The 72089-nt window shown below is 40.8% G+C and overlaps 1 pseudogene; it reads left to right on the top strand.

The window, feature by feature from the left end:
* Positions 1-39098: 39098 nt before the first annotated feature.
* Positions 39099-65257, top strand: LOC132494146 (xaa-Pro aminopeptidase 3-like; annotated as a pseudogene).
* Positions 65258-72089: the final 6832 nt, after the last annotated feature.

The following is a 72089-nucleotide window of genomic DNA, read 5'->3' as shown; positions in this document are numbered from 1 at the left end:
GTATTTAATTTTTGATAGTTTGATTATTATGTGTCTTGGTGTTTTCTCCTTGGATTTATCCTCTATGGGACTCTCTGTTCTTCCTGGCCTTGATTGACTATTTCCTTTCCCATGTTAGGGAAGTTTTCAACTATAATCTCTTCAAATATTTTCTCAGACCCTTTATTTTTTTGTTCTTCTGGAACGCCTATTATTCAAATCTTGGTGCAGTTAATGTTGTCCCAGAGATCTCTGAGACTGTCCTCAATTATTTTCATTCTTTTTTCTTTATTCTGCTCTGCGGTAGTTATTTCCACTATTTTATCTTCCAGGTCACTTATCCTTTCTTCTGCCTTAGTTATTCTGCTATTGGTTCCTTCTAGAGAATTTTTAATTTCATTTATTGTGTTGTTCATCATTGTTTGTTTGCTCTTTGTTCTTCTAGGTCCTTGTTAAATGTTTCTTGCATTTTCTCCATTCTATTTCCAAGATTTTGGATCATCTTTACTATCATTACTCTGAATTCTTTTTCAGGTAGACTGCCTATTTTCTCTTCATTTGTTTTGTCTGTTGGGTTTTTACCTTGCTCCTTCATCTGATGTATATTTCCCTGTCTTCTCATTTTGTTTAACTTACTGTGTTTGGGGTCTCCTTTTCTCAGCCTGCATGTTCATAGTTCCCATTGTTTTTGGTGTCTGCCCCAGTGGGTGAGGTTGGTTCAGTGGCTTGTGTAGGCTTCCTGGTGGAGGGGACTGTTGCCTGTGTTCTAATGGATGAGGCTGGATCTTGTCTTTCTGGTGGGCAGGGCCACGTCCAGTGGTGTGTTTTGGGGTGTCTGTGAACTTAGTATATTTTTAGTTAGCCTCTCTCCTAATGGGTGGTGCTGTTTTCCTGTCTTACTAGTTGTTTTGCATGGGGCGTCCAGCACCGGAGCTTGCTCACCATTGGGTGGAGCTGGGTCTTAGTGTTGAGATGGAGATCTCTGGGAGATTTCTCACACATTGATATTACATGGGGCTGGAAGGTCTCTGGTGGTCCAATGTCCTGAACTCGGCTCCCCACCTCAGAGGCTCGGGCCTGACCCCCAGCTGGAGCACCAAGACCCTATCATCCACATGATTCAGAAGAAAAGGAAGAATAAAAAATAAAATAAAATATATTTTTTAAATAATTTTAAAAAATTAAAAAATAATAAAATTAAAAAATAAAAACAAAAGAAAGGAGCAACCAAAGCAATAATCAAATCCACCAATGATAACAAGCACTAAAAACTAAACTAAGATAAACATAAAAATCAGAAATAAATTAGTCTCAGACAACCAACTCCATGTCTACAGTTGCTCCCGAAGTCCACTACCTCAATTTTGGGAACATTTGTTGTCTATTCAGGCATTCCACAGATTCAGCGTTCATCAGGTTGATTGTGGAGATTTAATTCACTGCTCCTGAGGCTGCACAGAGGGATTTCCCTTTCTCTTCTTTGTTCGCACAGCTCCTGGGGTTCAGATTTGGTTTGGGCCCCACCTCTGCGTGTAGGTCACTCCCAGGCATCTGTTCCCCCTCCAGACAGGAGGGGGTTAAAGCAGCAGCTGATTAGTGCTCTCTTGCTCTTTCAGGCTGGGGAGAGGGAGGGTTAAGGTAGTCCTAATTGGAATGCGGAGTGAGTCTGCTGTGGCAGAGACCAGCATGACATTGAAACAGCCTGAGGCATGCCCTGTGTTCTCGCAGGGAAGTTGTCCCTTTGTCACGGGACACTGGAAGTGTCGGGCTGCACAGGATCCTGGGGTGGGGGTGGGGGGTAGTGACCTGTGCTTGCTCACAGGCTTCTTGGTGGCAGTGACAGCAGCATTAGCATTTCATGCCTGTGTCTGGGGTCCAAGCTGATAGCCACGGCTCATGCCCATCTCTGGAGCTTGCTTAGGCGGTGCTCTGCCTTCTGTAGGCACACAGGGAAGGAATCCCCTCTCCTCGTGCACCCCAAAATAATGGTCTTTTGCCTCTTAGGCAGGTCCAGAGTTTTTCCCAGACTCCCTCCCAGCTAGCTGTGGCACACTAGTCCCCTTCAGGCTGTGTTCACACAGCCAACCCCAGTCCTCTCCCTGGGATCTGACCTCCGAAGCCCAAGCCTCAGCTCTTAGCCCCCACCCGCCCCAGCGGGTGAGCAGACAAGCCTCTCGGGCTGGTGAGTGATGGTCGGCACCGATCCTCTGTGCAAGAATCTCTCTGCTTTGCTGTCTGAACCCCTGTTGCTGTGCTCTCCTCCGTGGCTCTGAAGCTTCCCTCCCACCCACCCCCCGTCTCTGCCAGTGAAGGAACTTCCTAGTGTGTGGAAACTTTTCCTCCTTCACAGCGTCATCCCAGAGGTGCAGTCCCATCTCTATTCTTTTGTCTCTGTTTTTTCTTTTTTCTTTTGCCCTATCCAGGTACGTGGGGAATTTCTTGCCTTTTAGGAAATCTGAGGTCTTCTGCCAGCATTCAGTAGGTGTTCTGTAGGAGTTGTTCCACATGTAGATGTATTTTTGATGTATTTGTGGGGAGGAAGGTGATATCCACATCTTACTCCTCCGCCATCTTGAAGGTCCCCTCCAACCCTAATTTTTAAAAGAGAAAAATGATGCTTAGAAAGCCAAAGAAAACACGGTTTTAGCTACAATTGACTGAACATTTATTACGTGCCTGGCACCATCTTAGGTGCTTATATTGGGCTACGTATCAAAATGAGGCTGTGTATCCCCTGATAGGGGATCTGCAAGGTCAAAACAATATTCATAATAACACTAAAATATTTATTTTCCTTTGCCAGTGTATTGACGTTAGCCTTTATGGTGCAAAAGAAAAAGTGGAAAAACCTGCTGGTGCCATAGCACAAATCAAGGCAGTGCACCAAAGAGCACTCGTAGTCCCTACATTCTTCCAGTGGGAAAAAAAAATACCATTTCACTTCATCATGTCTTTGATGAAGCAGAATAATTATTACCTTTGTTAAAGCTCAAGCCTTAAGCACATATCTTTTTAGATTCTGCATGAGGACATGGGATGATGACATTATTCACTTCTACACATGTCCAAGTTCCTTGTTTGTCTCAAGGAAAGACACTGGCACAAACAACTGAGTTGCAATCTGATATAAACTCTTTCTTCATGGATTACCGTTCGTACTTGGAAGAACAATGGAAAAGCTATAAGCATTCAGATGTGGTTAACTGGCAGACATGGTCTCAAAAATTAAGTGAACCTGTTACGTAAAGGCAAACAACTGACAGTGTTTGTTGCCAATGGTAACAGTCAAGCTTTTGAGTGAAAACTAGAACTTTGGAAAACATATGTTATTTTTAACTTGCCAGCTTCCCAATCCTTACAGACTTTTCTGAGGAGATCTGTGGTGACATTAATGAATGTGATATTTTGATGTTATCTAAAAAATTTGTCAGTATCTGACAAATAATTCAGATTCAGTAATTCCCTGATCTGCATAAGTCAGGGAACCAATATTTCTTAAATGTCCAAAGCATCATGTTACAAAATCATGCACAGGTAAAACATTGATTCAAAGTGTAAAATAGCCAATGGATTTTAAGGTAACATAGTATGAAAATTTCACTGATATGGTTTCAGATTTCAGATTACAACTTTTAAGGAACCTGACAGTAAAGTCTTGACAGTATCAAAAAGCCTATTGCATCCATCTCCCTTTTCCAACTACATATCAGTATGAGGCTAAATTTTTTTCTTATATTGCAGGCAAAACCATATATGGCAACACAGTGAATACAGAATTATGGGATTATGAGAATCTGTCTATTAAGTCACATATTAAAAAGATTTGCAAAAATGCCACTGTTCTCAGTAACTTGTTTTGGAAAATGTGGTTATTTATCATAGAAAATGTTAATTATATAACACTGTAATTAGTTCATGTTGTTACATTTAAATAAATTAGTAGATAAATGATTTTTAAATTTCTCAGTTATAATTCCTAGTACAGTAAATATTAGTAGATATAACCCACATTTTAAAATAAAAAATATAAAAGCTCTCTGGGACCCTCAATCATTTTTAAGAGTACAAAAGTGTTCTGAAGCCAAAATGTTTGGGAACCACTATTATATTAGAACCTTCCCCATTGCAATGAGATCCTGGAAGTAAGAGCATTTCAGAGACCTAGAAAAATGTATGAGACCCAGATAGAAAAATAGTCGTTGGCTCCAAATCTACAAAATGAAAACAATAAATGTAAAAATTAATAAACGTTTAATTAAATGTCTACAAAATGTGCCAACATGCCAGCTTCATTCACTGTTAAATTTAGTATCCATAATGATTTCATTCCATCAAATACAACTTACAAGTTCAATTTTCTCACTTCACAAATCCCCCTAAGCATGCCCAGTAATTATCAGGAACTCATTTACTCATAAATGAGTAATGTAGTGCCAAATAATTTCTAAAACACAAGTATAAAAATCTTGACAAAAATTCTTTAAAAAGTATGCTTTATGTGGGGTATGGATGCAGCTGGTGTGTTTGATATATTGTGTGGTGTGGCCTCCAAGAGTCAGAAAATGTAGGGCTCACAAAGGTCCTGCTTTAAACACAGTGTCTTGTTGCCTTTAAACTATACCTCTCCTGGAAACACTCCAGTAAAAGAAGATGTCTTCACAAGGAGAAATATTTTTCCTGACTTTAGTAGGACTGGGAAAGAGAATCACATCATGAAAATACAATAAACCATCAGCAGAGGAACAAAATCAGAGGGGAAGGAGAGACGAGCTCTGTGGTGTGGGTCTGAGCAAAGGCACAGCTGGCCCTGCCTCTGCCTTCTGGGCAGGAGGGGATAGCAGGCTCTCACGTCCAGGTCTTCATCATTAGGTGGGGCCGATGGATTAGAAGAGCCTGGGGCATCTCACCAGGAAAAGTGAACATTTGAAAGGAAAGACGGGGCACTTTCTAAAGAGCAGCCAGCTTCAGACAAAAGTCACCCTGCCGTCCCCCCAACTTCTGGGAGGCCCTTGCCCTCGCTGGTACCTCAGAATTACACTCCCTTGGCAGTGATCAGTGCCCGGTATTGCAGACACCTGTCTCAGCTTCATACCCTTAAACAACATCTTCCTCATCTTTCTCCCATGCTGTCCATGGACCAGAGCAAAGCTGTGTGGGTGCCTCATCCAATGTTGTGGTATCATGATTCTGAGATCATACAGTTGGCTTCCAACAGGGGTCTCCAGTGATGGGATTTCCTGCAGTGTTCCAGTAACTTTATTTTCCTCCTCATCTGATTCTCTGCAGTTTCTGCTATAAGTGCATTTTCTTTACATTATTTTTTTTAATTTTAAAGAATATGGGTAAAGTAACTGGTTCATAATAGGTCTTTAATACAGTGTAATTATTATTATTTGGTAATTAATCAGCCCTAACATTTCCTGCATTGCAATCTGGAGCTCTCCACTGCCAAGAGAGGACAGATTCATGTCCACTATCTGCAGCTGCCTAGTTTAGTACAAAAATTAAGTTAAAATCTAAAAATGGAAAAGCAGTGTACGGTTAGGCCGTTCAAGATGGCTGTTCTCTTGGTCTCTGCACATCCCCTGCTCGACCAGTCCCAGCATCACTCACATGACTATCTAATCCTCTTAATTATAGGGCTTCATTAGTCCCTGGTAACTGATGAGCCCACCTGACATCAATTCCCCCCTATAAATGGTAGCCTCCGTCTCCCCTGAGTAGTGAAGACTCCTGCTCTGTCCTGCTCGTCCATCTGCTGCACACAGTGGGGTGTCACTCCAGGACGTTTTGCTTCAGACTGGTAAGATTCCCTGTCGAGGAAGCCATTGGTGCCTTTGTCGCTGCCTCCAGGGTCTGTCTTTGTTCTCAAGGCTGGGCCACTATAAGGTTTTCAGGCCTGCAGGATGCAGCCCAACAAACAGGATTATAAAACATGTCACCAACTTGAAATGTTTTGTTTAACAGATGTTCATATCCATGCAAAGCCACAATACAATAAAAATGTGCAATTGACAATATAATTTCAATATTTATAAAAAACAAATAATACATTGATCATACATTGTGTAGGCAATGTGGCCTGGTAAGGAAACCAAACTGTAAACCTCTATGATGTACAAAGTCTTTTCCAGTCATGTCAGTGAAGCTCTGTGATTCAATGGTATCATTCGGAGATAAGAACAAGTCTAAAATTGGCTTTTTTCACTGCCAGACTGTCTTCCTTAAGCACCTGTTCCCTTCACCAACACCAATAGATTCTGTTTGCTATTAGCCTTTATTCCTTGCATTAATGTCAGCATTTTTCCATGTAAATGTCTGGGCTTGGGCTTCCCTGGTGGCGCAGTGGTTGAGAGTCCGCCTGCCGATGCAGGGGACACGGGTTCGTGCCCCGGTCTAGGAAGGTCCCACATGCCGCGGAGCGGCTGGGCCCGTGAGCCATGGCCGCTGAGTCTGCGCGTCCTGAGCCTGTGCTCCGCAGCGGGAGAGGCCACAACAGTGAGAGACCCGCGTACTGCAGCAAAAAAAAAAAAAAAAAAAAAAAAAAAAAAAATGTCTGGGCTTCCCCACCAGAGTCATTTACCCTGCTGTGACTTCTTATGCTTATAAAAAACACACAGCATACTAAGTGAATTACTGATACCTGTTGACTATCAAGTTTAAGTCCTAGATGACAAAAACGCACTTCTCAGGCTTCCCTAGTGGTGCAGTGGTTAAGAATCTGTCTGCCAAAGCAGGTGAAACGGGTTAGAGCCCTGGTCCAGGAAGATCCCACATGCCGTGGAGCAACCAAGCCCATGTGCTCTAGAGCCAGTGCTCCACAACAAGAGAAGCCACCACAATGAGAATACTACACACTGCAACAAAGAGTAGCCCCTGCTCACCACAACTAGAGAAAGCCTGCACCCAGCAACGAAGACCCAACACAGCCTAAAATAAATACATTTACTTTTAAAAATGCTCTTCTCTCCACTATAAATTCATATTTTTTCTTTAGCCTCCCAATTCATGCAAATCCTAGAGATCTCCATCTATTCTCCAAGCCTACTGTATGATACTAAAGGAGGAAACTTCAACTCAGTCTTTTTTCTTTGCTTTCTGTCCAAACCCTTTGAGCAAGGACCGCATCCTTTCCTTGGGGCCTCCCCTCCGTGGAAGGCTGGTATGGAGCTCTTGGAAGCTGCTCCTTTCATTCCTCACAAGGCAGACACTCCTTGAATTGTCATTTCAGTTGTTTGAGTTGCGACTAAGGCATTAGATATACTCTCTCTGAACATTCAACCTCTCTCTGGTCACTGAAAAGCAAGAAGTTCGGATGATGGTCTCTGGCAAGAATCCTCTCCCATCTGGTTTTCGTTCAGGGCTGGCCTTTGACGGCCCTCTGTCTCAGACCATGACTCTAAGTGGGCGTGGAAACTGCTTAGCTCTCTGGCAAGTTGAGTGGGTCCAAGGAGAGCTGTTTATTTTTCCAAACAAGAGTAAGGAGGGTTTGTGTGTGTGTGTGTGTGTGTGTGTGGTGTGTGTGTGTGTCAGCATCATGTAGACTTTAGCTTAACACCAGTTTCTCCAGAAGAAGGTGTCTTATTTGACATAAAGGAAGATCTGTTACCAGAAACAAAGGCCTTTTAAATTATGGCTCTGCTCCAAGGGACAATAGTGTTAAAGACAGAAGCAACTGGTGTCTTCCTATATCCTTTGACAATATTCTAAAAAGATCCATCCCATACTCACCATTGCCTCATCCCACTCCCTTTAGTTGAAGCCATTACTTCTTATCTAGAAAACATCAATAGCTTTCTACTTGATCTCCATGCCTTCTTTCTTGCCCCTTGCTATCTTCCTTCTACTTCCTGCCAGAACAACTTTTTTGAGACACAAGTCTGAGCACAACTGCCCCCTTGCTCAAATACCTGCAATAGCTCCCCGTTGCTTGTAGGAGAAAATACACATTCCTTAGCAAGCACACAAGACTTTCTTTAACAGAGGGAAATAAAACAATAAACTGGTGGAATCTTTTTTTTTAATAAGGATTTCTTTTTTTTTAAAGAAGTTTTGCCACACCAGGCATAAGCATAATATGAATTTGGCCCATGGTGACCATTGAAAACTCTCACTCTAGGTTTTCAGTCATGTCACTCCAAGTACCCAGAAGGACCTCAGTGCTACTTGCCACTCCTGTTTCTTTACCTGGCTCATTATTTAAGCTCACAGAGTTCAGTTCCAGTGTTGTCTCCTCCAAGAATCTTTTCCTGGAATGAGTCTGAGTTAGATGTCCTTCCACTGGGCTCTCAAAGTCATCTCTGGCCCTTCCAATAGCAGTGACCACACTGTCCCTTTCCTGACACTGTTGCTGGTTAGACTCCATCAGACCAAGACTTCCTTGCTGAAAATGAAGATCTTATTCCTCTTGTCTACCCAGGACTTCCTCATCCCTTTTCTTGAAAATAACAGTGGCTACCTCTCCCTCCTTTAACTGCTGTCTTGTTGCTCCCTAAACTGAACTGGAGACCCTGACTGTTTCTATTAGGTGACTATCCTCAGGTGTGAATTAATATAGCCACATATTATAATACAGATTGGCTTAAATACAGAACACACATTTTATTTTAAGGAAAGAATATCTCAAGGGCAAAGTCTTAAGGCTGAAGAGATCCTTAGATATGGTCCAGTGTCCCCACTTAAAGTTCTTCCCACCCTGACTCCCACTCATTCCAATAAAACTCATTTCCTTAGGAGCTTATCCAAAGGATGTTAGGGGGAAAAATTTTGCATAATTAAACAACACCAAAGTGTGAATGTTTGCTATCTCATATAGAGGATAATTTATAATGTTAGAGAGAAGATTTCTTAACTCAGAAATATCTTTTGTAAGTAAAATCCCAGGAGATATGGAGACATTTTTAGGCAGCTGTAGGTTTTGTTTTTATTGTTTTTTGTGGTGGTGGTAGTGTAAATAATGAAAAAAATGTATCTGGGCATATATGTGACTAGATTTTTGTGATGTTTAGAATTTTCTCCTATGAAAGGCATGGTTACATTGGCCTTCAGAATGTTCCAGGAACTAATTGTTACAGTAATTTATCATATAGAAATACCGATGAAAATGGAAAATTCCTCTGAGTTTTTGCAGCCTTAAACCCAACATTTGGGGTTTAAACATCACCCTCAGCTAAAACGATTGCTCCTTCAATTCCATGAGTACTTCTCACCATCTGTAAACCACAAAACTGTTACCCAAAGTGCTGAGATTCACATCTCTGTGAGTGAGAAGAGGAGGAGCAGTATGTGCTCTCACCATATCTCAGGCTCGGGACACGTGCCAGGACAGTCAGATAGGATCTCCAGGGCTGAGCGGGATGGTGTGATGTTCCCCTGTGGGAGGCCTCCCTGGGAAACAGAGTGGTGACCTCACTGGGAAGACGAAAACAGTTCAATTAAAAATACTTATCTTGGAAATGATCTGCCTGAATTTGAGACCAGTGAAGGGATTGTATTTCCAACACCCTTTCAAAGAGAAAAGCCATTTTCTGTTAATCCTGTACAGGGAAGAAATCCCACAGCGTTTCTAGACTGAGAGATGATGATTCAGGCAAAAAGGATCTCAACTCCAGCTCTACATAAGGACACTGTAAGGGAATCACCCTTAAAAGAACCAATTATAATGTTTTCTTTCTAAAACCAGAACAGAGATGTGCTCCTGGGAAGTGCAGCTCTGGGAAAGGCACAGCTCTGGGGAAGATGCAGCCACACAAGTAACCTCCACGTTTGCCCTCTGATATTTTTTTTCTTCCCTCTAAGATTTCTCTCATAATTTGGATGCCACCTTTAAAGACTCAGTATGTCCCATCTGTACATCCTAAATGCAGACAAAGGAACAAAGGCTGGGTGTTTCAAAAGGACCTATAGCTAAAATGTAGAAACAATAGGGAGATTAAACAAAAAAACGTCAAAACAAGCTAGAAGCAACACCAGGCAAAGAACAGGCTTCTGATTCTTCCATGGTTGACCTTTTATTCTGTTCTGAGCCCTGTTCCTTGCCTAAAGAGCTTTCTTGGCAATTCTTAGTCTCCCACCCCTTAGACAGGACTCTTTCAGGAGATTGGGAACACCAGCTATAGTAATAGGCAGTTTGGTGGGGATTTAATATTTTATCACCATTAATAAAACCTTATTACGTCTTCAAGTGATATCTATAGAAAGTTAACCTAGCCAGACACATTGTAGTGGGCAACATCAGAGATTTATCTCTGCTCTGTCTGGCTTACAGCAGATTTGGACCCATGGCCTTGGTCTAATTAATAAAGGGCTCTGGCTAGAAGCACCCAAGAGAGAGTGGAGTTTGACAGAAAAGCCTAAGAACCCTTAGGTTCTGAGGTCTTCTTTAGTTCCATAAGTTTCTGCTTCTGAAGCTACAGACATTTCTGCCACAATTTAAACAACAGTTTCTGTTTTTCTGTCCTAATGAAAAATCAGACCCAAAGTCTGTATTTCAGAACCATTTATAAACATAAAAATCTTCGGAGTTCCCTAGCTCCCTCTTTGCTTTGAGAGCCAGAAACCTTGTAGTAGAATTTGCCATCCTTCCTTAGGAGTTATATACATTTTTCAGGTATAAATTTCTAAGTACAGCTTTACCCCTGGATTCACTCTATCCTTACTTTTCTCTCAAATTTATCTCATTCCTAATTTTTGTCCCATTTCCATTTCGATGGTTTTGTTAGACACCTCAGATTCATTTTTTCACCAACTCAGTATCTGAAAAACTATCTAAAACTTGAAAAAACAGTTACTGGATGTTCTCCCAGTGCAGTGCTCTTCTTGACAATCTATTGCTTGTCAAGGTATTTTACAGCTCTGTTGGGGTAGAAGTTAGCTTGTATATTTTTGTATGGTTGAGATGAAAATAATTTCCTTTCCATGGAACAGATAATCTCAGAATTTAGGACTTATGGACCTACTGGGTATAGAGATAACCAGTTTTATATATAGTTTAGCACACTTAATCTAATATGGGATACTTAGATTCTTTGGAGTAGTTTAAACATCTTACATTTTCCTTTAGTAATTAATGAGTTAGATGCAATCTCTGATACATCTTCTTTTTTTAAGTGAAGTATAGTTGATTTACAATGTTGTATTAGTTTCAGCAAAATGATTCAGTTATACATATATATGTCTCTATTCTTTTTCAGATTCTTTTCTTTTTCCATTATAGGCTATTAAAAGATATTGAATATAGTTCCCTGTGCCATATAGTATGTCCTTGTTTATCTATTTTATATGTAGTGGTGTGTGTCTCTTAATCCCAAACTGCTAACTTTTCTCTCCTTCCCCCTTTCACCTTTGGTAATCATAAGTTTGTCTTCTATGTTTGTGAGTCTCCTTCTGTTTTGTAAATAATTTTATTTGTATCATTTTTTAAGCTTCCACATATAAGTGATATCATATCATATTCGTCTTTCTGACTTACTTCACTTAGTATGATAATCTCTAGGTTCACCCATGTTGCTGCAAATGGCAGTATTTCATTCTGTTTTATGGCTGAGTGATATTCCGTTGTATATATGTACCACATCTTCTTTATCCATTCATCTGTTGATGGATATTTAGGTTGTTTCCATATCTTGGCTATTGTAAATAGTGCTGCAGTGAACATTGGGGTGCATGTATCTTTTCAAATTAGAGTTTTTGTCTTTTCCAGATATATGCTAAGGAGTAGAATTGCTGAATCATATGGTAACTCAATTTTTAGTTTTTTAGGGAACCTCCATACTATTCTCCATAGTGGCTACACCAATTTACATCCCACCAACAGTGTAGGAGGGCTGGTCTAGGAGAGTGTCCAGAGGTAGCTGTGGGTTCAGGAGGTCTTTAGGCAGCCTGTCTGCTGATGGGCGGGGCTGGGTCTCCACCAAGTTAGTTTTTGGCCTTAGGCATCCCAGCACTGGTGCCTACAGTTTGTTAGGTGGGACCAGGTCTTGGCACTAGTGAGCCAATATGGCAGCCACCAACAGCAGTGTACACATGGCTGAATGTTCCCAATATGTCTACCACCAGTGTCTATGTCTCTAGAGTGTACTGGAGCTGCCCCCCACCTCTCCAGGAGACCCTCCAAGACCAGCAGGTAGGTCTGGCCCAGGCTTCTATCAAATTATTGCCTTTGCCCTGAGACTCAGTGTGTGAGATTTTTGTGTGTTCCCTTTAGTAGTGAAGTCTCTATTTCCCCCAGTCCTGTGGGTCTCCTGTGATTAAGCCTCCCGGCCTTCAAAGCTAAATGCTTTGGGGGCTCATTCTCCCGGTGCTGGACCCCCAGGCCAGGTAGCCTGACATGGGGCTCAGAACTCTCATTCTTGTAGGAAAACCTCTGCAATATAATTATTTTCCAGTTTTGGGGTCACCCATCTTGGGAGTATGGGATTTGATTATATCATGAGTCCTCCTCTCTTACATATCTCATTGTGGTTCCCTCTTTATGTCTTTATTTGTAGAAGATCTTTTCTGGTAGCTTCCAGTCTTTTTCATCAATGGTAGTTCTGAAGATAGTTATGATTTTGGTGTGCTTGTGAGGGGAGGTGAGCTCAGGGTCTCTCTACTCCTCCATCTTGGCCCAGACTCTCTGATACACCCTATATTTGTGTGAAAGTAATTTTTTTAATTCCTTAACATTTTACCATAATGGCAAGTAGAAAAAATGAATGGGAAACACTTTGTATTAAAGTTCATAGAATTTTTCAGCATAAAAAGTAAACTTTTTAATATGTGCAAATTAGAAATAAATTAATTAGAAGGAATTATCAGGGAAATCCCAGGTGGAATGCAGAATGTGACAAAAAAAATCCAACTGAACTGCAAATGCATGAAAGAAAATCAATGAAGGGGATGGGGGAAAGGTGCTGACCTAAATAACTTTGGAAATGAGTGGAGAGTGTAAGACTAAGGGAAAAAGAAACTGCACATTGTACTGTACTCTAGCTGATAAAGTTATTTCCCACTGGGATATAGGTTAACAAATCTCTAACCACTGTACATATATACTGGAATTTACAATCAAATAAATAAATAACAAATGGTAGAATCCAGGTTTCTTACTGTTGGAGAGTTTATAAGCAAAGAGACAAGGCTGGATTAGAATTGGAGACATAAATATGAATTCATATTTGGCTTCATAATAGATATAGTTATATGTGGAAATATTAAGAGTAAAATGGTTACTATACACATAGATTTCCTTGCTCAGGCAGACAAGAGGGCCTCAAAGCAACATCACCCCAGTAACAATGAGCTTACCTAGCACCCAGATCTTGGTTTCTAGTACCATTTTCCAATAAAAGGAACCAGGGCTTCTTGGAGAAATGACTGATTTTAGAACTGGGACAGGAATTATATAAGATGAGCCTGAAGCATCTAGTAATGCTGGAAAGTAAAGAGTACTCCAAAAACTAAATAAAAGAAAATGATGGAACTATATAGGAGCCAAGTGATAGAGCTTCCAATGACCAAAGTTGGAAGAATTCAAGCAAAATAAGTAACATAATACTGGATCATAACCAAAGTATAAAATTAATATCAATGAGTCCATACTGTTTAAATAAACAAAAAACTGAAGAGAGAAGACAAATCCTACATGTAGTAGAATTCCAAATAATGTATGTATTACTCGGCCCTCAAGGAAGTGGAGCATAACTCCCCATTCTTTAAATGTGGACTGTGCACAGTGACTTTCTTTTTTTTTTTTTTTTTTTTTTTGCGGTACGCGGGCCTCTCACTGTTGTGGCCTCTCCCGTTGCGGAGCACGGGCTCCGAACACGCAGGCTCAGCGGCCATGGCTCACAGGCCTAGCTGCTCTGCAGCATGTGGGATCTTCCCGCACTGGGGCACGAACCCGTGTTCCCTGCATCGGCAGGCGGACTCTCAACCACTGCACCACCAGAGAAGCCCTTCAGTGACTTTCTTATAAAAAGTATGGAAAGGTGGGGTGGGAGAGGGAGGAGAGGAGTAACTTTACAGTGAAGAAACCTGACAAATACCACCTCAACCAAGGCATCAAGGTCAACACCAACAGTGATCAATTATGTTGACAATATGTACCTTTTATAGATGAGATAAGAATGACACTTTACCTCTATAGTTTTCCTTTGGGGGTGGAGGTGGGGGACAGTCTAATTATGAAAAAAATGTCAAGCAAATCCCAGCTAAGGGACATTCTACAAAATACCTAACCAGTACTCTTCAAAACTATCAAGATCAGCAAGAACAAGGAAAGTCAAAGAAACTGCCACAGACCAGAGGAACCTAAGGAGACATAACAACTAAATGTAATGTAGTTTCCTGGATGGGATCCTGGAACAGAAAAAGGACAATAGGTAAAAACTAAGGAAATCTGAATAAACTACAGAGTTAATAACACTGTATTAATATTGATTCATTAATTGTGACAAACCATAATAATGTAAGATGTTACCAATAAGAAAAACTGGGTGTGGTATATAAAAACTCTCTGTTTTATCTTTGCAATTTTTGTAAATCTAAAATGAGATACAGTAAAATTTTGAAGTTTACTTAAGTAGGTGCATCAGACAAACCAAAATAGAAATATGGTCTGCAAAAAACTGTTAATGTCATTGAAAAAACAAAGGAAAACCCAAACTGTCATAGTTCAGAGGAGACTAAAGAAACATGATAATTTAAAAGAATGTGAAATTCTGGATTGGATCATGCAGCAAAAGAGCACAATTGTGGAAAAAACAGTAAAAAAAATTTTTTTTTAAGTCTGTAGCTTAGTTAATAGAATGGTACAAATACTGATTTCTTAGTTTTGACAAACGTACCATGATTAAGATGTTAGGGAAAGTTGGATAAAGGTATATGGAAACTCTGCACTATCTTTACAAGTTTTCTGTAAATCTGCCATTACTTGAGAATTAAAAGCTTAACTTCTTTAAAAAAATTAAAAATTGGTGAACCGTGAAGAATAACAGATATGTGCAGACCGGAAGCAAGGCATACTGCTTTCATTTGGCCAATAGAGATATAAAGTTGCCATCACTGGAGCTAAAATGTTTTTAAGAAGGAAATGAACACTAAGAGCTTAAGGAAAACTACCCAAATCATAGTGATTTCCCTCCCACGGATGGGGAATTATAATCATCTGGATAATAAATCTTATTAATGTTTGTCTGAGTACTGTTCAGACCAAAGCTCAGGGTATTCTACTTTTCTTGGAACTCTCAGTGACAAAACACACCTCTCCTAACAATCTCAACAAAAGAGTTCTATTCCAGGCATTGGATGTTAATAGTAGAGACACAATAGTTAATGAAATCTTTCCTACAGGATTCAATCATCTGCCTTTTTCATACACAGGAGGCCTAGGAGCTATTCCCTCATGTACGTAAGAAGAACAGGTCTTATCTCACTGACCCTTTAGAAGACCAGCCCCTACAGGATAGCCAGAAATGGCTGAGATCCTACAGGGATGAGGAAAAGCTTCTGATCCTTGCTTGGCTGAGCTACTTGTCCAAGTTTTTCCCAAGGTAGCTAGAAAGAGGTTTCCTGGAATTGTTTATGAGGTTGCCAGAAGGTCAGCCAGAGTTCTCGGTCCCAACAGTCCTCTGTTCCTCCACCCTTACTAGAGTAACGATACCATATGTTGCCCCAACAGAGCTATGCACACACACAGAACACCTGGGATGTGCCAACTACAGTGCTAGGTGCTGGGGAGGAGAGAGCAGATTCAGAAAAAACGTAACAATGATGATAACAAATATGTGATAGCACAAGCCTTGATCTGTGATGATAGGTGCTACAAGCACTGGCTCATTTAATCCTTACAATAACACACGAGATAAATTATATTATGTCCATTTTATAAGTGAGGAAACTACTCCCTCCAGGAAACTGAAGAGCAGCATAGCTGTTCTAAGGTAAACTAGGAAGCATAAAAGCCCAGTTCTGTTCCTTATTAGCTTTGTGACCTTGGATAATTAATGTCACCTTTTTTGTCAAGTGGGCAACAAGTAGAGGCTAAAATCAGCACAAATTTATTGAGTACCTTGGTCTGTTAATAACATCTGCCACATGTTGGGATGTGACTCACATGTGTGCCCAGAATTTGCCAAACTATGCCAAGTACCTTACAGGCGTGAACTCATTTTATCCTCACAATACAACAGAAGATAAGGACTTATTATTTTACTGCAGAGAAAGTGGATGTTAAGAGGTTCAAATAACTTCTCAAAGGTCACCCAGCAAGTGGTCCATCTGCAACTTGAGTCCTGCTCTATCTGCCCCAGCACCCTGAGTCTTAACCACTCTGCTGTCACCCACTCAACATTCCAGAAACTCTAGACAGCTCAGTTTCTTCTAGATAACATATTTTTCATTTTAACTGTGGGCCTAACCCAAAAGATTCCCCGTAAGTGGTATAAATTTCTGGCTGAGGGAGTCTCAGCTGGATGAGATGGGTCCTTTCCTCACTGACAGCTGGTACCTTGGAAATCAGAGAACCTTCCCTGGGAAGCTAGGGGGTATTTCGAAGGAGAGGAGGTGTGGAGGTAAATGGGGGAGAGAAAAAGGAATGTAGGAGAAGCCCTGAAGGCCTAGGGGAGATTCAGAGGCAAACCTATAATTTATCCAATTAACCTTGCCTTTGGCCAAGCCCCTACCAAGAAGGCAATGCCTTCTGGGCCTCAGAGCAATTTAGGGTTAGGACAACTATTCTGACCTCGCTTACTAATAGTAGCTGCTGCAACAGCTGTGTTAAGAGGTCTCATGAAATTCTGCCCAGGCTTAGCTGGGGAAAAAAAAAATGTCATGGTCCATTAGTAATTTCTGTCACAAGTGTGAGTGTGGGAAGAGCCTCACATGTGCCCAGACTTTGCCATTCCTGCTTTAGGGATGTCACCACCTAGAATTACTCTGTAGGAGGACTTAACTGGGCTCCAGGTCCAGGTAGGGAGCCAAAATGTCCCAATGGCACCCTGCTCCTGCCTACCTCACAAACTAGGGCAAAACAGCACTGACAGCAAGAAAAGACCTAATTTGAATTCCTTTGGTTTTAATTATTTTGAAAAGAGAGGCAGGCTACCAAAGCCAAGTCCCTTTAGGAAGAACTAAAAACCAAGGAGATTCAGGCCAGCTGGATTGGGTGGAGGGGGAGTTCAACCAATTAGCCTTCCTTTTTGACATGGTCACCCTTCACCCAACCCCCAGGAAGCCTTAACAACACTCATGTGTCAACAGGACCCCAGGAGAGGGGAAAAAGCGGTGAGCCAAACCTCAAGAGTGAAAAAAAAAAAAAAAGAAGCAAAATCTGGAATTTCAACTCGAAGCTGGACCTCTGAATGGCTTAACTGCTGTCATTATTTTTTACAGAGCCCTCACTGGGCTCTCCTGAGCACCGGGAACTTGTCCTCAGAGTTTGAGGGGCTACATCTTCCCTCTGGCCTTGTTACTGCCTTGCCAACCAGGCTGGACCCACCATCTCAAAGTCTACAGGCTTCCGCATCCAAACTCCCCAGCTGGATCAAACTTTCCATGGCTAGACTCTTAAAGGGGAAGCTGTCCTACCGTTTCCTTCAATAAGCAGTTTTCATAGGGCGATAAATGCCCTTTAAGGAGCCCAGAAACCCAAAGCAGTCCCCTGGGTTCCAGAAACCTCAGCCCAGCCCAGAAGTAGCAGGAGTCAGAGATCCAGACCCAGTCAAATTAGTCTCCAGGGGATCTGCTTGATTCAGGCTGTCAGGAGAGGGGTGGGATGCCAGGGTTACTGCTAGCCTTGATCCAAGCCTCTGCCAGGTGCTGGCAGGAATGAGCCCAGTCTCCCCAGGGTGGTGGCTCTAGAGAGGGTAGGACAGGAAATTTTACCTTCTGTCTTCGAGGCAAGGTAGAATTTGTTATATGGAAAGCACTTTTGCTCTATTGAGTACCTTGATGATTTGGATTCACAAAGGTGAACATGAAGGTGAATTTGAAGGTGGAGAAAACAGAATGGCTCTACCTAACAGAATAAGAAAAATGTGGAATTTGGGGAGCAATCCAGGACAGAAGGTGAAAGGGGCCAGGAGAGAAGGTGGTCTGAAGCTAGGGTGAAGCACCCAGTGCAAGGTCCCGGGGCCTGGGGGAGGGGTGTCCGGGAACAGGGATACCTGATGTTCAGTTTGAAGTTCTTTGCTTTTTGACAACATAAACTGTTCTTCTATGCCTTAACCATGTCTCAGAATTTCAGTAAAATCTAATAAATACATACATGGCTTTGTGTGAGTGAGGCTTCCATGCAAATCCAGGAAAGGCTTGAGTTTCACTGCTGGGTAGGTGAGGAAAAGAGATAGCTTTTGTGCTAGCAAACTCAGATTGCAGGAGTTAGGAACCAGGGTGACAATGAATTCAGTTCCTAAGAATTAACTAAATCTTCTAGTGCTTTCTCCACTTCTAAGGGCAAAGTGAATTGGATTGACAGTCTCCTTTTACCTTTTTCAATTTTCTTCTCTATATTTAAGACATAGCATGACACCACATGCTATGGTAAAGCATACATAAGAAGTGGTAAGGAATATAAAACTTAGGACTTAAATAGATATGGGTCTGAATTCCAGCTCCACTTTACTATGTGACTCTAAGCCTCGGTTTCCTAACCTATTAAATGGGAGTAAATAATACATTCCTTCTAATGATCATTCCTTCATTCCTTGTAAAGGATCAATGAGATAAACTATGTGCAATGGTTGCCGTGGTAACTGATATACAGTAACACTCAGTGAACGGTAGTTGCTCTTGTTCCCCTGTTGGTGGCGGTGGTGTTGGTGATGATAGAGACAACAACCGCACTGGCAATGACTCTTCCTGGTTACACAGCTCCTATAGTTTAGGGGAGGGGAGAAAGGACTGGTTAAACAGTTTTTAAGACAAAAAGAAATAGATCTTGCAAATCTGTTCTACTGATCTCCCTTGGACCACTAAGCGAACATGAAATAAACTTTACCGTACTTGTCACTGAGATGTGAAGACTGTTTCTTATCAAAATGCCCCTGGCATGTGCTAATGTAGGCACCACCCCATACCAGCCAAGTTTAGTGGGGATATTGAAAGGAAGGAGTTGGTGAATTAGGTATGAATTTATACAAAGAGACAAGTGAATAATGACCTCTGTCCAAAGCCTTGTCAAGTCAAATGTACTATGCTTGGCTTTTCTCTCATGCTATCTAATCTTTCCCCTGTTAGGATTCAAGTGGATAATTTTTCTCCATGGGAGATTTTATATATATATATGTGTGTGTGTGTGTGTGTGTGTATACACCTTTTCCCAATTCACATTTAATTAATTTCTAATTTTCTACCCTCAATACCCTTTTAGGACAGAATCATTTTTTTTAACCTTTATTGAGATATAATTGATGTTTAACATTGTGTAAGTTTGTGGTGTACAACATCATTTTGACATGCACATATTGCAAAATTATTACCACAGTAGGATTAACTAACACCTCCAACACCTCACATAATTACTATTTCTTATTTGAGGTGAGAACGTTTAAGATCTACTTTCTTAGGAACTTTCAAATATGTAATATAGCACTGTTCACTACAGACACCATGATGTACTTTAGATCCCCAGAACTTATTCATCTTCTAAATCCAAGTTTGTTAGAACTTTTTTTTTTTTTTTTTTTTTGCAGTATGTGGGCCTCTCACTGTTGTGGCCTCTCCCTCTGCGGAGCACAGGCTCCGGACGCACAGGCCCAGCGGCCATGGCTCACGGGCCCAGCCGCTCCGCGGCATGTGGGATCTTCCCAGACCGGGGCACGAACCCGTTTCCCCTGCATCGGCAGGCGGACTCTCAACCACTGCGCCACCAGGGAAGCCCCAAGTTTGTTAGAACTTTGACCAATGTCTCCGCATTTTCCCAACCCTTCAGCCCCTGGCAACCACCTTTCCACTGTTTCTATGAGTTTGGCTTTTTTAGATTTCATATATAAGTGATATCATACAGTATGTCTTTCTCTGTCAGATTTATTTCAGCACAAAATGCCCTCAAGGCATTAGCATTGGCATAATGCCCTCAAGGTCCATCCATATTGTTCAAATGGTAAGATTTCCTTCTTTCTCATATGTGTACATACACATACATACAATGGAATATTATTATATAACCTCATCTTTATCTATTCATCCATTAATGGACACTTAGATTGTTCCCATATCTTAGCTACTGTAAATAATGCTGCAATGAGCATGGGAGTATAGATATATGTTCAAGATCCTGGTTTCATTTTCTTGAATATAAACCCAGAAGTGGGATTGCTAGACCATATGGTACTTCTATTTTAATTTTTTGAGAAACCTCCATCTTGTTTCCATAGTGGTTGTACCAATTTACATTCCCACCAACAGTGCACAAGGGTTTCCTTGTCTCTTCATCCTCTCTAGCACTTATTATCTCTATTTAAATTAGAGCCATTCTAGCAGATGTGAGGTGATATCTCATTGTGGTTTTGATTTGCATTTCCCTGATTATTAGTGATGTTGAGCATCTCTTTATGTACTGTTGGCAATTTGGATGTCTTCTTTGGAAAAGATATCTAGTTAGTTCCTCTTTCCATTTCTTAATTAGATTGTTTTGGTTTTTTGCTATTGAGTTGTATGAGTTTCTTATGTATTTTGAATATTAACCTCTTATCAGATCGATGGTTTGCAAATATTTTCTCCCATTCAACTGATTGCATTTTCATTTTGTTTATCATTTCTCTTGCTGTGTAGAAGTTTTTTATTTTGATATAGTCTCACTTATTTTTGCTTTTGTTGCTTGTGCTTTTGGTGTCATATCTAACACCTTGTTGCCAAGACCAACGTCAAGGAGCTTTCTCTCTATGTTTCCTTCTAGGAGTTTTATAGTTTCAGGTCTTACATTTAGGTCTTTAGTCCATTTCAAGTTAATTTTTTTGAGTGGTGTAAAATAGAGATCCAATTTCATTCCTCTACTTTTCCAACACCATTTATTAAAGAGACTATCCCTTCCCCATTGAGTACTCTTTGCTCCCTTGTCAAATATTAGTTCACTGTATCTTCAGGGGTTTATTACTAGGCTCTCAATTCTGTTCCATTGATCTATGTGTCTGTTTTTATGTCAGTTCTACACTGTTTTGATTACTATAGCTTTGCAATATAGTTTGATATCAGTAAGTGTGATGTCTCTAGCTTTGTTCTTCTTTCTCAAGATTGCTTTGGCCATTCGAGGTCTGTTGTGGTCCCATATGAATTTTAAGATTGTTTTTTCTGATTCTATGATGAATACCATAGACAGGGGTTGCACTGAATCTATAGTTGATTTGGGGTAGTGTGGACATTTTAAAAATATTAATTCTTCTGTGTTGGATGAGAAAGAAGTGGGCCTCTTTGGCAGGGTCTTGCACAATTGGGGAGTTGGGTGCTCACTCAAATTCTTTCCCCCCCACCTACCCCAGAAGAAATCACAAATGAGAAGGGCTCTCTTGGCACCGAGCTGTGCTGCCTTGGGGGAGCATTGACAAGTAAAGTCAAACTGGCCCTCTTACCCTCTCCAAAGCATCCATACTCGTTTGTTTGCTTGCTTGCTCGCTCGTTTTTGCTCCAGTGGTGTGCTGGAATTTTTCTGCTGGACTCCTGAGCATCCACAAAGACTCTCTCATCCATGAGGGATTGTCTAAGACAGCCCTGATCCTCCAGGGCTCCCAGACAATGGCCAGGAGGGTCTGGAGCTGGTTCACAGGCCACTATAGGGTCTACAATTGAGACTGAGGTCTGTATGACTATTACCTAATGCACACGTGGGTGATACTTTTCCTGAGTCCCTTGGCATATGGTGCTGGATCCCACAGCCCCCATAAAGGCACTTTTGTTTGTGGATGGATGCCACATTGTTGTTGTTGAGGGGGGAATATGAATGAAGGACATCTTGTTTGGCTATCTTGCTGATGTCTAGAACCATCATTCTTGATAGCTCTGGCCAATCTCCTTTCTGACACAGCCACTCTGCACTTCCTCTTTCTGGTCCAGTGGCTGCAGAGGATACTGTTGACTAGAACTTGGCGCACACATTTTACCAGGTTATCTTTGTCTGGGGCCCATCATTTTGTTTTCGGTCTGCAAGATAATACCTCCCCCAAGCTGTAGAAGCCAAAAGGAATTTATTTCCTTCAAAAGAAGTTTCAGGAGATGCTATATCACTGGCTTAGACAAATCCAGTTTGATTACATTCATTGTCTCCTTGTCTCCCCTCACACAACAGTCAGGTTTTTTTCAATGAAGGTTTAATGTGAAACTGAGCCCTTCCAGTTTCACTTTTCCACTGGTACAAAAGCCCTACCTTGGAAAATGAGAGTGAGAAGTGTTCATTAGTCACAGGACTTCAGATCTTTTCAGTGAGCAATAAGGAAAATGAAAATCGTCCTTTACCAGAATCAAGGCTCAAAGACATAAAAGCATACTTAAAAGGAAAGGTCCATAAACCAAAGGAGAAAAAAAACAATTGGCTTAAAGAAATAAAACTATAAGTGACAAGCTCTTTTGGGGGTAGGGTGGGAAAGCCATATTTTAAGACATGATTGACATGACATTGATAAATGTTCTTTCTACTATCCAAAGTCACTTCTAGGAGATTGGTTTCTTTAAAAATAAATCTGCTGAATAGTCCATCATCACCAGGGTATTTCAGTAAGTTTTTTCCAAGCTATTAATCTTACCATTTATCCTCTCTTCTTTAACTAGGCAGGAAACCTCATTTTATGCAATAAGGTGAAAAATAGCTTCTGAATCTGACCTGGTTTTTGAGACACAGCTATGTTCTCTAAACCTCACTAGGTCTTAGTTTCTCTACATGTAAAATAAGGAAAATAATACTTACATTATAAAGTTATTTTAAGGATTAAATGAGAAACGTTATTTACTTATTGTTACCGTAATAAAGAATATAATCACTATATTATTACATGCAAAGTACTTTGTTAAGGACTTAGACAAATAAACATATACAATCAATCCCATGTGATACACACTAATACCAACCCATTTTGCAAATGTGAAAACAGAGGCACAGAATAGTTAAGTAACTTGCACAGGATCGCTCTCTCTAATCAAAGAGGTACAGATGTTCAAAGGGGAAATAGAATGTTTACAAAAGTTGTGGGCAGAATTAAGGGAACAAGTATAAGTGATGTATCCAGGGACTACCCAACAAAAGGTCATCATCTAGGCATGAAGGGATACAAGAAGAGAAAAGTAGCTGAAACCAGGTGAGAGCTATACACAGAGGAGAGATGGCCAAAGAGACAGAAACCCAGCCACTGTCAAAACCACAGCATGGCAGGAAAGGAGAGAGGGGATGAACATCCTGAACTTTTCTCCCATTTTCTAATCCTCTGTCAGCACCTACCATCTCATTGATCAAACCCAACTGCAAGTTAGAGGTCAGGGGAGCCCAGGTGACGTAGAACATAGAGATCAGCCTCCCGGGGCATGGAGTTGGCTGAGAATAGACCAAGAAGGGCAAGTGGAGAAAAATTAAAACATGGTTTTAGAGCTAGGATTCAAATCCCTGTTTATACCTGCTCACTCTATTGATTCTTGAGCGTAAACAAGTTGTTGGCTTTTCTCCTCCATTTCTGTGAAGCCCGAGTGTGTCATCTCCAAGTCCACCTTGAAACCAAACATTCACTGAAAATTGTGACTCATAATTTTAATAAAGATATATCATCAGGAGGGCTCACAGCACAAGGAGCACAAATGGTTCACTTGAAAGTGTTCCCATTAGACAGGTTTTATCCGCAAGTCACTCCCCCTGGTTCTAGCCACGGGGTGCCTCATTGCCCCTCAACCTGTACATTCGGCAGTTCTTGGATCCTTTATCATCTCCTTTTTATCCTACTTGCTAACACAAGATCCCTCCTTATTTTTAAACCTGGAAATATCCTGACACTCTCCTCCCCCAGTTCCTAGAGGTTTCCTTCCACAGCTATGTGGGTTGAAGAAACTTTTCTGCAAAAGATGTCCCTCTCCACAAAGAATTCTCACATCATCTATTAAGAAAACATGTGTTGGGCTTCCCTGGTGGCGCACTGGTTGAGAGTCCGCCTGCCGATGCAGGGGACACGGGTTCGTGCCCCGGTCCGGGAAGATCCCACATGCCGTGGAGCGGCTGGGCCCGTGAGCCATGGCCGCTGAGCCTGCGCGTCCGGAGCCTGGGCTCCGCAACGGGAGAGGCCACAGGAGTGAGAGGCCCGTGTACCTCAAAAAAAAAAAAAAAAAGAAAAGAAAACATGTGTTTTTTATCAATGCATATGTGTGCATAGAGCTTGACATAGTGCTTGCACAGAAGAGGGCTCATTAAATGAGAATGAGTAGTAGCAGCAGCCGTGGTAGTAATAGTACTGTCACTTTGCCCAAGTAAGGTGACACAGAAAGCTTACAGTGACAGTAGACAATGATGAAAATGCAGAAGAGCCAAGTTCTAGGCAAGGGAGACAATGTTTCCCTGAGAGTATCCTGAAACCCTTCCCAGAGGGCACACAGCAACCTCTGATGCCATAATGTGTTTCAACTCAACCCCTTCAATATGGGGACTGCTCTTCTCCAGAATCACTCTCCTAGGCACCTTCATCCAAAAGGGGATTTTTTTAAACAAGTTACAGATGTTTTTCTTTTCCTGAGAAATGCCCTAATGCATATTATTTTTCCAAATGTTGAGTTTCATGCCATGAAATTTGTATTTCTGGCCTTGGGTTAGTATGATATAAGAAATTTGAACAACCGTGACCAATGGAGGGATAATCTTTTGTTTTTTAACTTTTAACAGACATTTTTGAAATCGCCTGTAAGTCTTCTACCCTTTCATACATTTTGTCTAAACCAAAGTGCACTTTCCTGTCCAAATTTATGGCGAGTTTGAGTGTATTCCCATGACACTGCCTTCATTCGCCTCTACAATCTATCAAATATTTTAAACACAGAAGACATATAAGGTGAAAGAGACTTGTTTGCAAGTTATTAAATCTTAATCCATTTCCTTGCTTTAAATAGTAAACTTTGACACCTACAGAATGGGTAGCTGTGTGAGTGGGAATGAGAGCAGGCCTAGAACATGGAGATAACATCACAGATGCAAGGTGGTCTGTTTCACTGCGAAAATACAGATACTTCTATTCCAGTGCAAGTTTCCACTAAGTAATTTGCATAAAACCCATGGCTCTGTCCATACCTCACGACCTCATCACTGCCATCCTGAGGCCCCATCACCTCTCGCTGCACTAGCTTCTGTATCAAATGCCTCTTGAATACAGCCTGCCCTCACTGTACCAACTGTTCCACAGACTCTTGCTCTGTTCATGCTGCTTGGAATGTGGGATGCTCGTGGGAACCACACAGTCATCTTGCCTTATGCCCAAACCTGCCACTGCAAGGGAGTTAACACCCCCAAGAATGACCCTGGACCAATGGAGGCAGGAGCTGAATAGTTCAGAAGTGTATCCCCACCTGGCCTTAGAGGTTCCCAGTGGGATATAGGCCCAGGTGTCTACAGAGTTTATCAGCATCTTCCACACCACTAGATTGACTTTGCCTTCTTTCTTGTCTAATACTCCCTAGTCCTCCACTTCTGTTCCTTGGATCGCTTCCCAAAACAGACTACCTGCACACAAGCCTTTGCTTCAGGCTCAGCTTTGTGGAAGAACCCAGGCTGTAACAGCCTCCTAACTCTCCCCAGCTTTCTCTTTGAACCTTCTCTCATCTGTTCTCAAGCAGCCAGAGATGTCTTCTAAAATATCAATCATACCAGGTCATTCCCTTGTTCAAATACTTTTAATGGCTTCCATCACACTCAGAAGAAAATCCAAAGTCCATTCCATGATTCCCAAGATTCAGCCTGATCCCGTCTCTGGTCCCTCTCTGCTTTATTTTATTTTTCTCCCTACCACTTACACCATATGACATTATATTGTGTATTTTCTGTTTATGGACCATCTCCTCTATTGGAATGCAAGCTCCATGACAACAGGGACTTGTCTAGCTTGCTTACCACTATATCCCCAGTGCCTGACTACGTAGGCATCAAAAAATATTTGTCAAATAAATAATGGGACACATGATTTCCATTATGCACATGGTTGTAATACTAGAACTAGCATTATAACAGACAAAGAGGAAAAAAAAACCTTGCTGTCAGCTGGGATATGTTTATCCAACAATGGGTGAAAAATGTGATAAAAATGGCTAAGAAGCTTTGTGCCAATGATGGTCTTGATGAGGATTGAAAAACAAAGGCCATTCTTCTTGATCAAAAGCTAGATGTAATGAAGGCTGGATTTACCTAGGGATATTTAGCTTTATAACTATAGACTTAAAGCTATAAAAACACCGGTATTATTGAAATGCCTGTGGGCAAAATTACCCTATTGTTGTGAATCTGAATGCTCCAGCCCCAAATCCCACACTTTCTCTTTGAAAAAATGATTTTTAAGATTATGTTTTGTACTAAAAAGGCTTCTTAGGAATGCAACTGTAACACTATAGCACAGATCATACCCCTGCCCTAATGAATGAGAGAGAGAAGAGCTGAGTTTAATCTCCAAGAAAGCTTTTCTTGACACATAAAAGGAAGTCTTAGAGTAAACTATGACATAGCCCTCAGAAATCACTACCATAATCTGAAAAGAAGAGAGAGGCCTGAGGAGAATGTCTCCTGTTAAGGCCATACTTACTAAAATTAAGCATGAGTGACAACTCCAGAGAGACATCTCCAGAGAGCCATCGTGCATTTGGTTGGCAGGCACTATGGTACCCAGCCCTCAGGTATAGCCCCAGGTCTAACACTAACTAGCTCTGTGAGCTCAAAAAAGTCACTTTCATCTCAAATGTTCTCAAGGTCTAAGACTATCTCATTCACTGTATATTCAGCATCCACCATAGTGCCTGGCACAAGGATGCCCAATAGAGAGGTGCTGAATGAGTGTGTTTGCAGAAGTAGGTAAGGCATAACGGGCACTCTTAAAGGCCTAGTGTAACTTTAACAAGAATCAGTGTGAATTATTAATGTTTCTCTTTCTCCTTGAGACATACATTTGTATTTTTGCCAGCACTTTATTCCCTGTGTTAAATTAGCTATTTGTTTCCATGGACAACATGATTCTCATGAGGTAATTAGATTATTCTTTTTCAAATTAGAAAAGAATCATGTCCAGCCAACAGAGATTGTTGTGTGAGTAGATAAAAACTGTTATATACAAATTGGACATTATGACATGATTTTGGCTTGAAATTCCCATTGAAACCAAAGACATTCTGAAGGCTCTTCATGGAAGGAACATTGGCTGCTAGATCAGGAGACCTAGAGAAGTGATTTTGGACAAGTTACTTCTTCTCTCTGAGCCTCAGCGTTTGCATTTGTAAAATGAAGATATCTGAGGAAATGAATAATCTCTTCCCAGGCTAGACATGGGCTGACTACTGTGAACACCAAGGTATTTTTTGGACATATATGAGGGATGCTTCCATTTGGTCTGCCCATGGGTTCTGGAGGAAGGGGGGAAGAGACTGCATAGCCATTTTCTGTTGTTACAAAGAAAGCTACCCCAAATTTGATGGCTTAAAATAACAATGTATGATTATATTCCACAAGTCTGTGGGTTGACTGGGCTCAGCTGGGAGGTTTATCTGCTCCTTAGAGGGTAGAGTGTAGCAGTCATTCAAGTGCTGCCTTCAGCTGTGAGCTCAGCTGAGGCAGGAATGTCTAATTTGGCTCTCATACTTCAGCATCTTTCCATTGGCCTCTCATCACTCAGTGTGGTCGATCCAGAGCTTGTTTGCAGCCTGGAGCCTGGATGGTAAGAAGAAATGTTTCTAGAGGACATGTTCCCATGTGCAAGTGTTTATCAAGCCTCTGCTTGCATCACATTTGTTAATGTCCCATTGGCCAAAGCAAGTCACTTGGCCAAGCCCAGAATCAAGGTGGGGGGATGGGAACAACAGAAGAGCATGAATATCAGGAGGAGTAGCCCATTGTAAGACCAATAAGTACAAAATGGATACAGGACTTTGTAGATTAAGATGTTTCTAGAGAGCTTGACCATTTTCCCTCAAAGAACCTGTTTCCTTTGTTGTCCAGATTTCACTACACCACTGGAGGTCACTGCTTCCAGCTGGGACAGATCAACCCCTTGAAATCATTAAGCATTTCCTTCCGAGAAATATATCCATGACATAAATGACAATTTCAGCATTATAGGAGTTATCTGTTGTTCATCATACATGAAACAGTTTGCCACCATTAATCACATTCCCTGCGATAATCCGGTGAATAATGAGGGAAGCTGTATGGTTTGAAGGGCTAGACAAAGAATGAAAGGAAGAAATTTTAATTTTGTCTTTGGAAGGGTCCAGCAACAAACATTGATTGAGACCCTTCAGTGTACTCAGACATGTAATGGGCAACTAGATTGTGATAATAGAGGAGAAATACAATAAAAACTTCAATATACCAAAATATAACTAGAAGGCATCTTATCTTATTGGTATTGCATACCAAAAACAATAATAACAATTATTACAAGGATTACTGCTACTATTTTACTTTATAAAAATAACTGTTTTCTGTGATTTTTACATACATTTGTTCATTTAATCCTCACAGAAATTCTATAAGAATGGTACTAACATTCCCATTTTACAGATCAGAAAACTTGGGCTTAGAGAGGTTAAATAGCTTTCCAATGTCACTCAAGAAATTAGAGACAAAGAAAGGGTTCAAATGTGTGTACTAATTTATCCAGCCACCATTTACTGAAAGCTTTCTACATGCCAGACTGAATCTCTAGTCTATATTATCACCCATTCCGTGTTCAACAGTAGCTTCTCAATCATATGCCCAGAGGAGTTCAAAAGAGAATGAATGAATAGATCTTGGGGGAAAAAAACTACAATGAAATGAGTTTCTGCCCTTAGTCAAGAGTTGAGTCCCTGGGACGCAGCACCACAATGCACCACCCGACCTGTGCTGCATGAAAGGTTGCATGTGAATTACACTCTTCCTTGGAAGCTCATTGCATCCACCTCCCTGATCTGGGGCTGCTGTCCTCCTATCCCTCCTGGATAGGAGTAGGTCCTGCATGACTTTGAGATGCTGTTGCTCCACTGACATCATCTTTCATCATCATTTTCATCATCGACTTGGACATTTTAAGTGCTGTTGGTGACTAAAGGTCAAGTCTTGGGGATAAAGAATAAGAGAAATGATGCAAACTTGGATCCTATATTCTTGCTTCAACAGTCAAATTTAGGCAATAAGAACCTTTTCCAGAATGCTGAAACTACAAGTATTTTAAAAATATGGAAAATTTCATGATATTCTTTAGTCTTTATTATGAAGGCATGAAAGAAGAATGTTATCTTGGTACATTCTGGGGGTGGGGGGGTGGGGAATTTCAATTTGTTTTGAGTGTACATTTACAGTAAAATGCACCAGCCCTATGGGCTCAAGAATTTGGATTAAATGAGATTTTCCTGGGTAAGGCACAGATTTGGCCCTTGGAGTCATATCTGGATGAAAAGCAGGTCTTCTTTATAAGAACCAACTCAAAGAAAATGTAAGGCTGGAAAAAGGCAATCAAAAGAGACAATAAAGTATAGTAGGAATCCAGAGAAGACTCAGACTAGCTGGGTGGCCTGTCCCTAATAAACATCGTTGGGAGTTGGAGAGCTGCCTCAGAGTGGGAAGTGAAGACTGAGATGTGTATTTGAATGAATAAATAGGGGAAGAGTATTAAGTTGCATCTTCCCCACATGGGGCCTTGAGGAGAAGGGATGCCCTTCCAAGAAGATGGAGTAAGTGGTTGCCTTTCTAGTTTCATCTGAAGAAGGCAAACAGCCTTTCTTCCTAAGAAAATGCTCTGGCCGCCCTATTACAGTGAGTAGAGTGGCCACCAATATCAGGAATTTAAAGACCGCTATTGATTTGGAATGAGAAAGAGTTACCACAGGGGAAAGAGAGACTAGGTCATTACCATCCATAAACTCCTTAAACCAAATGATTTCTGATGTGTGTTTATGTGTGTGTGTTTGTGTGTGTGTGTGTGTGTGTGTGTGTGTTTTAATAGAGGGACCCTTTCTGGGTGACTGAGCAACGAGTGATGTTTTCCTTCTTTATATTTTTCTGAACTTTATAGATTTTTATAATGATCAATAATCTTTTGGCGTTGAGGAAATATGCATAATGAGACAGAGATAGATGCTATGAGGAAAGGGCACTCAGGACAGGTAAGCTTTGATACAGGTCAGGAGAAGGAAGAGGAGGTCTGGAAATGAAATCAGTGGCTCTGATAGGGACAGTGTGACGTCATTACCGGAGGCCAGAGAAAAGGTTAAAGGAAAAGGGGAATTTTAAAAAAAGCCTTACCTGTTTCACATCTTTTTCCTAAAAATAAGATGCATAGAAAAACAGTGTCTGAACCATTCAAAAGAAAGAAACCACAGACTTAGAAAACGAGACACAAACATATTTTTAAGCCCTCTGAGTGATAAGATAAACAGGGTTTGATTCTCCCAGTTGTATGTACAGAACATCTCCTAATCCCTATTTCTGTGAGAAAGCCAGGTTCTTTAATATAAAGCACTGAATTTTATGACAGGAATGTAAGTAAAGCCTTTGTATAAATGTATGTTTTTCATTATAAATGAGAAAGCCACATATTTCAAGATAGAGAAGAAAATTTGTTCATAACATAATTTTGCATTGTGCTCTTGACATTTACCATATATCACATAGCAGAATCATTATTCTATGTTGAGACATAGTCTGCAAAACCACCATTTAAATGACCACCTACTATTGTGTATCATAATTTATAACTTTCCTTTCAAATATGTTCAGTGTGTGAAGTAGGCAATGCGTCCAATTGGAAATGTTACCTAGACGGCTATAGACAGATTTTGTTTCTTAGTTGAAGCATTTAACTCTTGGCTTTCTGTTTAATGGAAAAGGTCTCTAATTTTTTCCATGGGCTCATTAAGTTATTAATGCCTAAAGAAAGGACTCTCCCTAAGGACAGTCAACATACTTTCTTAGCTAGCATATTTATCAAATGTGTGAATGGCCCAGGAGGTGGGAAGCCTAGCTTCTATGGTAGATGGCAGGTTCTGAATCTAAAAAGAATTTGATAGGCTGAAAGAACAATAAGATGCATCAAAGAAGATAGCACATTATAGGGTAAGAGTTGAAAGAACTAGGGACTTTTTTTTTATGGTAATGTGCATCTGTTAATCACTTATCCTCAATTTATCCCTCCCTGCCTTCCCCTTTGGTAACCATAAGTTTGTTTTCTATGTCTGTGAGTCTATTTCTGTTTTGTAAATAAGTTCATTTGTACTATTTTTTAGATTCCACATATAAGTGATATCATATAATTGTCTTTGTCTGACTTACTTCACTTAGTATGATAATCTCTAGGTCCATCCATGTTGCTGCAAATGGCATTATTTCATTTTTTTATGGCTGAGTAATATTGCATTGTATATATGTACCACATCTTCTTTATCCATTCATCTTCTGATGAACACTTAGGTTACTTCCATGTCTTGGCTATTGTGAATAGTGGTGCTGTGAACATTGGGGTGCCTGTATCTTTTTGAATTAGACCTTTTGTCTTTTTCCAGATATATGCACAAGAGTGGGATTGCTGGGTCGTATGATAACTTCAGATCTTGGGATTTTCTGAAGAGAGAAAAGAAACCTTAGAATGGGCTAGATAATGGTCTTCAAATATGGGGGCAGGAAGGGGCTTCATATGAAAAGGGAATTCTAAAGAAAACTGTAATCAAAGATAACCATGAATATAGGGTTCTAATAAGAAATTACTTCATTTTTTAAAAAGAAAGAAGTTACTTCATAGCACATGGAGCTGTTAAACAAAAAGTAATCCACTGTCATTTGTTCATTTATTCCACAAATATTTATTGAGCACACCTACTACATGCTAGCACTGTGCTGGGTACGGAGGATACAGCTGTGAACAAGACAGTCATGGTCCCTGCCCTCAGAGACAGGCTGAAGCAAAACAAACAATGAAACTAACAAAAAATTACAAGTTTGTATGTCATAAATAGTAAAAGGACAAAGATGAGTAAGAGGGATGCATTATAAGCAAACAGCCAGGAAAAACCTTTCCATGTAGGTGCCGTTTCGTGGAGGCCTAAGGAATGAGGACCCAGTTTCATAGTCATGGAAAGAGTGCTCCAGGCAACAGCTCTGGGGCAAAGAAACGAGTTTGTGTGTCTGAAAAAACGAAAGAAGGCATTGGGGCTGGAACACAATGTGTGAGGGGGATAACAATGAGAGAGAAGTTTGGAGACATAGGTAGAAAGCAGAGCTTTGTGGGGAGAATAAGAAGAGTAGATTTTAATCAGAAGGCAATGAGAAGCTGTTAAGAGGCTTAAACAGGGACCAACCTGACAGATTTTTGTTTTTAAAAGAGCCCTCTGGCCACTGTGTGGAGAATAGATAGGAGAGAGGCTGCAGCAGAAGGAGGGAGACAAGTGGAGGCCACTGCAGTGGTTCAGGTGAGAGAAGATGGTGGCTCAGGCTGGAAGGGTGGAAATGGAGAGAGAGGGGAGTGAACAAAGCCAGTACAGCATCCTAGGAGGGGACATGCTCCAGGTCCCCAGAAGGGCTCAGTCAGAGCTGGGACAACCACTCCCCAGTGGGCTTAAGAAGGAATTCATATCTCTTAAATCCCCCTTTAATTCTGCCACTCTACAAAAGACAGAGAAGAAATTCAAGAAGAGATGTCAGCATGTGAATAAAGCCCCTTGTGGGTTCAAGACATTGTTCCCATTGATTTACATGCACAGGCCCCATTTTTCTGAAACTTTTAGCCATGAAAGACACTAGGTTGGACCAAATTCCTCCAAAGAGTTAATTACTGGCCTGACCCCAGGAGGGTCAGAATAAAACAGGAGCATGTGGAAGGCATCAAGCTTACAACATGAACATGAGCAGCACTAATGGAAGTACTCCATTGCCAGGCACCGTCCCCATCATTCTACAAATTAGGCGGAGCCTCTGGAATCTCAGCTTTGCAGCTGCTGCACAGATGTGTGCTGAGCACTGGGATGAGAGCAGAGAAGGGAGGTTGGAGCATAAAGATTTACCCAAATCAAACCAGGACTCTTGGTAATTAAGGGAGTGACAACCATTCCTGTCCTGACCATGTAACCTGGAAGATCTTTTCGAAATGCGATCCTGCCCTCATTCTCATCCCCAAACTTAAACCCTGTTTAACACTGCTTTTGGGATGAAGACCAAAATCCCTAGCATGGTCTTTAAGTAAGAGAAGCATATGTCCTGGTTTGCCCAGAATAGTTGGAATTTATGCCTATTCGGGTCATTATCAATAGCCCTTCATCTTACACTCACAAGTGTTTTGGTCTAGACAAGAAATCCTGGGATCCCCATGCCTATAAGGTCCCATGTGGTCTCTCCATTGCTGGTGTCTCCATCCTCATTTCCTGCCATGCTCTGAGCAGCCACCACACTGTACTTTTTTCGGTTCTTCCAATGCTCCATCATCTCTCCTGCTGTAGGAGGTTTACATAAGCTGTCCTCTACCTGGAAAGCTCCTACACTCCCCTCCCCTTCACCAAATCCCTGCCCCTCCTCCTTCAGATCCTTCCTGTCCAGGCATGTTCTCCTTTAGACTATCTTTAGCTCCATGTATGTTCCTCTCCTCCACAGCACTTATCACAGTGGGTCTTATTTTATGTACATTTATTTGGGTGATTCTTTAATTAATGTTCAACTATCTCTCCTATTGCAATCAGGTCAGTGACCATGTCTTTTTGTGCTAGTGAAAGTCGAATGCCAAGCAGATTTTGACTGACTGACTGAATCAATGAATAAGTAATAAATGAGTTAATGAACAAATTACTGATTACTTTCTGGCTACTCTTGCCCAAACAAAACAAAACAAGACAAATAACAAAAAATTGTATGTTAATACACTAGGGAAATCGTAGGAGGTGACATGATTAAGATCTTTGTAATATATTTATTGGTCTGTGAGTGTGTGTGTGTGTGTGTGTATGTGTGTGTTTTCCAAATAAGTATTGACTTCCACACTGGTCATCTCTTAAAGCTGGACCCTTGTCCCAGAGACATAGCTTAAAATTCAGTGAATTTCTAAAACTCCCCTTTGGAACTTGCCTGAAAAGTCTTAGTAATACTCTATTAAATCTCCTCAATAATGGCAAGACTCCAACCTATGGAGGGAAGTTTTGATTTCTGGAAAAGCCAACTGACATCTTGTACCAAGTCTGATGAATGAGCATGGAGACCAAGCCAGACAGGGTTGTTTAGGTCAAAAATGAGGTAAAACTTAATGGGAACCAAATCTCTCATGTGTCTCCAAAACTGGCTCTAAAGGTAATTCCAAACACTCTCTGAGCCCTTGCACTTGCAGCAAATGTTGAGAAAGGAGACAAGCCTCCAATGGAACTGTTTTGAAAGATAAGTTTAGTTTGGTTACTCAAAAACATTTGTGGAAAATCAACCTCCACAAACAAATTCCTCAGAATGACAATCCCACCTCCCAACAAGGTGGTGTTTTTGAGTTTGTAAAGGGCTTCTCTCTAATTGATCAAGAGACATCCCTTTCAACAAGTGCCCACTCTAAGAGATTTTGCTATTTTCATTTTGAAGAGCAAGGCAAATGGGGTTGAGGAGGTGGGGAAATGAAATCCAAGCTCTCCTGGGGTCATGAGTCATGAAGGCTTTAATGAAATCTAACACCTCTCAGCACTAAGCATGACTGGAAAAATAAATACCAACTCCCCGAGACAGCATCACAATGTGTTCCAGCCAAGAGTAGACGTCCCTCAGAGCCCACCTGTTTGTGCTTCCTCATCTCAGATCTGCCAGGGCCTGTCCCAGGATTGAGAAACAAAACTCAGCTCTGAAATTCCATTAGCACCACCAGAATATTCGCCTAGTGGCTTCTGGGTGGGACAGGAAGAGAAAAAGTATTTTCTGAGCCCCACCTTAAATAGGCAGGAGCCAAGTGCAAGGAGGAGCTTCAGAGCCTAGAGCACTGGATCATGTGATCTGCTTTATGGCCCTTCAAATGCATCAGGAAGAGTCGAAAATGAATATGCTGGGGAGTCCTGGGAAGATTGTGTCTTGAGGGCTCTCCATCTTACCACTCATAGCCATCTGGTGTCAAATCTAGTTTCAGTTTCAGAATTTCAGTGCCATAAATTGGTCTAAACATGTTTCGCCTCCTTGCTAGCACTTATAAATTAGCTTTTGACTCCCAATCTAGAGTGTAAAGCATTTCAGCTCTTTGGAGCACTCTCTCATCTATTGTAAGTGTGAATCAGGAGACACAAAGACCAAAGAAGCCATCTAAGATTCACAGAAATGGGTTCTTTGCTGTGGTGGCAACAGAAGTTCAAGGGAGTCAAAAACATGGTCTGGTCCTAGGTGGAGGCAACCTAGCCAGAAAGACAACCAAACCTGGAGAAGTCAGAAGTTAGACCAAGATGATAAAGCAAAATCTTAGAAGTAGCATTAATCTGGGAATTGCTCAAAACACTCCAGCTAACCAAAACACCCTCAAATATCTAGTATCAGTGCCATTGACTGAAGGGAAATCCTTTTTCTGGCCTTGGGCCTTGGCAACCAATAGAATCAGGGGTGTTTCTCTCTCCCATTTGTTAGATTCATTTTTACCCTGTCCCTTAAAGAGGTCTGCTTCCTTCTGGAATCTATTATAACTGGTGTGACCACAATTTATTGGAGACACATTTGAACATAAAAGTGGCCACTATTAATAATTTTTTTCTGGGAAGTGGGTGTCAACCTGGGACTGTCCCAAGAAATCAAGGACTTGCCACCCTCCTTGTAACAGATGCATCCTCAGTGGATGACCTCCAAGTTGTTCCATATTTCCCAGGGAAGGAAAACAAGTAGAATGATACCCCTTTCTGAGCCAAATGAAACCAACTACTATGTGCTCAAGCTGGTGTCTAACATACAACAGGTTGTGAAATCACAAACCACATCACCCACCATGCCTTGACAAACAAGAAAAGACTTGATATTTATCAAGACAGCCAGATGTTTGCCTCCATAAGTAAACATCCTTTGTCCAGAGGCCCAGGGAAAGCCACCACCTCCCCTATGTAGACATCCAAACTCCCATTTCTCCACACCTGCCCCACCCCTAAACCCATCTATCTTCTAAGGGAGGGGAGCACCTCCCATGACCATGATGATGGGAAGCATCTGTGGATCATTGGGTTTAAGGATTTGATGACAGATTTTCTGATGTTCGCTTAGTTTAAGAAGATGGTCAGTGCTATAGCAGTGTTTCTCATACTTGAATGTTCATAAGACTCACAGTGTTTTGTGAAAATGCAGATTCTATTTAAGGAAGTCTGGGGCAGGACCTGAGATACTGCCTTCTAACAGGCTCCCAGGTGATGCTGAGGCAGCTAGCCAATGGCCCACACTGAGCAGAAAGGGTCTGCAGCATTTATTGTAAAGGCTTAACTATATCTTAGATGTCTTTAGTGCTGACGTGAGGGAAAGCATGTCAATGAAATCTGTACCCACAAGGCAACATGGTGGAAGGAAAGGGGAAGAATAGAGGAGAAATAGAGGGGGAAAGAAAGAAGGAAGAGAGGGAAGAGGGAAACAGAAGAGAGAAAAAAGAAGAGAATAAAAATATACAAAATTAAGTTAGGCTAGAGAAGAAGAAATAACTGAGGGTTAAGTGGGTTCCTTTGGCATAAGTGGGAAGAAGCAGCTCGATCCTCATAGCCTATAGCACCAGCAGGCCACAGCTATAAAAATCTCAGAATCTTTTATTTTCACAATTGTTGGCCAATTACTTACACACCTATAGGATAGTGTCCTCTAGTCCAGTGACTTCCAAACTTTCTGATCATGGCTCCCCTGAGAAATACACTTTATGCTGTGACTCACCACACACACACACACACACACACACACACACACACACACACACACTCACACTCATTCTACAAATACCTTACAGAATAATACTTACCATTAATATTAGCAAAAGGATATTTCCTATTCAATTCAATGTCATACTCTAACCTATTCATCTTTCAATTGATCAAATTTCAGTCTGACAGAGGGAGACACTTGCCTAAGGTCATAGGGTTGGTTGTGAGCAAGGTGGAGACTGGGACCCAGGCTCCAACCTCACTTTCCAACATTTTCACAGCCACTGTGCCTTGACTGGGTGCACTTGACCACACAAACTCCAGAAATGGATTTCAAGGCAAGTTAGCAAGCTGAGATTTAGGCTATGTGTTAGGATAAGATTTTTTTATATTAACAGCTTCTCTTTTTATTTTATGCTTCATTATCCCCAGGCCTTACCACCTAAGTAATAGTAATCTCCATAATCATTGTCTTCTAGAAGAGATGAGATAGTGCAGAAAAGTAGAAATCGTCTTTAGTTCTCTTCTTGGCTTTAGTATCTAAAAACTTAAGCCAATAAGAGAAGATTTAGAGTTTAGCCAGAAAGGATAACTGTATTTGAGGAGAGATCTCCCAGCCCCAAGCCACAAGTCATGAAAAAGATATCCCAGGTGAGGGTAAGGTAGAGAGATGAGATACAAGAAAGGGTTAATGATATAGGAAGTGTCCAGTGGAAGGGTCTGTCTCATCTTTCCTGTGTAGGGTCTCAAGGAGGCATCCAAACTCTAGACACTTTGGAAGGAGACAGGAATATCCCACGACAGAATGACAATAAGGCATGTGAAGGCAGGAGGACAACTTCCAGCCTTGCCCTGTGGCCCAGAGAAGCGTGCAAAAGGTGGAAAATAGCACTGACCCAAAAGGGCAAGGCAGATAGGAAAAAGAATGTCTCAATGATAGTCAAGGTGCATGGAAAACCAGCCAAATGGCACCAGATGATGTAGGCCCCAGTGCCTTCGTACTTTGTAAGCTCATTCACAATTTAAGTACAATGTTGAATAAAGTGGCAGCTCCCCACATTGGCTGAGATTGTGTTTCTACTTCCTATGCTAAGTGATGGCCCAGAAAAAGTTCAATTAGTGAGCAGAAACTAGGAAAGTCTTATTTCTTGAATGCATGAGTTGATGAACCAAGTCTTTTCTTTTTTTCTATCTCTATGATGGCATGTGGATACAGTTTTCTCAAGAAAGAAACACAATAAACAACAGTAATTACTTCTGAGAAGAGGCTTTGATTTTCACTGAATAAATTTTTATATCATTTGCATTTTCTAAATATGCATAAATCTTAGCTTTGTAGTTTATAAGTTCTTCTGGAGTTAACATAAGCAATATAAACTATGTATTAAAATTGGAATTTAAAACAAGGATAATATTTATGGAATATATATAGTCTCAAGAATGCATGAAAAATTTCTAGAAGAATGTACGAGAAACTGTTAACACCTGTTGAGCCAACAGGTTAGTGGTAGGAAAGAGACTTACTATTAATGTACGATTTGAATGTGTTTTACATGTTATATATTTATTTTTTTATTTTTTTAACATCTTTATTGGAGTATAATTGCTTTACACTGTTGTGTTAGTGTCTGCTGTATAACAAAAAGTGAATCAGCTATACATATAAATATATCCCTATTATTTATTACTTTTCCAAATTAAAAACAATGTGCTCCAACATTGGCTTCTTCTTTTGCTGATCTCACATCATACCACATCTGCACTACATAGATAGGCACTTGTGGTCCTTCATCACTTCAGAGAGCACAAGCTTCTCCAGTTGGATGGTAATGATGTTGAGGATGAATGTCATCTAAGCCCTCTTGGTAGTTCCCACAGCACTAAACACAAGGATGAGTATATAGTAAGCATTTAATAGCTACTCATTATGGACTTTTTGTCATGGCATTTATATATGTATTTGAGAAACTATTTGCTTAATGATTTGCCCCCCTCACTGAACAAATTAGGTACTTAATGTCCATTTTGCTTACCATTGGATCCCTGGCACTTACCTCGGGATCTGGTATATGGTAGGTGCTCAATAAATATTTCCTGAGTTTTCTGCGTTTCCTTCCTGAAGCACAAGCATGGCGGTAATGCCTTGACTACTCTCAGCAACTAAGCTTGTTTCTGCAGTAGCAAGTGCCCACAGCCTCTCCGGATGCATGTCATGTTCACAGCAAAGGTACTCCCTGCAGCCCATCCAAGAGGGGAGGATTCCAAACCGATACTTAGGCCAACCCAGGCCCTTTACACACCCACACCTCCTCAGACCAGGGGAGGGGACGCCAGGACTATCCCAGGTGGAATATGCACTTCGTAGACACAAACTAATATCTCTGATCTACAAGGAAGCACAAGGGCAGAGTGGTACAGACCACACAGTGGTACTGCTGTCCAACCCTACATACTGTATGAGCAATGATATCCCCTATACTTTACACCAAGACAACAATTTCCTGTACCTATGTGAATTCCAAGAGCCTGATAGCATTCTGGTCCTTCAAAGCCTCCCCGGCAAGCAGTTACCAGCACACAAGGCCATGCTTTTTGTGCCTCAGAGAGATCCCAGTCAAGAACTTTTGGATGGCCCCCGATCTGGTACTGATGGAGCAACAGCTCTAACTGGAAGGGACGAAGCCTATATGCTAGAAGAATTTCAACATGTTGGACCGAAACTGAAAACTGAGACACACTGTGGTATGACTGGATGAGGCCCGCTCACACAGCTCCACTGTGACTACATGCAGCAGTTGGCAGAGGTCAAAGCCAGGAGCAAGACCAAGGTTTGGGCTGTGCAGCAGCTGGTATGGAGTCTCAGGCTGATCAAATCTCCTGCAGAGACATAGAGAATGGACTTGAGGACACGGCGAGGGGAAGAGGTAAGCTGGGACGAAGTGAGAGAGTGGCATGGACATATATACACTACCAAATGTAAAACGGATAGCTAGTGGGAAGCAGCCGCATAGCACAGGGAGATCAGCTTGGTACTTTGTGACCACCTAGGGGGGTGGGATAGGGAGGGTGGGAGGGAGACGTAAGAGGGAGGAGATATGGGGATATATGTTTATGTATAGCTGATTCACTTTGTTATACAGCAGAAACTAACACACCATTGTAAAGCAATTACACTCCAATAAAATGTTAAATATATATATATATATATATATATATATATATATATATATATATATATGAATGCCCCCCCCCAAAAAAAATTCTCCTGCAGAAATTGAACGAATGCAGATTGCTGGGAAGTTGACATCACAGGCTTTCATAGAGACCATGTTTGCCAGTAAAGCCCCTGTAGAGGAAGGCTTCCTTTATGCTAAGTTTGAATTTGAATGCCAGGCCCCTGGTGCAGACGTCTTAGCCTACCCAACTGTGGTTGCTAAAGGTAATGGGTCAAACACTCTGCACTATGTGAAAAACAATCAACGTATCGAGGATGGGGAAATGGTGCTGCTGGATGGAGATTGTGAGTCTTCTTGCTATGTGAGTGACATCACTTGTACCTGGCCTGTCAATGGCAGGTTCACGGCACCTCAGGCAGAACTCTATGAAGCTGTTCCAGAAGTCTAGAGAGATTGACCCCCTGCTCCCCTGGAACAAGCTTGGATAACATCTACAGCATGATGCTAACACTGATAGGACAGAAGCTTAAAGAGTTGGGGATCATGAAGAACATTAAGGAAAATAATGCCTTCAAGGCTGTTCGAAAATACTGTCCACATCATGTTGGCCATTACCTCGGGATGGAGGTCCACAACACCCCAGACATGCACTGCTCCCTCCCTCTGCAGCCTGGCATGGTAATCACGGTGGAGCCAGGTATTTATATTCCGGAGGATGACAAAGATGACCCTGAGAAGTTCCGTGGTCTTGGTGTACAAATTGAGGATGATGTAGTGGTAACTGAGGACTCACCCCTCATCCTTTCTGCAGATTGTCCCAAAGAGATAAATGACATCGAACAGATATGCAGTAGGGCCTCAACCTTCATGGCGACCCACATGCGTATCAGGTTCAGGAGGGTTGGACGTTGGCCTCTGTGCACGTGTGCTTTCTGGGGGTCTCTGTGTGGACATTTATATACGTGTTCCACTGGGGAGTGCAGCAGCTATATGAGTGTATGTAATTGTGTATGTGGTCTTTTTTGTTTTATGTAGCTAGAAATCTGGGAAAATGAAGTTTTGGATTGTATATTACTGCAACTTTAGTAACTAATTCTGTAGCATTAATGACTCAGACAAGTTTAGTTTTAAGATGTAAAGAAAGATCTTGGTTACATATGTCCATGCATTCCAGTTAACACATGGATAAATTCTCTCCTTCTCTCCAGATCCTTCCCCTTCTGCACTTTTCTTGAGATCCACCTAATATCATAAGATTTTGGGGTAATGCTTATATATTTTGAGCCAATCACCAAGGTCTTTGCCTACACTGAAAACCACCCATCAGTGATTGTGGGTGGCCAGTACGTACCTTCCATAACACCTGCCTACCTATCCAGGAGCCCACGTATCTACCGGAGCCACGTGAGCCTTCAGGGCATTGGTGTCCTACAGTCACACCATTCAGCCACAGTCGAGATTCCAGCAACACTAGCTATTGAACAAAACATTTTTGAGCCTTTCTTTACTATTTGGTCACCTGGGACCTGGAAGGTGTTTAGATTCTTGATAAGAAAGGAAATGAAAGAAAGAAAAGTATATCTGTGTCTGCTATAGATCCAGACCGCCATCCATCTGTTCTCAATCTAAAGATGATTCCTTTCCCAGACATCCATGTTTTCTTTATAGATTCTTAATGCATTGACCCTCAGAGCACACCCTTGAAGCTGCTTCCCTGGCCAAGGGCAGATCCTCTACCTACCCTATTAAAGTCAGAGGAATGGCACCCAGTATTCAGACAGGCACCTCAGTTATCATTCTGTGATTTCCTCTAGTGCCGATAAAAATAAAATATGCAAGCCACCCAGTACCTGTAAATGCCTTGTGATCCTTTCCTTCCTTGGACGTTAGCACTGGAAGGACAATGGTAAAGACTCATGTTTCCCTCAACACAGCACTGGATGCAATTATATAAAACTCACTTTGCAAGGTGAACAGGGCTAGACTACTGCAAATAGGTTATTTGGGAGCTTCTGTCATAAGGGGAAGCTTTAAGAACTAGTGTGTTCACCTCCTTTAAACCTGAATATGAGCCCAAGATGTATAAAACATGCCGATTGTTAGAACATAAATTCGAAAATTTTAAAGAAAATATTTGCTTTAGGGAAGAACTGGCTAGGAGATGAACACTCCTTGCAGTGCTAGAGATTTGCCCATCTTGTCAGAGAAACCCAAGGTCCAGAGCCCAAAGCAGACAGGCAGTGACTTCATCAGGAGACAAAGATAATGTTAGCAACCAAAGTGATACAAATTGTGTCCTGACAGTGCTCACCCACAGATGCTTGGCTTTGCTCAGCAGCTGTGGGAATGGATGGCTGCACAGCTGGAGTCATCATCCCTGCGCCTGCTCTCTTCACCCCCCTCCAACTTTTCAGTCCTGTGCTTGTTACTTTCTAAGAGGGGACTGAAAAGAAACCCACAACTCTGGCTTCTCACTCCCTTGGCCTCTAAGGCCTCAACAACCTTTTTCTGGAATTGGGTTTCCTTTGTTCACTTACAATCCTGGAATAAGGAATTTCCTTTTCTTCCTATAAATCATTTTCTGTAGTCTTCAACTTTCTAGTTAAAAGCTTAGGTGGCTCTTATGAATAGCAGCCTACTTGGACATGGAACAGACTACTTCTGGCTGGATTCCTGGAAGTTCCACAGGTGTTGCAAGTCACACGTAGAACGACCGTTGTGGAATTTTTCCGGTGATTTATAGTCCCTGACCCAAGCATATTGTCCTTTGAGTCCCCGATTAACCACAGCAGCTAACATTTGCATCAGACGATCAGGACCTTCAAGAAATGACACAGTGAATGAACGTCTCAGAGCAGTGGTTTAGGGACTGCCTGATCTATTCTGGATTGGTTGAGCAGATAATTGTGCACAGTGCCAGAATCTTGTTCATTCTTAGCCTTAACACAGACATGCTGCACATTTCCCTCCATGTTTCAGTATAATAAATACTTCATATATACACCAATCTTTTCTAATGAAAACCTTAATTTTTAAAAAAATGCTTCAAATGTTACACTGGAATTTTTCTCCTTGAATTGAAGAGATACTGCTGAAATATTAACAATAATATTAACAATAACCTAAAGGAAAGAAGTATATCTAGATGGCCTCTGCCACATATTTTTATGGTTTTACTTCAGGAATTGTTATTTTTCTCTATAATTAACCTGGGACGGGGTTTTTTATTTGAAACACAGCAGTTGAAATAGAATAATAACTCTCCTCTTCCCATGGTCATACCCAAGTTAGGAAGGTACTTTTCATGGTGACTTAAAGTTCTCTTTGTGCGTCTTCTTTCAAAATATTGTTATCTTTTTTATTAATTTTTGTAAGGTCAGAAAAGGAAAACTCCTACTATAGACATTATATCTTAATTGGGTTTAAGATCCATAAAATAAGTTAAATCCCCAGATAAAGACATTGTAACTCATTAAAATAGAAAAATTGGGCTTTGTTATGTTTTTCAAAACATACATAACCAACATCCTCCTTAGCGTTTTTTTTTTTTTTTTTTTTTTTGCGGTATGTGGGCCTCTCACTGTTGTGGCCTCTCCCGTTGCGGAGCACAGGCTCCGGACACGCAGGCTCAGTGGCCATGGCTCACGGGCCCAGCCGCTCCGCGGCATGTGGGATCTTCCTGGACGGGGGCACAAACCCATGTCCCCTGCATCGGTAGGTGGACTCTCAACCACTGCGCCACCAGGGAAGCCCCTCCTTAGCTTTCTTAATAATAGAAAGATTGCAAATATGATGCAGAGTGCTGCCTCTCCCTGTCCTGTGTTCATGTCACATAAGTACAGTATAGTGGCTGTCCCACCAGTTCCAGCTGTGACCTCAGAGTCCTTTGCAACACAGTGTTTCCAGTAACTGCTGTCCATAAAACAAGAGTTGGGATTTGAGTGAGACTCTGTCTACCATCCTTCAACTGGCATATGATCAATGATGAGGTAACTTCTTTGTGTGTGTATGTTAGAAACTAAGTGAGGGCCCAGGATGGTGGTCCAAGAGGTTTCCAAGCAACCTCTTGCTTGGAAGAGGTTTACGGTGTGTTTTTTGTTTAGTTTAGTTTTTTTTTTTTTTTATTTTAGTTTCCTGAAGTGGAATCTGTATCCCAAAACTTAAGCTGATAGGGTTAAGTTTTAAGCCTGGACAAATATACTTCCAGCTGAAGTGTTTACTAATCCTAATATGAGAAGATGAATACATCATTAAACCCTAATTGTAGGGCAGAATTCCACTGTCCCAAAGCATGTGTGTCTTCCTGGCTCCTCTCACCTCTGCCTATGTGTCACTGGGGAACTTGGGGTTAGCATCAGTATTATGTAGATCAGGGTCCCCACTGAAACCAAGGCCTCTTGGGGTGTGCTTCATGAGAAGCTGAGAGAACTGCAGTCTTTGTGAGCATTTCTTAATGCTTTGTATGACTTTCGTGCAATTATGTAAGTTCAATTTGGACAAAATGCTGTTACTTTTTAAGGCCCTATTGACTGAAAGTAGATATGTCATTTCCCAACAAGGGAAGACCATTTGTTACTGTCATTTTAAAAATAAACTATAAAACAATGTAAAAAAATAAATAAAATAAATATTTCCTGAAGAATACAATAATAAATGAAGGAATAAATAGACCATAGCACACCAGAGATTCATACCACTTCCCTGAGTGTCTCCAAGTGCATTTTACTCTTTCCATTTGGACTGTGTAGACAAATAATTACCCAGTGAATTTAGTTTCTTGTAAGCACTGAAAGCATAACCTCATCTGCTCCTTGAGTCACAGGCCAGGAATTCTGTCACAGGGATGAATGTCCAGGATTTCCCTGAAGAGTTAGCCCTGGTGGAAACAGTAAGCTGTTTTTCCAAAACAAATAATTTCCAACAGCAACATTTATTTCATTTATTTTTATTTGAAATTTTACAGGAGGAAGCCAGAGTTACCGTTAAAGGTTCATGTTAGATTTTTTCGGTCCAAGATCTTGAGTTGAATAAATTCTCTCCAAAAAGGTTGTCAGATTGGTATATTTTAGGATAGTTGGGGGAAAATTGCTCCGGCAATTCTGTATGAAACAAAGAACAAACAATGCTAAAGGGAAATACAATAAATAAAGGGAGTGGTTATGTCTATGTGGTAGTGTTCAAATGATTTTTTATTATCTATTAATTATAAAATTAATATATATTATTAGGATAATCATGGAAAGCATTTATTTCTTCCTGCCCCTCCTCCTGGTCTTCCCAGTTTGGTGAGCAGGACAATGGGCCACACACTCTTTTTTTCTTTTTTAACATTTTTATTGGAGTATAATTGCCCTACAATGGTGTGTTAGTTTCTGCTTTATAACAAAGTGAATCAGTTATTCATATACATATGTTCCCATATCTCTTCCTTCTTGTGTCTCCCTCCCACCCTCCCTATCCCACCCCATTAGGTGGTCACAAAGCACCGAGCTGATCTCCCTGTGCTATGTGGCTGCTTCCCACTAGCTATCTATTTTACGTTCGGTAGTGTATATATGTCCATGCCACTCTCGCACTTCATCACAGCTTACCCTTCCCCCTCCCTGTGTCTTCAAGTCCATTCACTAGTAGGTCTGTGTCTTTATTCCCGTCTTGCCCCTAGGTCCTTCATGAACATTTTTTTTTTTTTTAGATTCTATATATATGTGTTAGCATACGGTATTTGTTTTTCTCTTTCTGACTTACTTCACTCTGTATGACAGACTCTGGGTCCATCCACCTCACTACAAATAACTCAATTTCATTTCTTTTCATGGCTGAGTAATATTCTATTGCATATATGTGCCATGTCTTCTTTATCCATTCATCTGTCGATGGACACTTAGATTGCTTCCATGTCCTGGCTATTGTAAATAGAGCTGCAGTGAACATTGTGGTACATGAGTCTTTTAGAACTATGGTTTTCTCAGGGTATATGCCCAGTAGTGGGGTTGCTGACTCCTATGGTAGTTCTATTTTTAGTTTTTTAAGGAACCTCCATGCTGTTCTCCATAGTGGCTGTATCAATTTACATTCCCACCAACTTTGTATGAGGGTTCCCTTTTCTCCACACCCTCTCCAGCATTTATTGTTTGTAGATTTTTTGATGATGGCCATTCTGAGTGGTGTGAGGTGATACTGCATTGTAGTTTTGATTTGCATTTCTCTAATGATTAATGATGTTGAGCATTCTTTCATGTGTTTGTTGGCAATCTGTATATCTTCTTTGGAGAAATGTCTATTTAGGTCTTCCACCCATTTTTAGATTGGATTGTTTGTTTTTTTGATATTGAGCTGCATGAACTGCTTGTAAATTTTGGAGATTAATCCTTTGTCAGTTGCTTCATTTGCAAATATTTTCTCCCATTCTGAGTGTTGTCTTTTTGTCTTGTTTATTGTTTCCTTTGCTGTGCAAAAGCTTTTAAGTTTCATTAGGTCCCATTTGTTTATTTTTGTTTTTATTTCCATTACTCTAGGAGGTGGGTCAAAAAGGATCTTGCTGTGATTTATGTCATAGAGTGTTCTGCCTATGTTTTCCTCTAAGGGTTTGATAGTGCCTGGCCTTACATTTAGGTCTTTAATCCATTTTGAGTTTATTTTTGTGTATGGTGTTAGGGAGTGTTCTAATTTCATTCTTTTACATGTAGCTGTCCAGTTTTCCCAGCACCACTTACTGAAGAGGCTGTCTTTTCTCCATTGTATATTCTTGTCTCCTTTATCAAAGATAATGTGACTGTATATGCGTGGGTTTATCTCTGGGCTTTCTATTCTGTTCCATTGATCTCTATTTCTGTTTTTGTGCCAGTACCGTACTGTCTTGATTACTGTAGCTTTGTAGTATAGTCTGAAGTCCGGGAGCCTGATTCATGCAGCTCCGTTTTTCGTTCTCAAGATTGCTTCGGCTATTCAGGGTCTTTTGTGTTTCCATACAAATTGTGAAATTTTTTGAAAGAATTCTTCAATATAAGCAAATCAATCAATGTGATACACCATATTAACAAACTGAAGGGGAAAAACCATATGATCATCTCAATAGATGCAGAGAAATCTTTTGACAAAATTCAACACCCATCTATGATAAAAACCCTGAAGAAAGTAGGCATAGAGGGAACTTTCCTCAACATAATAAAGGCCATATATGACAAACCCATAGCCAGCATCGTCCTCAATGGTGAAAAACTGAAACCATTTCCACTAAGATCAGGAACAAGACAAGGTTGCCCACATCTCACCACTCTTATTCAACATAGTTTTGGAAGTTTTAGCCACAGCCATCAGAGAAGAAAAGGAAATAAAAGGAATCCAATTTGGAAAAGCAGAAGTAAAGCTGTCACTGTTTGCAGATGACATGATACTATACATAGAGAATCCTAAAGATGCTACCAGAAAACTACTAGAGCTAATCAATGAATCTGGTAAAGTAGCAGGATACAAAATTAATGCACAGAAATCTCTGGCATTCCTATATACTAATGATGAAAAATCAGAAAGTGAAATCAAGGAAACACTCCCATTTACCATTGCAACAAAAAGAATAAAATATCTAGGAATAAACCTACCAAAGGAGACAAAAGACCTGTATGCAGAAGATTATAAGACACTGATGAAAGAAATTAAAGATGATACAAATAGATGGAGAGATGTACCATGCTATTGGATTGGAAGAATCAACATTGTGAAAATGACTCTACTAACCAAAGCAATCTACAGATTCAATGCAATCCCTATCAAACTACCACTGGCATTTTTCACAGAACTAGAACAAAAAATTTCACAATTTGTATGGAAACACAAAAGACCCCGAATAGCCAAAGCAATCTTGAGAACAAAAAATGGAGCAGGAGGGGCCTCCCTGGTGGCGCAAGTGGTTGAGAGTCCGCCTGCCGATGCAGGGGATACGGGTTCGTGCCCCGGTCTGGGAGGATCCCATATGCCGCGGAGCGGCTGGGCCCGTGAGCCATGGCCGCTGAGCCTGCGCGTCCGGAGCCTGCGCGTCCGGAGCCTGTGCTCCGCAACGGGGGAGGCCACAACAGTGAGAGGCCCGCATACCGCAAAAAAAAAAAAAAAAAAAAAAAAAAAATGGAGCAGGAGGAATCAGGCTCCCTGACTTCAGACTATACTACAAAGCTACAGTAATCAAGACAGTATGGTACTGGCACAAAAACAGAAAGATAGATCAATGGAACAGGATAGAAAGCCCAGAGATAAACCCACGCACATATGGTCACCTTATCTTTGATAAAGGAGGCAGGAATGTACAGTGGAGAAAGGACAGTCTCTTCAATAAGTGGTGCTGGGAAAACTGGACAGGGACATGTAAAAGTATGAGATTAGATCATTCCCTAACACCATACACAAAAATAAGCTCAAAATGGATTAAAGACCTAAATGTAAGGCCAGACACTATCAAACTCTTAGAGGAAAACATAGGCAGAACACTCTATGACATAAATCACAGCAAGATCCTTTTTGACCCACCTCCTAGAGACATGGAAATAAAGACAAAAATAAACACATGGGACCTAATGAAACTTAAAAGCTTTTGCACAGCAAAGGAAACCATAAACAAGACCAAAAGACAACCCTCGGAATGGGAGAAAATATTTGCAAATGAAGCAACTGACAAAGGATTAATCTCCAAAATTTATAAGCAGCTCATGCAGCTTAATAACAAAAAAAAAAAAACAACCCAATCCAAAAATGGGCAGAAGACCTAAATAGACATTTCTCCACAGAAGATATACAGACTGCCAACAAACACATGAAAGGATGCTCAACATCTTTACTCATTAGAGAAATGCAAATCAAAACTACAATGAGATATCATCTCACACCAGTCAGAATGGCCATCATTAAAAAATCTAGGAACAATAAATGCTGGAGAGGGTGTGGAAAAAAGGGAACACTCTTGCACTGCTGGTGGGAATGTGAATTGGTACAGCCACTATGGAGAACGGTATGGAGGTTCCTTAAAAAACTACAAATAGAACTACCATAGGAGTCAGCAATCCCACTACTGGGCATATACCCTGAGAAAACCATAATTCAAAAAGAGTCATGTACCAAAATGTTCATAGCAGCCCTATTTACAATAGCCCGGAGATGGAAACAACCTAAATGTCCATCATCAGATGAATGGATAAAGAAGATGTGGCACATATATACAATGGAATATTACTCAGCCATAAAAAGAAATGAAATTGAGCTATTTGTAATGAGGTGGATGGACCTAGAGTCTGTCATACAGAGTGAAGTAAGTCAGAAAGAGAAAGACAAATACTGTATGCTGACACATATATATGGAATTTAAGAAAAAAAATGTCATGAAGAACATAGGGGTAAGACAGGAATAAAGACACAGACCTACTAGAGAATGGACTTGAGGATATGGAGAGGGGGAAGGGTAAGCTGTGACAAAGCGAAAGAGCGGCATGGACATATATACACTACCAAACGTAAGGTAGATAGCTAGTGGGAAGCAGCCGCATAGCACAGGGAGATCAGCTCGGTCCTTTGTGACCGCCTGGAGGGGTGGGATAGGGAGGGTGGGAGGGAGACGCAAGAGGGAGGGGATATGGGAACATATGTATATGTATAACTGATTAAATTTGTTATAAAGCAGAAAAAAATATGTAGGATTAGAAAGAATTATATTGAAACAGTTATAAATATTTACATTAAAAACAAACAAACAAACAAACAAAAATTAAGATGATACAAATAGATGGAGAGATATGCCATGTTCTTGGATTGGAGGGATCAACATTGTGAAAATGACTATATTACCCAAAGCAATCTATGGATTCAATGCAATCCCTGTCAAACTACCACTGGCATTTTTCACAGAACTAGCACACACTCTCTTAAGACCAAAACCTTGGATCATCTTAGTTTCTTCACTTTGTGTCATCTTCCACAGCCAATGGAGCACTGCTTACTGATCTTATTGTTGGTATTTGCCTTCATCAGCTTGGGCTGCTATAACAAAGTACCGTGGGCTAGATGTTAAAGCAGATATTTATTTCTCAAAATTCTGGTGGCTGGGAAGGCCAAGATCAAGGTATCAGCAAATTCAGTTCCTGGTGAGAACCTACTTTCTGGCTTATGCAGCCACCTTCTTGCTATGTCTTCACATGGCAGAGAGAGAGAAGGAGCTCTACTCTCTCTTCCTCTTCTTTTTTTTATTAATTGAAACATAGTTGATTTACAATGTTTTGTTAATTTCTGCTGTACAGCAAAGTGATTCAGATTATTTATATATATATATATATATATATATATACACATATTTTTAAATATTTTTTTCCATTATGGCTTATCACAGGATATTGAATATAGTTCCCTGTGCTATATAGTAGGACCTTGTTGTTTCTCTTCTTCTTATGAGAACACCAGTTCCCTCATGGGGACCACACCTTCATGACCTCATCTCAACCTAATTATAGCTCAAAGGTCCCACCTCCTAATACCATCACATTGGGGGTTAGGGCTTCAACATATGAATTTGGGTAGGGGGGGACATTCAGTCCCTAATACTACTTAGCAAATCATTCTAAAACTTAGTGCCTCAAAGCAGTTATTATGAATTCTCTTGGTTATCTGGGTTAACAGGGATCAGTTGAGTAGTCCACATTGAGGGTCTCTCATGCAGTTGTAGTCATGTGTCAACTGGATGTCCAAGATGTCTGGACGTTCACATGCTGACAGCTAATGACAGCTACCAGCTGGGAGCTCAGCTGGGGCTGTCAACCAAAGTGACTATGAGTAGATTTTCCATGTGACTGGAGCTTCTCAACGCATGGCATCTGGATTCCAAGACAGACTGACACAAGAGTAAGCATTCCAAAAGGCCCAGGTGACAGTTATATGACCTCTGTATTACCTGTACCTTGGTAATTAGATACAGAATCTTGATGAGATTCAGCTCCTGTCTTTTGGTAAGAATATTTCTTGGGTGGCGCTGTGTACTTCCAGTGGAAAGGATATAATTCCTGGTTGTTTGTCTTTTTATAATAACAGTCATTGATGATCAAATGTCTAGATAAAGTAATTCATCAGGAGTTCAAATCTTCACTTTTCAAAGATCATTCTGGCTATAGCATGAGTTATCTTAAAAAAGGAATAAATGTCACAGTTATGTACAGCTTCATGAGAATGGCAATCAAAATCAAGTCATAAATATATGAAGATTTATTAGGTACTTCATGCTGGTTTGATCATTTTAATAGTCTAAAAATAAGTTCAAAGCAGAGTGGGAAAAAGAGGAATAAATTGTTTTGGCATACTTTCACTGATACTGATCAGTTATTTCAAAAAAGATCCTCATTTTTTTTAAATTTCTAATTAAAACATCAGCCCTAAAGGTTAACAAACAATTTATTCACCCCCACAGCCAGGATGGATAACTGTAGCCTGAAACATTGGGTTTCCTCAAATGCTTACTTTTTCTTTCCTTTCTCCTCTTTTTTTCTTCTCTCTTTTCCTTCTCTAATTCCCACCTCCCTCCTCCACCCAACCTTGATTTATCACTTTTTTTCTCAGGCAAGGAAATATCTTGAGCTTTCTTTTTTTTTTTAAAGGCAGCCAATCACAAATGTAACAACATTATAAACACTGTGGTAAAAGCTGCTTTCATCCAGGAGCTTCCCGAACTGAGGAGTATGTACCCCACTGTAGTAGTCATGGCCAGATGTTTTCCTGGAAGGTCCAAAGGCATTTCAGCAAGAAATCAAACACTATCTGCATCCCTTGAGAAGAAGCAGAGCAGAGGAGAGGATAGAACACAGGCTTTGGAGCCCGATAAACCTTGACTGCATGGATTCCCAGCTCCACCACAAAGCACGTCATCGCTGTTACAGTTCCAAGAGGAGATATGCTTCTCAAGCTTTAATGAGCCTTCCAAACACCTGTGAATTTTGTTAGAATGCAAAATCCGAGGCAGTAGTCTTAGAGTCAGGCCTGAGATTCTGCATTTCTGACAAGCTCCCAAGTGATTCCTATGCTCCTAGACTGTGCACCACAGGAGCCAGTGTTTCTGCCCTGAAAGAAAGTCAATCCTGCGTGTTTGCTCTGTGGAACAGGATTCTCCCCACTGGGTCCCGAGCACATCAAATGACATTGTCACGGCCTTCGTGACCCACACTAGTGGGAAATGTCTCCCACATAACTTTGTAATAAGCGGTAACACTTACCCCTTAACCACAGGGTATGGATGGCAACTTACTGCAAGTAACGCTGTGTGTGAAGAAGACTGGGCATTGCCCTTCACAAAGAGAAGACAGCAAGAGGGTTTGGAAGCCCACCAAGAAGCAATACTCTTGTCTCTGTCCAAGAGAAGCCAAGATTTTACCACAGGGCTGAAGTCTGGGTGGCCCTTTGGGTTTCCAGTCTGCACACAAAAAAACGACATTATGATAATTAGTCCCCACAGCATACTTTCAAGGGAGACACTATTAGACCCATGTTATAGGTGGAGAAACTACAGACATGGGGAAGTTATTTTTCCCACCCAAGGCCACCCAAAGTGTCAGGGATGAAAATGAGGTCAAGAACCAAAAACCGTGGGCAAGCTGTCTTCAGCATGAGCCATGAGACATTTTCTGCAAGGAATGTTTAGGCCCTCGTTAAAAAGTCTATATTAAAAGTGAGGGGTAGAAAAGCACAAAAGAGCTGTACATAAAATATTTTGTTATTTGTTATAATCTGTTATGATTTTGAACGTATTCATCACCACAAATGTTTTTCACAATCACCATTTCTCGAATATCTTTTATTATTATGTCTGTGTGACTTTGGACATGTTATTTAATCTCTCTGTGCCTCCATTTCCTCACCTGTGGAAAATTGGGATCTCACCAAGAATGAAATGAGAGCCCACATGTAAGGAAATTTAGCAGAGTCTGGCTTGTGGTAGGTATCATGTAAGTATTAGTTATTCCTACACAGATAGTGTGACACATCTCCTCAACAATAACACAAGTTTGCCTGTGGTGGGAGCCATGGAATTCACTGTTCTCTGTTCTCCATGATTCTGGAGTGGTAGTGAACTTGGAGTAGGCTTTAAAAAGTAATTTTCTGTCTGGATCCCAAAGGACAAGATTTCTCTATGTGACTCAATTCCTTTCCCAAGTTTCATATTGTGCAGACATACCCCTCTAACTTTCCCAGAATAAATATTTGTCATTATATACATGAGATGCCCAGTTTCTAAGAATGTTTTTGTTATCATGATTTCCTCATATTTTATAACCTTCAAAGTGATTTCACAAACGTCATCTCACTGAAAACTTATAACAATTCTATGAAGAAGGCAAAATCTTAATGTGTCCATTTTATGGATGGGGAAACTGAGACACTCTGAAGTAAAGTAATTCCCTCCAGGTCATATTGATTAATAGTAATAATACTAGTTACTAATACTAACATTTCTGAAAACTCAATATTAGGTTAAACACATGAAAATGCTGATACTCTACCTCTTTAAAGCTACAAAATAGTAATTTCATATTGTCCTACATAAATGCTAAGTGTATCTGTCACTAATCCTCATATCAACTCTATAAGGTAAGAACAAATCCCCATTTTATCAACAAGGGGAGTGAAGATTTAGGGATAAAAACATTCGCCCAGGAATTCCCTGGCAGTCCAGTGGTTAAGACTCCGCACTGTCAACTCACAGGGCACAGGTTCAATCCCTGGTCTGGGAACTAAGATCTCACATACACTGTGGTGCAGCCAAAAGATAAATTAAAAAAAAAAAAAAAGACATTTGCCCAAGGTCAAACAGTGGAGCCAGGATTCAAACCCAGGCCAGTATGACTCGAAGCCCAAACTATTAACAACTCCACCATATGGCCTAGGAAATGCCAGAGCTTGATGACTCTATTGATGCAACATTTTTAGTATTAAAAACATAACATGTTTATACTCACTCTCTATAACAACCACATAAGGGAGAAAAGATCACCCCCATATTGAAAATGAGAAAGCTGAGATTCAGAAAGCTTTATGGCTTGGTCAAAGTCACATAGCCCTTAAATGTTGGAGTTGGGACACAAACCAGGGCTGTGCAACTTCAAAATTTGGGGTCTTCACCACCTGAGGCCCTTTTAAAATTGCCAGAGTCCAGATGCTTCTGCAGACCAATTGAATCACAACCTCTTGAGGTGGAACACAGGTATGGATAGTATTTGAAACTCCCCAGGTGATCCTCCGTGCAGATAAGCTTGGGAACCACTGTACTATGCTCCAACCCTTCCCACCCCGCCTACTTCCTCTTCTACTCTATGGCACCTACAGGTGGATAAAATCTGGCCCTGAGGGTTCTGCTGTTAGTTTAACCCCCCTGCGGTGATCTTAACTGTGTTTTATACAGCGTGATTGCTTATTTCCCAGACACACATTCTGCAGAGAGCTCCCAGCAGCAACTAAACCAAGCCGCAGCAATGGACCAATCTGAGTATCTTCCCACTGACAACAGTCAGCTGTCACTGAGGCTAAAATGGACAATGGTTCATCGAGGGAGGCCCTCCACTCTCCTGAGTGTTTAGCTTTGGCCTCAATAGGTACCCTGAATGGAGACAGCTGAGCATCACTGGAGTCTGGCTGGGGAGCAAGTATGAGGCTCTGGCCAGCCCTGCAGAGTGGGGCAGCCCTCCACCTTCTCCATCACTCGCATTCACCATATGCAGGGTCAGGGTCACGCTACTGGATGTAAGTGGCGGAGGCATGTATTGCCTCCCACTGGGTCCAGTCACCACCAGTCCAGAATACTTAATCTGTCCGGACTTCGCTTATTGTCAAAAATATGCTTCTTTGATTCCTGCAAGCCAAACCCATGGAAAAATAACAGAAACCAAATGCCAGGGAAATGGTGCCAAGGCAAACACATGTGAGCCCTGAAATAACAGGAGATACTGTGGTCACGTCTGACCTTCTGAACTGTGCTATGGGTTGAAGCAAAAACAGCTCTTGCTGCTGCTTACGGGGTGCGTGGTAATACTAGTTTATTTGTAGTGCGAAAGAACTTGGATTTAAAGAGATTGCCTTTTGAAACTTGGACTCGGCCAAGGGGCCAGAAATAATATCATTTTGAGGAATGACTTTTTTTTAAAAGAAGACCACTTCACCTCTGTAATCAACATAAGCCCAGAATCTCCTGATTTTTATCTGTCAAATGATTAATATCTAAGACTCCTAGAGCTTCTACAAATGTTTCTCTTCTGATTATAGCAATATTTTGGTGCAGGCTAAGGTAGAAGCAGGAATGCAAGTTCACTTGTTGATTTCAGCAGCCTGCAAGAGATAAATGTGGAAGGGCCCAGATGGAAAAGTAAAATGATGACTCAGGGTCAAATGTGAATACACAGAAGGCTCCTGGATTCCACACTAACCAGTTCAGGCCCCAGTAGTAAGGCCTGCTAGGGGGCTGCCAATACTTACATTCCCAGTAGCTGTATTCTGGGCATACAAAACAAGTTACTGGGAGGAATTTGCTGGACATTAACATTACCAAGAAAAGACCACAAGTTACAGAGTTCACGCAAATGAAGACTGGTTCCCATGGAAGAGATTAAAACAATCGCCAAGCTTGCCTAAGAACGAAATACACATTCTCATATAGTTTTTCGGGTAATAGTCTCATCCTTTAGTTACATCATTTGCTGCATATCCAGAAGATGTGTGTCTTAAAGAGAAAGAAAAATACATGGTAAAACTAGCTTTATTCTAATTATTGTGAGGGGAAATACCCTATAAAAGAAGTAATACTACAAATAATCTGCAGTGCTTACTACGTGTTCAGGTACACGGTAAAAGTTAACTACTTTTCTTATTAATATATTTAGTCCTCACAAACAGTGATTGCCAGAAGTTCTATTTTTATTTTATTGGAGTTATATTTATCAATCTTATCATCTATTCTTTCTCTTGTTTTAGGGATCAAAAAGTCAAAACATTGTTTAAGAATAAAATAATCCCCCAAATCATAAAAATATTTATCCTGTATTTTCTTCTACAAAGTTCCAATGTTCAATTGTCATATTGAGGTTTATAATTTATTGGGATTTTTTAAAATTAATTAACTTATTTATTTTTGGCTGCATTGGGTCTTCGTTGCTGCACGTGGGTTTTCTCTAGTTGTGGTGAGCAGGGGCTACTCTTGGTTGCAGTGTGTGGGCTCCTCATTGTGGTGGCTTCTCTTGTTGCAGAGCACGGCCTCTAGGTGTGCAGGCTTCAGTAGTTGTGGCACACTGACTCAGTAGTTGTGGCACACGGGCTTAGTTGCTCCGTGGCATGTGGGACCTTCCTGGACCAGGGCTCGAACCCATGTCCCCTGCATTGGCAGGCGGATTCTTAACCACCATGCCACCAGGGAAGTCCCCTATCAGGAATTTATTTTGGATGAAGATGTGCAGTAGGAATCAAATATATTTTCTTCCAAATGGATAACCAATTTTCCTATCACTTATTCCCAGTACCACCATCCTTTCCACATCAGTAATGTCACATTCCTCACATGTCAAGTTTACATATCTTGTGTGGGTTGGCTTCTGGGCTTCGTTCTGTCTATTCCTGTCATGACACCACACAATCTTAATTACTACAGCTTTATAGTAAGTTTATATCTGGCAGAAGAATTCCAACACCCTCCCCACCCATCTTGTCTATTCTTTTTTGATACTGAACTTTGCCCTTTTCTTTCAATTTTAGGAACACTTGATTAAGTTTCAGGAAGAACTCTGTTGAGTTTTTTGCTGTAATTTGCAAGTTAACTTGGGAGAATTGGCATCTTCTAGATACTGTCCTTCCATCAATGAACATGGTATGTTTCTCCATTCTGTTGCCTTTTTTTTTTTCTATTGACAGAAAGAGTCTTTGTCTTATCCCTGATTTTAAAGAAAAAGATTTTAACATGTCATCCTTAAAAATGTTTGCTGTACGTTTTTAATAGATGCCCTTATTAATTGAGCAAGTTTCCTTCTATTCCTATTTTCCTAATAGTTGGCTGACCGTTTTTAATCATGAATAGCTATTGAATTTTATCAAATACTGTTGAGACAATCACATGTTTTTCTCCTTTCATCTTTTTAATGTCAACTCATCTTTGCATTCCTATGATAAATCCAACTTTATTTTAATATGTCCATTAATATTCTAGTATTTTGCTTACTTAGGCACATGTATTTATAAATATGGCTGGTTTATAATGTTTCTTTCTTACACTCTCTTTATCTGAGTTGGAAAATGTTCCCTTCCCTTCTATTCTTTGATAAAATTGTCAGCAGCGTGCAGTTACCTGTTCCTTGAGTGATTAGCCAAACTCTTGTGGTCCTATGGAGGGTTAGGGGGTTAACTTTTAACAACTGATTCCATTTCTCTAGTGGTGAAATTCGTACCCTTGTTTCCATTTCTTCTTGAGATAGTGTTGATGTCATATTTTTTTAAGACGGTGATCACTTCTGTCTTTTCAAATTTATGGGCCTAATATCTTCTTTTTATCTTTATGATGTCTGTAGTTATGACTCCTTTTTCATTTCTAATATTGTTTGTGCATGCTGTCTTTTTTTTTTAAGTTTTGATAAATAAGTTTTATTTCAAAGCATCAATTGGAGTGGACACTGTGCTCCACCAAGATTCGCTAGGGTCCTGTCACTTCTCTTCCAGATTCAGAGTGGTTTTACTTCTGATGACTAGCTTAAAACTCTTCTTCAGAGGACTGTCCTTAGGCTACTGGAGTCACTTTGCCCACATATGCAGAATGACAAAAATGTCTGGGAATTCACATCCACTTCAATTAATCCTTAGCCAATAACTGACAGCTGTGGGGATATGGAACCCCCTCCTCCTACAACCAAGAGTAACAGCTCTGAAGTATAATACATACTTCAGAAGCCCACTGTGGGATCAGGCTGAAGCTCTTTTCTGTGGGACCTGGTCTGAGATTGTACCTTGCTTAGCTTCTTTTCCCCAACTGGCCTTCACTACCCCCTCATATGCTTCTCTAGTTGCATTTCTGTAGTAGATCAAGGACACACTCATCCTCATCTCCAAGTTTGCTTTGGAGGCACACAATAAGACAGCAGTTTTATTTTTTTCAATTCTCTATATTGTATTTTGTTTTCTGTGACTTTCATTAATGCATTTCATCTTTACTATTTTCTTTTTTCTGTTATTTTTGGTATAACTTATTTTCTTGAATGGATGGTTAACTCTTTCATTGTTAGTCTCCTTTTTCTAATATTATCATTTAAGGCTATAAATTTTATGCTAAGTACTGCTTTAGCTACCTCCCACAAGTTTTCATACGTTGCATTTTCATTATTTTTTAGGTGTAAATGTTTCCTCATTTTCATACTTATTTCCTCTTTGTGATAATCATTAGTGCTGGTCACTGACACATCCAGTTCTCCTCTTTTGGTCAGGTCCCCATCCCAAAGTCAGCCATGGCAATAGATATGCTTTGGCCAACATAAGATGAGTGGAAGTGATGTGTGTAATTTGGGGGCAGAAAACTTTAAAAGCCACATACTCTTCCCTCCACCACTGCAACTAGTTGCCAAATTGCAGAAACTCCATCAGCTTGGGTCTCAGAGGGAGGAAAGCCAGGAATGGAGCTCCCACTGGCTTACACTAGAAGTGCACAATATATGGGAAATAAACTTCCATTGCTTTAAGATCTTGAGATATTTTAGGTCTGTGCACTATTGCAGCATAATTTACACTAATCTGACTGTTGCATCTACCATAGTCTGTAGAAATGCTTTTCCTTCTCTCTTTCTAAGCTTCAACAGTATAGAGTAGTTCCAGGTATTGTTTTCAGGTTTATATTTTATTGGAGAGTGGTCAGAGAATATATCCTATATATTACTAAGTCTAGTATTTGATGAAATTTCCTTTGTGGGCTAGCAAGCTGTTATTGAGTCATATATGTGTAGACTAGATTAAGCTAACTAATTGGATTATTCAAACCTTCAATCTCTTTACTAATTTTTGACTTTTTCATCTATCAATCACTAAAAGATGTTTTTAAAAACCTACTACATACAGATTTTCAAATGTTTCTTTATAAGTCAATTGATTTGTGCATTAAATATATTTGAGGCCATATTATTAAGTACATACAAGGGGTGAACTGTTTTTGTTTGACTATGAAATGAACTTCTTAATCTCTCATAATGCATTTTGTCTTAAAATCTACTTGTCAGAATGGTTGCTTCTGCCAAGGGCTCTGAAGTTATCCCTGCCTGGGATATCACTGGGTTGAGGGCACTTTTTATAATGATTTCTAAGCTGGGCAGGTGTGGCAGGCTATTCTAGGATCACACACATTGATAAATTCAAGTTCTAACCCCATGTGAGATAGGCCTCTCTTCCTTGTCATCTTGCTGTACTGAGGGTAGATTTTTTTCTAGTCTCCCGTTAGTGATGGTATAACTCTCCAACAGTTCCATCTTTAAGAAGGGGGATAAGTTCTACCTCTTCAGCTCAGGCAGGCCTACCACAGCCCCATCTCCCATCCCTATATGTAGCCACAGCATCAGCCCATAATCTTTCTCCTTTGGTTTTCATAGCCTCCCCGCACCCCTTTTTTTGTTTGTGTGTGTGTGCCCCTGGGGACTTTATTTACTGCAACTAGCACTTTTAAAGGGAGTTTTCCATTAGGAGGATTTTAGGTTATTTAGTACCAGCAGCACTAGATGTTGTCTTAATTATATTTTATAACTATGTGTCACTAACACTTTTGCCTATCTAAGGTCAGTGGGCTGAAAGCAAGATTTGTGATAGGATGGAGAAAAGAGCATAATGTTCTTGTTCTTTGGAGGATTTTTTATTTTACCAACTCTGAACAAGAGGATGATAATCACCCTCACACCCTAATTTTTTTCTCTTTGTTTTATGTTTCCCTGTCCCTGTATTTTTACCTGAAGGCAATATCAGGAATAGGAGATTCAGGGAGCTTAGAAGGGTAATCAGTGAAAGAACACTGCTGATGATAATAACAGAATTAATAATGAATTGACATTTATTAACATTTAAATAAGCCAGACCTCAGCAAATGCTTTACACATGTTCTCTCATTGAAACCTGGAAACCCTATGAGCAACTGGACCTTAAGATGCTAAGCAATTTGCTCAGGTCCCCACACCTAGGAAGTGGTTGAGATCCCAACCTTAGTCATCCGAAGCTAGAGCTTGCAAAGACCTGCACTCTCCCTCCAACATTCCCATATGAATGTTGAAATTGCTATTCTTTACTGAACACCCCTTCATCTTCTTCCCCTTCATCTTCTTCCCCAACATCTACTTAGCCTTTTCATCCCTTCTCATGTTAGAATGGCAAAGGAATATTATTCAAATATAGATTTCTGGAGGATAACTCCTGACTGTGCAGCAGGACCCAGCTCAGGTGATGCCTCCCCCAGGAGGTGTCCGTGGTTGCCTGCAGGGTAGTTCAGTGACCCTCCCAGGGTTCCTGTAAGCACGCTGAACCACAATTATTTCATTCTATGAGTCTCTCCTACTGGTCTATGAGCTTCCTGATTGTCAAGACAGTCTCCTGTTCCTTTCTGTATCTCAAGCACGTAGCACAGGTCCTGGCATGTAGGAGACATTTGGTAAACATTTGATGAGTGAATGAATGAATGAATGAATGGAAATTGTTTTTCATGAAGATCAGGACTTCAGCTAAATATACTTCCAAGGATGTAGACGTTTCTTTATTATTCTTAAAAAATTTATTCTCCTCATGTCCTGAAAACATGCAACAATCTCTCTAGAGATGCATATTTTTCTGATTTATATGTTAAGTCTGTTTCAAAATCGCTAAGGTGTCACAGGACAAGTATGGATGCACCTAGGGTCTATGACCTTACTCAGCGCAGTGTTGTGCTGGGCCTGGGGAGGTCTGCTGCCTCCTGGCTTCAGTCTAACTGCGAGTCTTCTGTCCAGTTCTGAGGAACATTCTGTTTTGCCCTGTGCCCAAGCACTGCTCCCCTGTTGTGACAGCATGACAACCAGATGGTGCTTCCTCTGTGGGTGGCCACTCTCGGAAACCCTGGGAGTTTTTGCAAACTGATGCACTTATCCTGAAAGCAGCATTTTGGCATCTTTTTATTCTCTTTGTTCCAAAATGCAACTTTCACGTGGAAGCCCTTCTTTAACAAATGTGACAAACCCAGGCACAGGTATCAATTCAACTGCCCATGGCTGACCCTGTAGGCAACTTCATTTCCCACTCATTAAAGGTGATGAACCATCTTGCTTTCTCAGAAATAGCATTAGATGTCTCAGTCACCCGACTCTTATTAAACCATGCCAAGCTTCATGTGCCAAAGCTTGACTGGAACTGTTCCTCATCTGAAAAAAGAAAAACCACATATACTCAGGAACACAGTTCTTTTTAATTGGCCCCAGATGGGATGTGTTAGTATCCCTCCTCTCGTTCCATAATAAATCCTTGTAATTAAATATCAAACACTTATTACTCTTGTGCACGCAGGAGCCAGAAGAAGCTTTTCTCAGCATAAGAAAGTAAGGGGTGAGAGCCGAGAAGATAGAGATGAGCAAAGTGGTAGTTTTTTTGCACTTAGGTGAAGTAGAAAGGCTATAGTCGAGGTGAGCACAGCAGGGCTTGTCTGAGGAAACTCACTGATCTTAGGCTTCTTCGTTTTGTTGATCAGAAAAAAGGAAGCTGCATGGTTAAGAGCATGGGCCTCAGTCAGACAGACCTTGGTTTGAACCCTATCTCTGCCATGCAGTAGCTGTGTGATGCTAGGCGAATTGCCTAATCCCTCTGAACTTCAGTTTGCTCATCAATAGAATGAAAATAATTCTTCCTACATCACAAGGTTGTTATGAACATTAAATGAGAAATCTGTTAAGCTGTAGGCACAGTACCTGGAACATAATAAGGAATTATAATTAGGCATCCCATGCAATAAGAACTACTGTTATTATTGTTTATGGAAAACAGAACTAATCCCATATAGTGAGGCGATGGATGATGTGAAGTTGTGCTAGAGAGTCCACAGACCAAAACAGTTTCTCATCCATGATCTTATCATGATGCCTGTCCTTCCCCACTAAAAAGCCACCACCTAAGGGCCTTTTGGAGGCATGTCTTTGACTGCATTGAGAAATTATGATACCAAGGCAGGCAGACAAAGCAAGAGCTATCTTACACATTGTCAAGGATTTGTTAAGGGGACCAAAACCCGTTAAACAGCCAGGGTCGCACTGGAGAAAACCAGCTGCTGAGAGACCCAGACAGAGGACAGGTAAGGTCCCATGAGGGAAAAGGTCCAGAAAAAAGTAATCAATGGCCCAAGGCATAGAACAGTACTGCAAAGGGGAAACCTTGGGGAGCAGGTCACCCATGGAGCATAAAATTAAAAGGGTAGAATGGTGCTGAAAGGGGGGAATGTGAGAGAAGACTGGAGTCCATCTTTGCCAGTTTAAAAACTTTGCTTTAGGTGAGAACTACAGAAAAGATAAATATTTTGGAAATCAGAGCCATTTCTAAGATTCCTATTGAATGATCTGATTGTGTAAAAATTCATGAGTAATCATGAAGCCTCATCCTGAGTTTCATTTCAGGCTTAAGTCAGGCTGCATTTAAGAAAGAAATGCAGGAAATCTTAAGCCCCTGTAATGAAGTGGGCTAAAGTCCTTGTAAGCAGTGACTTCCCTGCTTTACCACAGCCCATCCAATCTCTGGCGGCACAGCTCTGGACCTCACCCCAAGTTTACTCCTCAAGTCAGGAGTTGGAGGCTACTCTTATGTAGGAAGAACTACTGAAGGCACAGAGAACCCCCAAGTCCCAGGCCTTAACAAGTCAGCTGCCCAACAGTATGTATTGTGTTCATATTCTAATCAAGACAAAGAAATTATCCACAATGAGTAAAACTGGGCTAGTGGGCAAAAGCCACTGTGAGATGACTTGACCCAATATCAGGAAAGGCATCCTAATGGTCAGAAATGTTCTAAGGATAGACTATAAAGTAGTAAGATCCCCATCATCAAATGTGTTTCAAGCAGAGGCTGGCTTGTAGAAATTCAGATTTTAAAGAGGAAACTGGACTCAATGAATTTAAAGTTCCCTTCCAATTTCCCAGCCCTATAAAATAGAAGGTATGGCCTCCAATTATAACAAACTTACAGTTTAACCAAGAAGACAGAAACTGCGGAAATTAGAACAGATCCAGAGCAATACGCAATAAGCCAAACTGGAGGTCTAAAAACTCAGGACAGCAATTCCTAAAAGCAGATCTCCTGAGAATATTCAAGACAAACCTGAAATTCCCTCACACCTGAAAGAGTCATCCCTTTGCATAAGCAGTAATTAGACTGGGCTCCTGGTAGTGAGGATAAAGATGAAGTACACGTGTGATTTAGAGCCAGAGAAATTAGTTCACAAACTCTTAGGCAGTGCCCACCAGATTCCTATGTAAATGAAGTACAGAGCATAATGCTTGCCAATAAAAAACAATAACCTCAAATAAACAGTTGCTTTGCCATCTTATGAGAAAAATCAGATCGCTTGGATTCTGTTTTCTGTGTTTGTGCACACTACGGGTCTATTCCCAATATTTTGCTTTGCAAGAAATTAGAATTCAAAGTCATGGCTCTCCAAACAATTGTTAATTCAGAAGATGGAATCTGTGACCTCACGATTTCCCTTGGGCTTTGAAATCATTACTTATTCATTCTTTATTTCTGACAGTGTCTGAGGAGTAGAAAAATCATCCTTCATCAGCGCGAAACAGGAGCTAGAGATAAAAATTAACGAGGGCCTTGTTACTCAGCATGGTCCACAGACCAGCAGCCTTGGTATCATCAGCTCCTCCTCCCCTCGCCCCAGCCTCCAGATCTGCTGAATCAGAATCTGCGTTGTAACACGGTCCAGGTGATTTGTATGGACCTGAAAATTTGAGAAGCCCTCAACTAGGGTACAGCGGTTCTGTTGCCCACCCTCTGACCTTCACCATCTGAAAGCTTGAAGAAGAAAAAGCAGCCTCTGGAAAACAAAAAGGGGAGAAAATTGCTCCGATTGTAATCATTAATGGAATCACTGATCAAGCCATTTGCATTGTTTCAGCAAATTTCCTATCACTAACGGGATACAGTCATGCTTAAAGTGGAATGGCAGAGATACTGGCTTGTTCTGACCCAAATCAGCTAATTAGTCTTGGTTAGTGATTAGACTTCAGTGGAAAGGAGAGAAAAGCCTTCCACAAGGGCCTTGACAAGGAAATGCAGCTGTTTCTCATAAACTACAATGCATGAGCCTATAATAAGGCTTCACCCTTTATAACCTGCAACCTCTTGCCTCTCTGTCTTCAGAAAGGCAACCCCTTGCCGCGAGGGTTACTCCTGAGGTGCCAAGAGTTGCAAGGAGAGCACAAATGTGCCAGCGGAGGGGAGCTTTTTGAGCTTCCAGGTAAGAGAAATATCCAAAACCAAATAAAGTATTTCCTAGATTCCTTCCTCAATTCTAAAAGGCCACTGATTGCAAAAATGCCTTAGGCCTAACAGGAGCTTTTCAGGAGGAATTATCAAGACAGACATGCCTGTATAAGTCACAGACATGTCCCCATTTTTTTTTTCTTTTGTGGTACGTGGCCCTCTCACTGTTGTGGCCTCTCCCCTTGCGGAGCACAGGCTCCGGACGCGCAGTCTCCCCGGCCATGGCTCAGGGGCCCAGCCACTCCACGGCATGTGGGATCTTCCCGGACCGGTGCACGAACCCGTGTCCCCTGCCTCGGCAGGCAGACTCTCAACCACTGCGCCACCAGGGAAGCCCTCCCCATTTTTAAAATGTGAAATTGAGGAAGGCAGGATTATGGGGACACATCTTAGAGTCCAGAGAACTTGGCAGAACGGTGCTTGACAGCTTCATTGCCTGAGTTTGCTGATGGATATTAGCAGTTCAGTCTCTACATGGGTCCCTGAAAATGTATATGAAAATACAGTGTTCACTGTTTTCTACAGGCATCTATTTTGCTGTGGAACTGAAATACAACCCAAAGAACTGCAAGCAAGCGAAATATCAAGACTCCTTTCTCCAAAGAAATTTGGATTGAAAATCAGGTAAGTCTCAGTTTTGTGCTCCTGCAAAACTTTGCCTTTCCTGACCTGGGGCCTGAGTCTGGTCACCTAATGATCCATTCTTGATGAAGAAAGACTATCCAACCATGGGTGTGTATGTGTGGTGCTGGGGGAATGGTCAGAAGCAGAGAGAGAAACTGAGGTCCTAAAGGGGGACAAAAATTGTCCTCCAAATACATAGTGAGTCCATGACATTCTGATTCCCTAACATGCGAAGTCAGTGTCTTTCACTCTATCGTACTTCCTCCTTCAAATTATCCTAGGTTTTCTGGTGTAACCGTCAAGCCTCTTTAAATGAGTAAGAGTCCTCTCTCTCTAGCCCTAGCCTGAGAAAAGCACACCAATTAAAAACAGCAGGGAGTGCCACCTGAAAATCCAAAGTCAGAGTTCTTAATGTGCACCAAGGTGAGACAGTGCGTCTCACCATTGCCACATGTCACGGAATGGACAGTGAATCATCTTTCGCTAAGGGAAGAGCACTTTCTTCCTATGGTCCTCTCAAAAGTTGTTGTCTACCTTATTTTTTTCTCACTTTTAAATTGATTGTGGAACACTCTTGTGTTTATGTAGAAACTAAATTTACCAGAGAAAAAGTCAGAAGGAAGAATCCTAAATGTTAAGAGTAGAAAAAATCTGTGTCACCAGAAAACGAGGTCATGTTTGCTTTTATAGGCATTTATCTGAATTTTAAAAAAAGAAAAGAAGGAAAAATCTAAGTGGCTATTTATAAAAGGCAAAAGCTTTTTGAGGAATTCCTCATAGAGGCCTCAAGGCTTTCCAGGAGCTACATCACTGGCTCTTCTTTCCCCTGAATCCTAAAGCTCCCTCTAGTGACCAACAAGGTAACACTGCCTACAGGTGCAGACAGTAAACATTTTCTAAAGCCTCTCACTCTTAGATATAGTACCTGAAGGTTTCTACAGCATTATTCACATACGTCTGATCATTTGCCACGAAAACTGTAGGAAGTAAGAAGTAAACGTGTTCTTTTCCCCATTTAACAGATAAGTAAACTGAGGCTCAAATGGGGCCAAGACTTGTGCAAGGTCACATGGCTGATAATAAGGGGACCTGGCCTCCAATTCCATTTCCCTAGGGTTCTGTTGCTCTCCTCACATTCTGAGACAATGGTGTGAACTTAAAATCCATGAATATTCTCATAGAAAGCACTCATGGAAGTATTTTCGAAGGATTTATAGAAGTATTCTTGACTTTCCACGGTCCCTTTGAGAATCTGATGAGAGCTATGGGCCCAAACCTACATTTTTCCATACAACATCAGGAGATCTTTGGGCCACCCGGAAGGGTATCACCTGACCCTCTAGGATTCCAAGGATCCCATTAAAAAGCCATCGACATCTCTTGGATATAATCTTGAGATATCAAGAACTCAAGGCATATGAACTTTGTAGTTCTTGGCCCTTTCCCTTCATTATGTTTTCCATGTTCATCCAGTTATCTCTTCAGCATTGTTCAAAGTATTTAAAAGTATTGAAAAAAATTTGTATATATTTGCTAACATTTAAGGAAAAGCCTGTAGATGTTGCCATCAACGCATTCTAGCATTCCCACAGGTATGCCTGGGATTAGTGGCAAATTGAGATGTTTCTAGGAAAGTAGCAATTTGAAAGCATTTTTTCAAATGTAAGAGCATACCACAGTCTCACCGACTGGCTCTTTGGAGAGCCTAAAGAAGCAACACAGTAAATATACAAAGAGTTTCTTCTGTGAACAAAAACCAGTAGTGCCTCTAAATTTTTAGCCCTTTTCATCCTGGCATTTCCAATGGCTTTGCTAGTTCACCTAAGTCTCTTCCAGTTAAGCTCCATAAGGGTGGGGACCATTCTCTTCTCTGAGAATCAGTCATATTCTCAGCATACAACATGGTCCCCGGTTCTAGTATACACTCAACAGATAGTTAATGAATGAATATGTGAATGGTCCTCACTGAGTCAGGCCCTCTGGGAAAGTGCTCATTTCCCTCCCTAATGAATTAGTTTCCTGACTTCCAGGCCTCTGGTTTCTTGGGACATTCACTAGAACACATCACACAGGCAACCTCAGATTCCAGATACTTGGCTGCTCTTATGAAAAGTTCTGTTCTCTATTCTGGGACCCACACTCAGATTGGCTAGACTGGGCTACAAACAAACCTAAGCAATGATAACAGCTTCCTGCTTTAGCCCTCCTAGAAAGGGTATCCCAGTTTTGAAGGGATGTATTAAAATTTGAGTAAAAATGCAGTGCTCTAGTGGCTAGAAGAAAATTCAGCCATCAAGGCTAGTAAGAGTTCATCTGAATTAGGAAGGCCTTTTGGATCATCTCACACATACTCCACTCCTCTGAGCTTTTATCATGTAACTTCCCTCAGCTTCTCGTCGACCCTGCCCACCTGGTGAAATGTCACCTCAGAAGTGTCTTCTCCAATGAACTTATGGTTACTGGGGGTGGGGGGGGAAGGGTGGAGGGAAGGGATAGTTAGGGAGTTTGGGATTGACATGTACACACTGCTATATTTTAAAAAGATAACAAACAAGACCTACTGTATAGCACAGGGAACTCTGCTCAGTGTTATGCCGCAGCTTGGATGGAAGGGGAAACTGGGGGAGAATGGATGCATGTATATGTTTGGCTGAGTCACTTTGCTGTGCACCTGAAACTATCACAGCGTTGCTAATCGGCTATACTCCAATATAAAATAAAAAGTTTAAAAAAATGTAATAAAAAAAAGGTGTCTTCCCCAGCTCTCCTGGTTAGCAACTCTCACCTGTTTCCATAGCAAAGTTCTTACCTTTACGACTGTGCTGTGATCATAATTATATATATCCCCTCCTCTCGCATATGCATTAAGCCCAACAAGAGGAACAGGAGTTGCTGAATTCAAGAATGGACTAGGGGTGGGAATTCCCTGGCAGTCCAGTGATTAGGACTCTGTGCTTCCACTCTTGGAGGCCCGGGTTTCATCCCTGGTCAGGGAACTAAGATCCCACAAGCCATGCAGTGCAGCAAAAAAAAAAAAGAAAGAAAGAAGAAATGGAGTAGGGGAATAAGGAGGCAAGAGAGAATCAGAGAAATGGCAACAGAAGAAGGACTCAGCTGGAGTTGCTGGCTTTGAAGATGGAAGGGACCACGGGCCAAGAAATGCAGGTGACCTCTAGAAGCTGAAAAGGCAAAGAAATAGATCCTCCCCTAGAGTTTTCAGAAAAGGTTTGCCCTGCCAACACCTTGATTTTAGCCCAGTGAAATCCATGTCAGACTTCTGATGACCTCCAGAATTGTAAAATAATAAGTCTGTGTTGTTTTAAACCGAAAAAAACCCCCAAAAGAATAGACTGTTTTACTCTCCAGTTTGTTTCTTATCTTGATTCTGGCAAATCCTATTTTTTCAGCGGTTACTGGTAACAACCCCATGAAAGCATGGGGGCTTCTCAGTGAAGAATTATGGTCTGAGCCACAGCTAAAAACTGGGATTTCAGGTGGCTGGGGGTCTTAGTACCACTCACCAGTTTTTTTACCCACAGTGCTCCTCTTTTCCCGGGTGCCCTATTAGCTATCTTATTTATATCAAAGTTTCCCAAATTTTTGAGCACCACCTTCAGGATTTTTGCCATATCAAAATTAACACCTAAGCTAATATTTACTGAATCCTTTCCTTCAAATTAAATGAATTTTTAAGCAGCACTTTTGCTTTATAAGTAATATCCATAAAATATTAGGTTTGTTTTTTTATTAATATGCGTTCAAACAAAAGCAAAACTATTAAAATTTTAAAAACCTTTGCATTAAAATAAACTCATAACTACTACAATCTTAAAAATGACTTTGCCTACATACCCACAGGCGTACCCAAAATCGCCTTCGAGTATCATCAGTGGCATAGCTGTTCCACTTTGTGAAATACTTTCCGAAGCCTTCGCTACCCTCCCCAGGCCTTCTACCCAGACGTACCCCTTCACTCCCAGGAGGCTCCCCCACCTCCTACATTCTTAAAAAGAGTCCATCAGATCTGAATTCCATCAAGCATCTCCCCATACCTTCTCACTCCATACACACCCCTGAAATCACACCTGCATGCACTCTCATCCATCCTTCTTCCTGCTTTGCTCCCAGTGAGGAGCTGTCCTTCTTTCTGTTTAAGAAATGTCTGCTCACTTGTGTGCTGAAGCCCATCCTGATGCATTGCCTCAAGGATCTTACCCCAACAATTAACTTCTCTTTTGCTTATATCTAAATTATTTTAATTTGGAAATATATCATGCATACAAAAGCACATAAGCATATCTGTTCAGATTAAATAGTAATAAAATACAAGCATGTGTGTGCCCATCACTCAGGTTAATAGAGGACTACTATTAGTACCTTCAAACATGCTCTGTATCTATCGTTATCTCCTACTCAGGAATAAGCTCTGGCCTTTCTTTACGGTTTTAATGCCTATGCATGCAGACTTAAACAACATATTTAGTTTTGCTTAGTTTTAAGTCTTATGTAATACAATCATACTGACATATTCCGTGACTCACTTCTTGTATTCAATATTATGTTTTGAGATTTACCCATTTTTGTGTGCATAGCGCTAGCTCATTATTTCCATTTCTGTTGTGTATTTCATTTCATGACTAACCTGCAAGCTTCCTTCATTTTGTTTTATTTCTGTAGAATATTCCATTACATGACTAATCCACAATTTATTTATCATGTTACAGTTGGATATCTGAGCTGTTTTCAGCTTTTTGTTATTATAAGCGATACTATTTAGACATTCTTGCAATTGTGTCCTATTGCATATTAAGGATTTTTTTTTAGGGCAGTGGCTTTCAAACCATTTAATACAACACATACATTTTACATGTAAAATAGATAGCTAGTGGGAAGCAGCCACATAGCACAGGGAGATCAGCTCGGGGCTTTGTGACCACCTAGAGGGGTGGGATAGGGAGGGTGGGAGGGAGACGCAAGAGGGAGGAGATATTGGGAACATATGTATATGTAGGGCTGATTCACTTTGTTATAAAGCAGAAACTAACACACCATGGTAAAGCAATTATGTTCCAATAAAGATGTTTAAAAAAAGGGGGGGGGCTTCCCTGGTGGTGTAGTTGTTGGGAGTCTGCCTGCCGATGCAGGCCACACTGGTTCGCGCCCCGGTCTGGGAAGATCCCACATGCCGCGGAGCGGCTGGGCCTGTAAGCCACGGCTGCTGAGCCTGTGCGTCCGGAGCCTGTGCTCCATGGCAGGAGAGGCCACAGCAGTGAGAGGCCTGTGTACCGCAAAAAAAAAAAAAAAAAAAAAAAGCAAGCAAGAAAAAAAGAAATACCTTTACAGCACAACTCAAAATGATTAACAGAATGCAAAACCTTACTATTAGCAATCCAAAAAAAATTAACTAAACAGTCCATAATCTATCAGCAATACATTCTGATTATTTCTATTCTGTTCTGTTTAAGTCTATCATATTCTGCTGTAGTTTGTTTGTTTTAAAAAAGACTGGTTCACATCAAATCCTCTGGGATTGAGACACATAGTTTTTCGAGTCAGAAGCCTGGTGTGTCCCCCTTTGCCTGGCAAAGCAATAAAGCTATGCTTTTCTTACTTTACCCAAAAAAAAAAAGACTCATTCACCCACCAATGTGGTCTGACCTCGATTAAGAAAAATTAAACTGCCTTATGACACATACCTAGGAGTAACATTGCTGAGTTGCAAAGCATATACATGTTTTAACTTTCCTACATAATGATAAACCACTCTCTCTCAATTTATAGACCAATAGGACATGTAAGTTACATTGCTCCCTGGCCTTGCTAACTTGGTGACAAATGAACTTTTAAAATGCTTTCTAATTTGTTGACATTCCAGGGTACCTTACTGTGGTTTTAATTTGCATTTCCAAGGTTACTAATGAGCATATTCCCTATAATAATGGACAATTTGTGTTTCCTCGTCCATGAAATGCCTGTTTATATATTTTGGCCATTTTTCTATTAGGATACCTACACCTTATATATTTATAAAAGTCCTTTTTATTTTTGAGGTGCTGATCAGTTGTTGGAAATGAGTTACAAATATCATCTCCCACTCCATAGCTTGTCTTTTGACTTTCTTTAATGTGTTTTTAATGAACCGAAGTTATGTAATATAGTTGAATTTATCAATCTTTTCCTCTATGATTTGCATTTTATGGTTTAATGTCTTAAGATCTCCTGTATCAGGAAATTGTATTAAACTACATAGTCTTCTAAAAGTTCTATGCTTATGCTTTCACAATTTGTCTTTCATCCACTAAAAGCTGACTTTCAGTATGGTACAAGGTAGGGAACACTCTGTATTTTTTTAATCTACATGGATCATGCCAGCAGCATGTACTGAATGGTTGATCTTTTCTTCAGTGGTCTGCAATGACTTCATCATGAGTCAAGCTTGCATGCATGATTGGTTTGTTTCTACACTCTCTATTCTGATCCACAGATCTATTTATACAATGTCTTGATCATCATAGCTTTAGTCCTAAATCTGAGTAAAGCAAGCCCCTCCACATCTTGTTCTTCCTAAGTTTCTGGTCTATTTTGGGACTTGTTTCTCTTCCACATCATTTTAGAGTCACGTTTTCAAGTTTCTCATAAAAACTGTTTGGATTTTGATTGGAATTACATTGAATCTATCAATAAATCTGGAGATAACCTGGCATCTTTACTGCACTGAGTTTTTCTATTCAAGGTTATGGTATATCTCTCCCTTCATTTAGGCTGTCTTTAATGGTGTTCAGTAATGTTTTATCATTTCCTCCACGAAAGGGTTTACATTCCTTA

Source organism: Mesoplodon densirostris, chromosome 7 (assembly GCF_025265405.1).
Source record: "Mesoplodon densirostris isolate mMesDen1 chromosome 7, mMesDen1 primary haplotype, whole genome shotgun sequence".
NCBI lineage: Eukaryota > Metazoa > Chordata > Mammalia > Artiodactyla > Ziphiidae > Mesoplodon > Mesoplodon densirostris.
The sequence above is the reverse complement of the archived record's forward strand: the minus strand, read 5'-3'. Positions and strand labels throughout refer to the sequence as shown.